The sequence below is a fragment of the Macaca mulatta genome, chromosome 12 (genome assembly GCF_049350105.2).
Source record: "Macaca mulatta isolate MMU2019108-1 chromosome 12, T2T-MMU8v2.0, whole genome shotgun sequence".
Lineage (NCBI taxonomy): Eukaryota > Metazoa > Chordata > Mammalia > Primates > Cercopithecidae > Macaca > Macaca mulatta.
The window spans coordinates 109,163,063-109,235,151 of NC_133417.1; the positions used below are offsets into that span (position 1 = coordinate 109,163,063).

Below are 72,089 nucleotides of genomic sequence, written 5' to 3' on the forward strand. Positions count from 1 at the left end.
CTCAGTTTATATATTTGAAGGAAAAACTCCTTTGTATCCATAATGGTTAGGAACACAGTTCCTCAGTGAGTTAAGTAAAAATGAACATCTTTGGAACTTGAAACTAAAATGAGACAATATAAAACAAATGACTCCATTAACAGGGCTTTTATTACCCAGAACTTTTTATTGTTGAGTCTGAGATCTCTAGAACTTCAGCAATTTTGGTTTTGATTTTTTTTTTTTTTTTTTTTTTTTTTTGAGACTGAATCTTGCTCTGTCACCCAGGCTGGAGTGCAGTGGCACGATCCTGGCCACCGAAACTTCCGCCTCTTGGGTTCAAGCAGTTCTCCTGCCTCAGCCTCCCGAGTAGCTGGGACACAGGTGCCCGTCACCACGCCTGGCTAAGTTTTGTATTTTTAGTAGAGACGGGGTTTCACCATGTTGACCAGGTTGGTCTCCAACTCCTGACCTCAGGTGATCCAGCCGCCTCGGCCTCCCAAAGTTTTGGAATTATGGGCATGAGCCACTGCACCCAGCCTGATTTTCCTTCTTAAGTTTATTTTTTAGATTTACTCCCAAGCCTACTCGATGCTTTTATTCTAAGGCAGTGGGTTCCCAAGCACAAATTTCACAAAAGATTCCACTACCTTTTAGTAATTGCAATGGAAACAGGGGATATCTGGATAGTATTTATTCCTATGGAGAGAAAAATAATAAATATGATTGTTTGGGGCTCTTTCTTTGCTTTGCTCTCCACTACTTTTTAAACTTCCCCTGTTCCTATAGGGCAGTGACTAACAACAAACTGAATAGGCTAAACCTTAGTGGGCAGATCGTGCAAATTAAAGTGGTTGGGTTAGGTCAGGCTACGGCTTCAAAGAGACCCAGCTGTCTCCAGTAAGGATCTATCAATAACTTTTGTTGGCATAGTCATACCTAGTGGTCAGGTAAGGAACTGACCTCTGTGATTCAGGGATCTTGTCTTACCTCATGTTGTAATTTGAGTTCTTATTCTTTTACAATCAGTTGAGTTTATTAGTGACTTTCCATACCTCTTTACCCAGTAAGTAGACCTTAATACAGTATCATTGTGCAAGATGAGATGACATATTGAGTTCTAAAATGCCAAGTTCTTGCTTATAAACGAAGCTTTGTCCTAATAGTTGGTAGAAGAGTCAGTGGTCCAACCATACGTCAGTTCCCCCATATGGCTGACAAATAAATGTGCTAATTATTTTGCTGTCCCAAAAGATGCATCTGATGGCATCTATTGATGGATGGGTAAAGAAAGTGGCCATGACTTCGCCTTAGGTTGATATACACAAGTTGCAGCTTCAGGATGCTGACACAGTGAATTGCTTTGGTTTTCTTGGTCTGGCGGAGAAATTCAGCTTTTTCTTTCTCTTTGAGTAAGTCTTTATCTTGGGAACTTTGGGAGTGGGTGTATTAATTTGTTAGGCTGCCACAACAAAGTATTACAGACTGGGTGGCTTAAACAACAGAAAGTTCTCACAATGCTGGAGCCTAGAAGTTGAAGATCAAGGTGTTGTCAGGTTGGATTTTCTGAGGGTCAGGAGGGAAAGATTTGTTCTAGGCCTCTCTTCTTGGCTGTACATGTTCGTCTTCTCTCTGTGTTCTTCACATAGTCTCTCTGTGTGTGTGTGTGTGTGTGTGTGCGCATACTAATTTTTTCTTATAAGGACACCAGTCATATTGGATTAGATCCCACCCATATGATCACATTTTACCTTCTTTATCTCTTTAAAGGCCTTATCTCCAAATACAGTCACATTCTGAGGTACTGGGACTTGTAATTTCAACATAGGAATTTTGAGGGGGACAGGATTCAGCCCATATCGTGGGTAATCTAATTTGTCCTAGGTTGGTAAAGGGGAGATGCTTAGCTTTAGAGCCAGCCTTCAAACTTAGGAGTTGAAAAAGTCCGTCTTTGGTATACATAGTCTTTCTTTGGTATGCATAGTCTTGTAGGTTTTTTCTGGGTCCTTTCTTCACTGTGTTGTCACTACCTTTTTTTTTTTTTTTTTTTTTTTTAGACAGGCTCTTGCTTTATCACCTAGGCTGGGTGCAGTGGTGCAAGCATGGCTCTCAGGTTCAAGCAATCCTCCCACTTCAGCCTCCCAAGTAGCCGGAACCACAGGAGCACCTCACCATACCCAGCTAATTTTTAGATTTTTGGTAAGGACAGAGTCTCCCTATGTTGCCCAGACTTGTCTCAAACTCCTGGGCTCAAGCAACCCTCCTGCCTCGGCCTCCCAAAGTGCTGGGATTATAGACGTAAGCCACCGTGCCTGGTCATCACCATCTTGTTTGTCATTATCAGACTCTGAGCCTCACTGTTCTATCTCCCTTTATGGTGAATGCTATTCCTCAAGAAAGAATCCGATATCAGTCATTTCTATAGTGCAGCAATTTGAAGTCAGGGAAGTTTACACTCTATGTAAATGCAGTGTAATGAAAGGCTTTGTTTCCACTTAAAGGAAATTCACGTATTAGTGAGTAGATCAATAGTTGAGAAGGCCAGTGAGCTAAAGACCTTTGTCTTGCCTCATCCCTGAAATAACAATAGATAGCCAGGCACTTACTATATTTATCTTTACAAAATTGGTCTATGACTCAGTTGGGCCACTCTCCCCCTCCAAGGAAGCAGGCAGTAAACTCAAGTTCGGGTGACTGAGGAGAGTGTAATCAATGATGATTAACCAAGGTGTGAGCAGGGCTAAAGAAAATCAACAGAAGGTGCAGAAGCATTCCAGGGAAAGCAACAGGAAGCCATTCCCACCTCCAGATCTGAAGTTCGGGGAGAGAATGCTTACCAGAACCCAGGCAGAGCTGCAAGGGTCGCCGTAGCTGTGCGAGAAGGCTCCTGAGACGAGCTGTGGTTTTGCAGGGAGGTCGCCTCGGGAACAAACACTCCAGCCTCACTTTCCTCCTGCCCTCCTGTCTCCAGCCAGAACTCCAGCAGCTGAGAGCAAGCGGAAGCCAGAGGCTGGGGGAGTTGAGGTGCTCTGTAAGCCTCGGCATCCCACAGCACAGAGGAGGGTGAAAGAGGGTCCTTCTCACCCCAAGGTTTTCATTTCTTGTTGAATATGAGGTACCTGAGCATCACACTATACCAGGCCTTTGAACAGTCAAACAACGAGTGCTAATTCCAGACTCCCAGTTTCCCCTCTATTTTGAAAGATGAAATGACTAAGAAAAAGCTTATGTTAGTCACTGGCAGTGACTTAGTCTAAAAGCTTCACTATATATCCTACCTCAGTAAGTTTTTGTACTGTGCCTTCTTTGAGCATTTATTTTATCCTCAGTGTCAACATAAAGAAAGCATCTTCCCATCTGTGCAGACCTCTGCTGTTTTTGTCTGCTCAACATTTCTTTCCTTCTTTTCTGGTAATAGCACCTAGATTTTCCTTTAGGGGCCACTATTCCCGTCTCTTAGTTCATGTGGTTGGCTTAGAGCAGACCTCACTCCTGGGCTCCAGGCATGGGCACATGGGCAGGCCTAGCTGAACAGAGCTCTGCATCTCTTTTGCTACTGGGATTATTTCAAAAACAGGCATGTGAACTGTATCTGTCCAATGCATCACACCTAGGCCTTTAGCCAATGCTATACTGTTTTTTTTTTTTTTGAGACTGAGTCTCACTCTGTCACCCAGACTGGAGTGCAGTGACATAATCTTGGCTCACAGCAACCTGCACCTCCCGGGGTCGAGTGATTCCCCTGCCTCAGCCTCCTGAGTAGCTGGGATTACAGGTACCTGTTACCATGCCTGGCTAATTTTTGCAATTTTAGTAGAGACAGGGTTTTGCCATGTTGGCCAGGCTGTTCTTGAACTCCTGACCTCATTTGATCCGCCCACCTTGGCCTACCAATGTGCTGGGATTACAGGCATGAGCCACTGCGCCCGGCATGCTATACTCTTTATTAGCTGTTGAGCTTGCAAAGCTGGGAGGAGAGAAGCATAGAGATTCTTGGAAGAACCTGCTTCAGAATGAAGTCAACACAAAAAACAGCAAAAAAGAGATATAAGGAAAGAGAGATTTCTGGATCTAGCTGTACCTAAAGATAGATTTTCCTGAGTTTAAGTTTCATGAGTCAATAATTCATTTTCTTAAGTCATTTGGGTTTTGATCACTTACAATGGAAATCTGTAACTAATATATTCTCTGTGATCTTAAAGTCAGTATTGCTTTATGTTGGGTTCTACACATCTTGTTTATCATTATGTAGCCTTGGTTCAGTAGGTGCTTTTGTGTTGCCTGATGAGAATTAGCATTGTTGAAAATACATTCATTAGCAGAAAAATAAAATGCTTTCTAGGCTGTCAACTGGCATCTTTTGGGGGGAATTGAAGCCATCTATCAATTGTAAAGAACATGACTTGTTGGCCAGGTGCAGTGGCTCATGCCTGAAATCCCAGTACTGTGGGAGGCCGAGGTGCGCAAATCGCTTGAGCCCAGGAGTTCAAGACCAGCCTGGACAACATGGCCAAACCCTGTCTCTACCAAAAAAAAAAAAAAAAATTCACCGAGTCTGGTGGTATATGCCTGTAGTCCCAGCTACTTGGGAGACTGAGGTGGGAGGATTGCCTGAGCCCCAGGGGCAGAGGTTGCAGTGAGCCAAGATTGTGCCACTTTACTCCAGCCTGGTCAACAGAGTGAAATCTTGTCTCAAAAAAAAATTAGAAAAAAATCACTCGTTTGATAAAATAATGCAAAATGCAGACACAGGCCATCCCCATCCATAGGAACACACAGCATTAATTTTTTAGTTTTTATATAATAGCAACAAAACTACTAGAGCAATGACAAATATAGCACATTTAGAAGTTCCTATTGTTTCTTATACATCTTTATTTTAAATATATTTCAGGATCTCTTTACCTCAGTCTAGGAAGGATAGGTAGAACAGTTCCAATTACATTTTCTATTTGTTTTGCTGTTATTCTCTTTCAGGTTATCAATATGTTTCTAAGGGTACTTCCAGGACAAATGTTCAAAGCTGGAATAGGTATGTACTCTGGCACATACTGTTCAGGCTTTGTCCATCAGACACTAAACACTTAAAAAAAATAAAATTTAGCCGGGTGCAGAGGCTCATGTCTGTAATCTCAGCACTTTGGGAAGCTGAGGCTGGTGGATCGCTTGAGGTCAGGAGTTCGAGACCAGCCTGGTCAACATGGCGAAACCCTGTCTCTACTAAAAATACAAAAATTAGCCAGGCATGGTGGTACGCACCTGTAATCCCAACTACTTGGGAGGCTGAGGCATGAGAATCACTTGAACCTGGGAGGTGGAAGTTGCAGTGAGCCGATATCATGCCACTGCACTCCAGCCTGGGGGATAGAGCAAGACTGTCTCCAAAAAAAAAAAAAAAAAAGTTATTCAGTCATTTGGAAGGTACCTTCCACCACATGGCTGTGAGGGAGGTAAGACAACATATGGATGTCTGATGTTTATACAGATGGTCCCTGACTCAGGATGGTTTGACTTAGGATTTTTTGACTTTATGATGGTGCAAAACCCATACTCATTTAGTAGAAACTTAACTTCAAATTTTGAATTTTGATCTTTTCTGGAGCCAGCCACATGTGGTACTCTTTTGTGATGCTTTGCAGAGGCTGCAGTTCTCAACTCCCAGTCAGCCACGCTGTCTCAAGGATAAGCAGCCGATTCTTGATGCCTTTCTGAAAAACACTGTGCCTGCTAAACCATCAACAAGTGTCAATGCCCCACTGCCTTCTACAGAGGCTCAGCAGGAGAGAGAGGAATTGATGACCTGTTCCTGTAGCATCCTTACCATCCAGCAATTAACTAGTTCAGTGCCTCAAACCTCCTTCAGGTCCCAGTGTGCTTGCAGCTGTGTATGTTAATGGTGCGTACCCATATACAAACATTCTGTTTTTCACTTTCAGTGCAGTATTCAACAAATTTAATGAGATAGTCAACATTTTATTATAAAACAGGCTTTGTGTTGGACGCCTTTGCTCAACTGTAGGCTTAATATAAGTGTTCTGAGCATGTTTAAGGTAGGCTAGGCTAAGCTACAATGCCTGGTAGGTTAGGTGTATTAAATGTATTTTCAGCTTGGGATATTTTCAACTTACAATGGGTTTATTTGGGTGTAACCGCATTGTAAATCGGGAACGTCTGTAAAGATAATTTATACTATAGATATAGATGCATGTATGTATATGGGGTTGGAGTCCTAACTAGAACTTTAATGGGGACCCTGGCCTGCTTGGAAATGTTTGATGAAGTGATGGGCCAGGCCTCCTGGGAGGGTGCTGCTTGGTCAGGAGATCAGGTGATGTGGTTTAAGACTTCTGATATTTGTTACCAAATGGCTGTTTAGAAGGTTGTATCAATGTTCACTCCTGCTAGCTGTGGACAAAAATGTCCATTACTTATTTCCTTACTAAAACTGAACATTAGATTTTATTTAATATCCTTGGAATATCATTGAATATCTTTTAAATATCATTTAAATGTCTAATTTTTTCCAAAATTGGTAGGAAAAAATGAACCTTGTGGTTTCATGTATCTCATTCATTTTTGCTGACTAGTGAGCTTGAAATTTCTTTGTCTTAATGTATATTTTGGACTTCTGCCTTTCTTCTTTTGTGAATGGCTGACTTAGGCTTTTTATGCGTGTGGGTGAATTGCCTATTTAGACTTTAATTTAAAAAACTTTTTTCATCTTATTAATAATTTGTAAGAATTTTTATGTATTGGTCACATTGGTCTTTGGCCATCATATAAGTTGCAAATATTTTTTCTCCCTTCACCATTTTACTTTTAGTTTTAATTTTTTTGATGCAGGAAAATGTGAGAGTTTTTAGGAAGTAAGTATATCAAGGTTTTTCTTTCAAATTTCCTTTGTTTTTAGGTTTCAAAATACCTTTTGAAATATATAGATGAAGTATTTATCAATATATTTTCTTAAATATGCCTTTTTTGGCACATGATTATGGCTTAAAAAAAAGATGCTATCAATACAGATAAGGAGAATGTCTGAGAAATAGTGAGGAAGGAGTTCATCCTTCCAAGCAACTAGGGAATACTTTCTAATCTAAATTTTCTTCAAATTTATTTATGATTTCAGTTTTTTACATCTTGATTCATGAATTTATTTTGCCGTATCATATGAGGTAGAGATCTAATTCCATTTTTCCCCAAAAGGTTAGCTAATTATTCCTAACACTTTGTTTAATGAGAAATACATATTTTTCCCACAGACTTGAAATTCTATGCATCTGTCATTTTACTGAATACTGAATATTATTAGGATTTGGTTTTGGATTTTGTGTTCAGTTTAATTCTTATGCCTATTCGTAGGCTCAACCACTCATCACTTCTTCTTCTAGCCCATTAATTGTCTTGGTGATTCTCAACTTCATTCTTCCGAAGAATTCCTGGATCATTTTGTCAGACTCCCAAATGTGATAAATACAACTGGAATTTTGGTTGTAAAAATATTATATTTATAAAATAATTTGGAGAGAATTAATATTTTTATAACATTGCGTCTTCTCACTGAGAAGCATTGTATGCCTTTACATTTATTGAAATCTTCTGTTAATGTCCCTCTGAAAGTTTCATAGCTTTCTTCATAAACTGTGCTTGTTTATTGTTATTTTCCCCCTTATAATTTTCTAACCATTCATTTTCCCCCTGACATAAAAAAAGCTGTGGCTTTTCTTATATTTACTTTGTCCTTGGCTGCCTTACTAAACTTTCTTATTAACCCCCTTCCAGTTCATTCTCTTGGATTTTCTTGGTAATCAGTGACATCAGAGCAAACATCTGATAATTGTCTCTTCTCTTTTTAAAAAGGTATAACAATTATTTCTTTTAAATATCTTTCTGGATATTGAAAAACAACAGGGGTAGTGCCTTCCTTCTAACCTCAGGGGATCCCTTCAGTGTTTCATAAGTAAACATGACAATGTCTGGTGATGTGTGGTATGACTTTTCATCAGGCTAGGAAATATCCTTCTAGTTCTGATGTATTCACAGATTTTTCTTCTTAAAAATCATGCAAAGTTACTGAGATATAGACATTTTATTTTTAAGCAATCCTTGCTTGTTGGGAGTAAATCCTATCAGTGAATTATTTCCTTAAGAAACCACTGGACTAGATTTTTTAGTATTTAATTTAGAATGTATCTATATTAATAAGTGAGATTGGTTTGTTAATCTTTTTTGAGGTAAGCTTGTTAGATTTTGTCATTAACATTATATCAACTTCACACAATAACCTGAAGAATTTCTATTTTTACCTCTAGTGCTTCAGACTAGTCTAAATAGCACAGGAATTTTCTACTTTTTGAGTCATTAAATAACTCGCTTGTAGAATAGTCAGGGTTCAGCCCTTTTGTATGAGTTAGTTTCTTAGTTCTATTGCTATTTTCTTCCAAGGTTATGACTCTGTTCAGTTTTTTATTTCTGTATCAGTTTCCTGTGTCCCAAAACATTGGCCATTTCAACCATGTTTTTAAAAGTTACATGGTATTTTGTGTTGTATTTTCTTTAAAATTTAAAAAATCTCATCAGTATCTGTATTATTTCCTTCTCTTTTAATATTGCACATATATATTTTCCTTTTCCTTATGCTAAGAGAGTCTTGTTCAAATTAATATTTTTAAAAGTGAAAACAGGAATTTTGGTTTATTAGTTACATTTTTTCTATTTCCTAACTCAGTATTTTTTCCATTTCTAAATACATATTAATTCTACGTTTCTACTTTTTAAAGGCTTAGTTTTTCTTTTTGTATCTCTTGATTTAAATGATTGGCTCATTAGTGTCATTTCATTCTTGTTAAATAATATAAAGAACCAAAGGTGTATGAATACATTTTTTCCCAATTATAACTTGGACTGGCCACATCTAATTTGTTTTGGTAAATTATATTTCACTATCCTATTTTCTCCAAGTAGTCTGTAATTGCAATTTACTTTTTTTTTTTTTTTTTTTTGAGGTGGAGTGTCACTCTGTTTTCCAGGCTGGAGTGTGGTGGCCCTATCTTGGCTCACTGCAAGCACCACCTCCCAGGTTCAGGTGATTCTCCTGCCTCAGCCTCCTGAGTAGCTTGAATTACAAGCATGCCCCACCAAGCCCGGCTAATTTTTGTATTTTTAGTAGAGACGGGGTTTCACCATATTGGCCAGGCTGGTCTTGAACTCCTGACCTCAAGTGATATGCCCGCCTCGGCCTCCCAAAGTGCTGGGATTACAGGTGTGCACCACCACTCCCAGCCGATTTACTCTTGATCACAGAGTTAGAGAGGGATATTTGAAATTTTCAAGTAGCTATGTTTTAACACTTAAATGTTTCTTACTAACATTTAGGTTTATTGCATAGTGATCAATAAAGATATAAATTTCCTGCTTTTGAATTTATATTGAGGGTTTCTTTGAGTTCTAATACATAATTGCTTTTCATAAATGTTCCATGTATTGGAAAAGTAGGTATATTTTCTAATAAACTAGAATTTTAATATGTATCTAATCAAATTTTTACATTTTTATTCAAATTCTCTGTACATTTTGCTTATGCGAATTATCAGACTTAATGCAATCTCTCATAATGATTGTGTTTCCATCAGTTTTACAAATATTTCTGGTAGTTTTACTTCAGAGATTTCAATGATGTATTATACAAATATAAATGCAGCTAGTAAAGCTTCATTGTGAATTATGCTTTTTATTAATATAAAATCATTTTTTCTTGAATTTTTCCTTGATATTATCTTTTGACCCATTTTTCTTTCTATTTTTAACTATTTATCATATTCATGCACATCTTTTTACATTTTTCCCTTTTTTGTCAATTTAACATTCAAGTGCCTTGCATATTTATCTATGGGGTCTTAATGTTTGAAAGTCAATTTGCATGAGGATTTAAAATATGACAAATATTAATTCTTTGCCTCTTTCCTGTAAGTATTGTCTTGAATGTCTTGATTATAATCATTGTATGTTGTGTACAAAATTCCTTTTGGATCCAGTCTATTAACATTTCTCTGCAAGGTTTCTTTTGTACATAGAACATATTTCTTTATGTTCCTTCATTTATTAATGTGAATTTTTATAATTTAACTTTTTAATTTATATGCAATTAATTTTGATGTAGAGTGTAAGGTATAGATCTAAATACATCTTTTTTCAACTAGCTACCCAAATGCTTTGTCATCATTTATTAAATAACTCTTCTTTTCTAGCTGATGTGAAATGCTATTTTTGATAGATACTGGAATTCACTTGCTCAAATTCCACTCTAATGTCCAAGTGAGCCTTTCTATATTATAGAGGCTGAAAATTTGAAAATGACCTTTCCTGGGGTTCCTTGCAGCTATGTTTCAGATGTAATTTTTTTTCCACCAATAAGATGTGCCAATACCTCACTTGCTTTTGGAACTGCATTAATGGCAGAGAAGTGGTAGACGTCTATTTTGCTAGCACAGATGGTCACAGCAGGACAGTCTTATAGCCAGTTGATTCAAGACATGGCAGCCTCTAACAGTGGTCATGACAGCTTTTATGATTATGACAAAAACCATGTAAGTCTGGGGGCTGGGAGTTATTTCTAGAAGCTCAGCCCAAGAATCTGCTTCTCTAGGCCTTCCAAATGTTTTGTAATATCTGGTAACAAATCCTTTTCTGGTTAAACTGGAGAGAATGGTTTCTGTTATCTGCAACTGAACCCCATCCAGTGCAATGATAGTATCAAACATTAAATTCTTATATACACAAATACCTAGTTCTGGATATATAGTCTATTCTGTTGAATTGTCTGTCTTCATTCCAGCCTAAAATGACTGAATTATTATAACTTTATAATATGGTTTAATGTGTGGCAGATCTAGTAATCGTCTTTACTCTTTTTTCCTAAAAAAATGTTCTCTTTTGATGAACTTTAATTTCACTCTGACAATTCTCACTCGACCTGTGTCCCTTGGAGATTTTGATTCAGTATGCTGTATGAGGAAACTGCTCATCCTCTGGGCTGGAGGTCCAGATTGGGTGTACAGTGTCTTGATAGTAAATCTAGTGTACCTGTTATAAAATAATTCTAGAGATTTAAGGTGGGGGTTTGGATAATAGAGTGTGATGTTAATTTTCATGGCTTTATAACCACATCTATCAAAACTGTTTTTATTTTTTATATCAAATGACTTATTAAAGGGTAAAATAAGAGAGGTCTGGACACTTCAGTGCTTCTCTAATTTGGGAAATGATCAATAACCAACAGACGGGAGGCTGTGTCTAGTAGTTTTTACAGTTGTATTCATTAGGCACAGGAAAATGTAAACTCAGAGAGTCTGAGATAGAACCAAGCCTCCAGGATAAACTTCAGCAAATCTAACACCTTTGTTTCTCTTTTTCTTTCTGGACACTTGTAACAGCACTAATCTAGAAGTGAGTGTATATGAGTTCTGGTCCTGGCTTAGCTAATTTGGGCAAACGATTTAACTTCTTTGAGACTTAGGTTTCCATTCTAACAAGATGCAGGTGATAATATCCATTCTGTGCAAGTCACTGGTTTTTAACATATAATGTGTGTAGGTGTTATGCACACTGTACCATCCCATACAAATGTGAGTTAATATATTTTCTGTCTTTATTATCTCTTTTACCTGCCTTAATCACCAAGCCACTGTGATCTGTCACTCCATCTTCTCCATTAAACTTTTCAACCATTTCTATTTTTTTTGGACAGTTACTTACCTCAGTCATCATTTCTTATAATTCCCTATCAAACCCTGCTAGTGTCTGTGAGATCCTTGCCCCTCTTCTCAAGTGGTTCAATCTTAAGAATGGGGACAATTCTTTTTTTGTGGGGGCGGGGATGGAATCTCTCGCTCTGTTGCTCAGGCTGGTGTGCAGTGATGCAATCTTGGCTCACTGCAACCTCTGCCTCTCAGATTCAAGCGATTCTCCTGCCTCAGCCTCCCGAGTAACTAGGCTTACAGGCACTTGCCACCATACCTGGATAATTTCTGTATTTTCAGTAGAGACAGGGTTTCACCATGTTGTCCAGGCTGATCTCAAACTCCTGACCTCAAGTGATCTTCCTGCCTTGGCCTCCCAAAGTGCTGTAATTACAGGCATGAGCCACCGCGCCCGGCTGGGACAATTCTTGTTATATGTTAATTTCTTAAAGACACCAAAGTCTATTCAAGATATGAACTAGTGGTTAAGAAATAAAGGTGGAAACTGATAAAAAGTATGAGGTTAGTTTCACATATGCACATTCTTATAGCACTTATAATGGCATCTGTTAAACCTTCATCTAACTTTTAAAATAAAATGGCTTGTAAATGCTATGAATTACTAGGCTGTGGGATGCTGTTGGGATCTCCAAGTAGTAATGTAGAAGTCTAGGCACTCAGCACTGTATGGAATCAAAATTCCAGTGGAATGTGGAGAGCAGAAAGATTGGGCAGGGAGAACTTGTGAAAATTTAAACATGATTTTCATGTTCATTTGGAAAAAAACATTAGGTGACAATAGATATTTTTAAAAAACACCACCAACAAGGGCATTGTCTGGCTATAATTTATTGAGTTATTTTATCACTTTCATTCTCTGTGCTTTAGATAGTCCGCTTCCTCATTCATAAGGTAATTTTGTAAAACTTTATGGAAGAGAAAACAATCACACACACACTCACACATAGAGTATATGTTTATTGCTGTTATAATAAATTAATAAAAAACCCAAGAAACCTAAAACCATTCTCTCTAGTTTAACCAGAAAAGGATTTGTTACCAGATATTACAAAATATTTGGCAGGGCTGGAGAAGCAGATTCTTGGTCTTAGCTTTTAGAAATAATTCCCAGCCCCCAGATTTACATGGTTTTTGTCATAATCATAAAAGCTGTCATGACCACTGTTAGAGGCTGCCATGTCTTGAATCAACTGGCTATAAGACTGTCCTGCTGTGACCATCTGTGCTAGCAAAATAGATGTCTACCACTTCTCTGCCATTAATGCAGTTCCAAAAGCAAGTGAGGTATTGGCACATCTGATTGATGGAAACAAAATTACACGTGACTTTTGTTTGCTGAATTGTTACATGGGCATAGGGGAAGGTTTTGAAATGCAGAAAACATAAAGGAAAAATAATCATTAGTTATACTTAGCATATTAATTAGCAAATTAACATTCTGGTGCCTATCCTTTCCCTTTTTCTATGTATTGTTTTTATATATTTTTCTTTATAGATTTTTATATAAAATTTTAAACATTAAACTTATATATATGTTGTACATGTAGCTTGCTTTTTTAATATACTGTACCATGAACGTTTTCTCATGATTTCACAAAATCCTTGGCTTGTACATCTGGTGATTACACTTTTAACAGTGTTGGACTCTGCTGGAGGTGATTTTTTTTCCCTTCTTGATCTGAGAGATGAGCAGTTATTTTTCTTTTTGAAAAGAGAAAGCCAATTTTCAGTTTATACCAGTAGGTGTCATCCATTCACACAAAGCATAACCCAAGAAACCTAATATAATTTGACTTAATCTCTATAATTTCTACCAAATTCTAGCATAGTGTTCCAGCCTATCTAAGCTCCTTGGGTGAAGGCCATTTAGAATTTCAATTGAATTTGAAGAAGAGGTTATTTTTACCATTTAAGGTGCTTGCAAAGAAAGAAAAAAAGAGAGCAGTTTTGAAATGGAATGCATTGCATAGTTTGAAGTTATCATTTTATCTTGTAAAAATACATCAATTACTGGAAAGAGGCTTTTAAAATCTTAAAATATTACTCTGAATAGCCATTCAAAGAAGACCAATGTTACTGTTTTCATGATTTTCTGAAAGAGGGTCACCAGTCTTAATCCTGTGTACAAAAAGTTGGGATGAGTCCAAACATAATAAAATATTTAAAAAATATCAAATGATGATTAAAAAGTCATGAAAATTTAAAATCATAATAACCATATTTTTGGCATTATGTAATAGTTTTTAAGAACTTTCATAAACATTACCTTTCGGTCCTCACAAGGATTCTCTGTGATTACAAATGAGTGAACTTTCGCTCACAGAGGTTAGGCATCTTTCTGAAGACCACACAGTTGGTAAGTGACAGAGTCAGGTCTAAAACAAAGGTATTTGAATTTTATGTGCATATATATATATGTATGTACTGCCAATTAAGCATCATCCTTTAAAGCAGAAGTTAAAAATGAATAGTCCATGGGCCAAAGTGGGTCTTTAGATATGTTTTGTTTGTTTCCCATAATGTTGGCTCACAATGTATTTTAAATTTTTTGAATAAGCTCCAAAATTTAAAAATGGGGATATTTCCCACAAAGACTAGAATTTCATGTGTCTTTGGAAAAAATCAGAAGAGATGGTTACACTGGATTCATATTCCCTAGCGGCGATGGATAGCTGGAGCTGCTTGGTGGCGTCTCCTGTATGCTATCCATTTGGCCCCACTGTCCACTGCTCCTTACTGCCTTACACTTGGTCCATGTCATCCATTTGTTCTATGTACCTGGCCCTGTGTGCGTGTAAGTTTGTGAGTCTTTGGGGTTGCAGTTTTTTGGGGGAATGATTATATACTCATTTCAATTGTGCTATTATGGCTCAAAACACTTTTGAATAGCGTTAAGAGTCACACCAGAAAAGTGGTGTCAATATTTTAGCCTATTTAATTGTTTAGTTAACAAGTGGCATCATCTACTTGAGTACTTGGGAGAAGTACACAGAATGAGCAGAGCAGAGAACTGAAGCTCGAGATCTGGGGAACAGTAACATCAACATGTCAGAGGAGAAAGGAATTAGAGAACTGACAAAGGAGACCAAGAGGAGAGAGGGGTCTGAGAGATGGAAAAAAAGAAAAGGAAAACAATGATTCTGACCTTTTCTGGGGATCATACAGGGGCTTCAATGAGGTGTTGTTTGAAATTAGGCGGATAAGGTTTCCATCAGAGGGTTAGACTTTAAATTTAATACAGAATAAATTAGAGTAGAAGCATGAAGGTTAACCTACGATTAACAGGATAACTCTTAGTTCTGATAACCAACCAGGAATGGGTGGTACCATTTCAAGGTCAAGTATAAGTGTAACATCAAACATGAAGTGTAGCATCAAACAATTCAGACAGGTCAAGGATGGTAAGGATGGAGTGTGTTCATTGGAATTTTGCAGTGGTGAGCTTAGGAAAAACAGCTGCAGAGACAGAAACCAATCTACAGTGGGTTGAGGAAGAACTAGAAAAACAAAGACTAGAGGCCGACTATGGACTTCTCTTTACTAAGAAAGAAGAGAGAGAAGATGGTGGGGTTTGCAGAGTCTGAGGAAGAGAGAGAGAAAGAGAGAGAGAGAGAGTGTGTGTGAATGATTGGAGAGATTCTAGCTGGTTATAAACTGTAAGGAAGGAACTTGACATGGTGTGGCTGTGCCCCACACAAATCTCATCTTGAATTGTAATCTCCATAATCCCATGTGTCATGGGAAGGACCCAGTGGGAGATAATTGAATCATGGGGGGCAGTTTCCCCCATGCTGTTCTCATGACATTGAGTGAATTCTCATGAGATCTAATGGTTTTATAAGCCCACCTCTTGCATCAGCAGACCCTGGATATGAGACATGGAGTCAAAGAAGATCATTTCAGAACTTTAAGGTTTAATGACTGCCTTATTGGATTTCGGACTTGCATGGGGCCTGTATCCCCTTCATTTTGGCCAATTTCTCCCATTTGGAATGGGTGTATTTACCCAACGCCTGTACCCCCTGTATTTGTCTGTTCTCACACTGCTGCTAAAGACATACCTGAGACTGGGTAATTTATAAAGGAAACAGTTTTGATGGACTCACAGTTCCACATGGCTGGGAAGGCCTCACAATCATGGCAGAAGGCAAAGGAGAAGTGAAGGCATGTCTTACCTGGTGGCAGGAGAGCTTGTGCAGGCGAACTCCTATTTGTGAAACCCTCAGATCTCATGAGACTTATTCACTACCATGAGAACAGTATGGGGGAAACCAACTCCACGATTCGGTTATCTCCACTGGCCCTGCCCTTGACACATGGGAATTATTACAATTCAAGATGAGATTTGGGTGGGGACACAGCCAAACCATACCACTCCCATTGTATACAGGAAGTAAGTAACTTGCTTTTGACTTTACAGCTCATAGGTGGAAGGGACTTGCCTTGTTTCAGATGAGACTTTGGACTTGGACTTTGGGTTAATGCCGGAATGAGCTAAGTCTTTGGGGCACTGTTGGGAAGACATAACGATATTTTGAAATGTGAGGACATGAGATTTGGGAAGGGCCAGGGGCGGCTTTGGCTATATGGTTTGGCTGTATCCCCACCCAAATCTCATTTTGAATTGTAATCCCCAGAATCTCTGTGTGTCATGGGAAGGACCTGATGGGAGGTAAGTGAATCATGAGGGCGGTTTCCCCCGTGTTGTTCTTATGATAGTGAGTGAGTTCTCATGAGATCTGATGGTTTTAAAAGCATCTGGCATTTCCCTTGCTGGCACTCATTCTCTCTCCTGCTGCCCTATGAAGAGGTGCCTTCTGCCATGAGGTAAGTTTCCTTAGACCTCCCCAGCCATGCGGAACTGTGAGTCAAGTAAATGTCTTATCTTTGTAAATTACCCAGTCTCAGGTATTTCTTCATAGCAATGTGAGAGCAGACGAATACAGAGCTGTAGAATGGTGATTCAGGAGCCAAAGACAGAACTAAGGGAGCCTGAACTCTGCAGAGGCCGGAAGGAACGGGATCCAGAGAGGTGCCTTACTGATGTTTTGAGGAATGATACTATCATTGGAATGAAGGCCAACATGAATAAGTTGCAGTATATTTGTTAAAAATATCAATCATATCATTTAGCAGTCACATCTCATGCTGATTTTTTTTCACCCCTCATGGAAATATATAATTAGTTTTCTGGGCTTTATGGATTAATTAATAACTTTAAATGGAAAATATTTGGCTGTCAAAATGGAATATACTTTTGTTTTATGATTAGAGATGGGCAAGTGATCAGATGAGAGATGAATCAGGATGATGAATTATATATTTATTCAATTAATTTCAATGTGAAATACAAACACATTTTGATAATTTTCTGCTCTCACATTATGATTCAGAGTGAAAAATTGTCATTGATGAGAATTCCCAAGGTCATATCGTTCCTCCAAAAGTCAAGAATTCTTCAAACACTTGTTCATTCAATAAATAGTTGTGGAGCATTGCAAACAAACTTGCAAAGAAGGCATCTTTAGGCTGAGGCAGGCAGATCACGAGGTCAAAAGATCGAGACTATCCTGGCCCACATGGTGAAACCCCGTCTCTACTAAAAATACAAAAGTTAGCCAGGCATGATGGTGTACGCCTGTAGCCCCAGTTACACAGGAGGCTGAGGCAGGAGAATCGCTTGAACCCGGGGGGCGGAGGTTGCAGTGAGCCGAGACGGTGCCACTGTACTCCAGCCTGATGACAGAGTGAGACTCCGTCTGAAACAAACAAACAAACAAACAAACAAAAACAACAACAACAACAAAACCGAAGGCATCTTCAGTTCTTGTTCTGATGTTTCTCAGTTTAGTAGAAGCTGTCAGAAAGCAAACAGGCCATTACAGTGGTATAATTGTTAACAATTGTTACAGGTAGTTAGACAAGCACGAGCTGGGCGGGAGAGGGCAATTCCCCCACTCATAGGAATGCTGGGTGGTGGTTTGGCAATTATCACATTGCCTCTCTAAAAGTGATAAATTGGCAGCTGGTGCCAGGGAGAGGTCATTTCCTGATGGTCCACACCTGTTGCACTAAAGCGTTACTTGAATGCAGGTACCAGGTAGAAGTAACTTCCTGGGCCTGTGCATTAAGAGACAAAATGGCAGAGTATGTATGACCTTTGTGGAGGCACACCACCAGAAAAGGGAAGAAAGCCTCAGATGAGCAGGCCTACAGTTTCCTAAACACACTGCACGTGCTCACCTCCTAAGCGTAAGGAGGGCACTGCACATGCGCACAGCCCACCCTAAGGGAAGAATCCTGTAAAAGGGGCCAGCCTATAAAGTCCTAAAATCAAGGTTAAACCCCGCACTTGACCTTGGGCCTCTTCCAAGCATACTCTCCTTTTTTCTCTGTTCTAAAGCTTTTTCAAATAAACTTCTATTTCTGCTCTGAAACTTGCCTCGGTCTCTTTTTCCGCCTTATGTTTCTCAGTCGAATTCTTTTTTCTGAAGAGGCAAGAAATGAGGTTCCTTTACGGATTTTCTGCTGGTAACTCAGATACCTTCCACCGGTAACCTAATGATTTCTAGGATGGGGGACACAGAGGAGTGTTGGGAGGATGCAGAAAAGCCACTAAATGGACACTAGTTATGGGGGTGGTTGGGAGTGAATGACATTGGTCAGGGAAGATTTCTTTGATGAATTGATGGGTATGGAAGCAAAGGCCTGAAGGATGGTGGGATATCTGCCAAAGAAGGTAGGCTAGGGTGGTGAGGAGGGGAAGTACAGACGAAATGATGGCTCCTGGCAGTAGAAGGAAGAGTTAGTTTGGGGAATTTAGAGAACTTCACGTCATTCAATGTGACGGAAACATTTGGTACAGAAGGAAGAAAGAATAAATGTGGCAAGAGATGAGGCTGAACTGGAGAAGGAGCTGCCCTTCATAAGGAGTCTTGAAGGGGTGTGGGCCTTATCTAAGAGAGGAAGCCAGTGGAGGATCCTGGGAGGGGTGGGGACACAGATGAATTCTATTTAAATTTTACAAAGATTACTCTGGTTGTAGCATGAAGATGGACTGAAATGGGACAAGAGTGGGAACAGAAATGACAGACTCGAAGTCAGTGACCTTGGCAAGCGAGGAGGAAAAAGTACTTGAGAGACAGTTAAGAAGTAGAGTAATTGGGGTTTATTGGTGAATCAGCAGGAGAAAGGAGAAGGCTGGTTGGTGGTACCACCCAACAGTATAGCAAGGTAGGAGGAGAAGCAATTGTGATTAGGAAGGACCTCTCACTTTTGATGCTTGTCCCTTTCAGAATGGCAAACCAAGCTCAGAAGAAGCACAGACATGTGGGGGGTGCTTTCTAACCCTATTGCTTGGACTCAATCATGCTGGTGTCTGAGCTTCTTTACTCAGACAAATGTTGCTTTCGGTAAGTTTCAAGCAAAGCAAAAGAAAGACATTCAGCTACAGCGGTTCAGAAAAGTAAGCATGCTGCATGATGAACTCTGGTGCCCAGGAGGCAAGAAATAAAAAACACTTTTAATGTAACCAACTTTCCATGCCCCACCCTCACCCCAGGCATCTGCATACACAAATCAAAACCCTCTTAAGTCATGGAATGAAAAAAAATGTAAAAGCAAACAAAAAGTACTTCCTGTGAGGTGAATGGAAATTTTTGCCCAGTTAATTTTCCAGGCACGTGAAAGCAGTTCTGAATATTTAAAACCACAAGTACTTGTATTCTTGACCAAGATTTTTGAGAAGGCGAGGCACGGGAAGGATCATTGAAACAGGACTTTGACATAAAACATCGTTTACATAGAAGCGAGCTCTGCTCCACCATGGGATCAGTTTACCACCCAGTGTCCGACAAACTGAGAAGCGAGAGGGTTGGGAAAAAGCAAACAGATTCATCTCAAACAAAACCGCACATATCCAGTTGAACTAAAGCTGAATTTAACCTAACTTGTGAGACTTTTCTCCCCTTGAGGTAGAAACGTTACACCTCCAATTGACCAGGACATCTTTTTTTTGCATTTAAATTATCTTGGAATTTCCTTTAGGACCTAAGCATCCTTCCACCATGAAAATACGAAAGCAAAAAAAGTAATGCTTCCAGTAATTTCTAGCCAAATAAATGAGGATAAGCGTGTGAGTGTGGTGGGGTAGTTAAGAGTTTGGAATCCAGAGTTTCACCGTCTGGATTTGAACAGGCTCCGTTGCTCATCAGCTCTGTGACCCCGGGCAAATGATTTAATCTTTCTCTCAGTTTCCTCATCTATGAAATGAAAGTAATAGCAGACTCTCCCTCATTGAGTTGTTTGAGAATGGAATCAGACAATGCACGTGGAGCCCGGTGTCTGGCACACACTATGTCCTCACTGCACGTTTATTATTAGGTTCCTGCCTTGTATTTTTCTCTGTGCAACAACCCTGAGCTCTAGAACTTATGACAGCTTTGCTCAAGTGAAGTTAAAGCTCCCCATACTCAGTTCCAGAGCTAGGCCTCAAGTAGGTTGGAAGAAGTCAATTGCTCTCCACTGCCTGCCTGTGTGCTGGAAACGGGCTCCGGTACAGTGCCCGTGGGGCTGGAAGCCTCTCCTCATGATGCTACAGGGAGTTCAGTGAAAAGGGAGGAGATTGGGGTAGCAAGGTCCCAGGGGTCCTGGCCGCCCAGGCTCTACTGCTCAGGCTAGCTCAGTCCCTCAAACAGCTTCCTTCACACCAACTGCTGAGACCCAGGAGCCCTATAGAAGGTAGCTAGGGGAAGCGTCAGCAGCAAGGGGGACCCCTGCAGGGTCAGCCTCCTCCTTACCTTGCAGACTCCTTGGCTGTGGTCTGGCATTCCTAGTGGCTGGCCTAAAGCCCCAAACCTGGAATCTGTTTCACAGCCTGGACCTTTTGGACTCACACCTTGGTTTCCCTGGCCAGCTGATTTGAGCTTCTCATCTAAATGTCATCTCTGCAGGCTAAGGGAAGTCCAGCCTGGATCTAGCATCCTGGAAGCCCATTCAGACCTCTGGATGGAGGGATCAGCAGGCCGTGGTATAGGTGGTTCTACCTGCTTTGGCTAAGGGCCAGACTCTCCAAATCCTAGCACTGACACTTACTATGTGACTTGGGCCAGGTTCTTTTCCTCTCTGCCTCAGTTTTCCTCATCTGTAAAATGGGAGGTTAGTGGTCACCATTGGGATGATTAAGAAGATTAAATAAGTTAATATATGTATAGTCATAATGTAAATATGTATATAAACAGTAACCATTTGCATGCATGTAAAACAATATAAATGTAATATTAGCTGTATTCATATATAAAAAATATGTATATATGAATATTTTATATATAAATATATTATTTTACATTTAATTTTTTACATTTTGCATTAAGATATATTATTTCTTTATAAAACATTTAAGTACGTATACATATCATTATTTATGTAATTATTACTTTTATTGTTGTTATTGTCTACTTTACCTCCTTGCAGGGATAGAGAGACCACAGCAGGCTTTTAAACGTTCTTGGTCTCACTGAGCCCTAGGTGAGGAATCCCTGGTTCCTACAGACTGCTGTAATATGAGGAGCAGGGTTTAAGTTAGTTTAAAACTGACCCCATCACTTGAAACATTGCAATCTACAATGAATGCCACATAAATATCATCTCTCAGATTCCTATGATTCAGATCTTTTCATTTCAATTTCTATAATAATTTTGTTTGTTTCTTGTCCTATTTCAAAGGCTTTCTTATCTCTGGAGCACCTAGCATAAGATAGAAATGTGTCAAAATGTATGTTTTATTCATCATGTGGGTATCCGTGGGTCCTGTTATCCCCAATAACTATTGATTCAGAGAAGTATGGTGATTCTGAAAAATACAGGCATTAATCTCTTTAACCTGTTTTGTAGGAACCAGAATAAGGGTAATGTTTTCCTCTGTCTTCAAAATCACCAATAATCCATGCATTGTTTAACTGTCATAAGCAATAATGCCTTTCACATAGCCATTGGCATCAAAGAAGAGACACCCCCTTGGTTTGATGGTAAGCGTGACACTACATAAACTCCCAGAAAACCCACTTCCTTTCCAGCAAATAGAAAACAACTGAGAGCCTGAATTCACTGTCAGCTTTAACACTGAACACGAGGACTGTTAACTGTTTCTGGCAAACATGAAGTCAGGCCTCTGGTATTTCTTTCTCTTCTGCTTGCACATGAAAGTTTTAACAGGTAAGTGGCCTATTGAACATTTCTTATTAAGTTATAATTCAAGGAAACATTAAGAAAAAGCAAAGGTAAAAAATAATGCACCCAAAAGAAAGTGGTTTTGGTTTTTGAAAGTAGGAATAGTTTCAGAACAGCCCGAGGATATGGCCAAGGGCACCATGTCACTCATGTCACTGTGAATGGCATTGAGTTTGCATTGCTGCCTTTGATACTGTGTCTTGAGATGAAAAAAGTGTTTCATCAGACCATTAAATTTTTAAATCACCTGCTTGGAGTTACCTGTCAGTGGATAAAGTAGCAGAGTGGCTTACTGTTCTTACAGAAAGATGAAAGGCAAAATGACTTGTGTCAACAGAATGAAAATTAAATAGCTCTGGCATTTGGACTGGGAATTCTTTCTGTGCCAGAAGATAAAATGGGAAGGCTTTGAAAAGAAGGATTTTGATTTTAATCTTACCTGGATGATCTGTTATCTGAAACGTCCAGGGTACCATAGAGTTTTTATTGACACTAAGTATCAGAGTTCACCCTAAAAAGCCAAGGAGGAAAGGATAATGTAAAAATACTTCCTAGCCCCTGTAGACCTTAAAAAAAAAAAGATCATTCTGGAGTCCCTGATTCTTTCTCTTGAATGGTATATAGCAGACTCTATATGGACAATTTAAATAATACTACATACAATGTAAGTTAATATATGTGTTTCTGCTGCTTTTTACTGTGTATAATTTGCACTATTTTTATTTTCTCTTTCACACTGAGCCCTCTGCTTGAGGTTGAAAAAAGGAAAGTGAAGTTATATTAAATAACTTAAATAATCAAATAAACTAAAAGTGAAGGCAGAACTTTTAGTAGGTATGATCCTATCTAGGGATAATTTTTTCAGTGGTAAAAAAATAGACTTTACTGTTTTTACAAAAAATTTTAAAAAAATCAAATGTTTCATCTTGTGCTGGCTCAAAGTGAGTTAAGTGCTGTTAAGTAAAGAGGACTGAGGAATGTAGAATGAGCCCAAGGACAGTTTTGGGCTACTTGCTGGTTTATGCCTTTTCTAGAATCTCATGAAGTCCTTTAGCAGCATGAATGACATGAGCAGCTCTGGAATTCGTATTCATTCTTCATTCATCCATTTACTCATGTCGCATGGGGCACTGTGCCAGATGGTGTATGTACAAGGATGAGCAAAACCAGGTCAACCCCTGTTCTTCAGAAGGTAACTGCATGGTAGGGAGAGAGATATTAATCAAATAATCCCATGGATTAATGATAATTACAGGCAAAACTTAATTCTATGAGGGAATGTAACAAGGAGCTTGACTAGATTAGGTGGGTGTGGAGGTGGAGCTGAGGAGCAGGGTTCATTGAAGTGTTTCCTGTGCAAGTGGCACTTGAGTAGAGATTTCAAGGACAAGTAGGAATCAATGAGGAGAACGGTGTGAAGGTAGGGAAGAACATTCCATCCCGTGGAAAGAACAAGTACAAAAGAGCCTGTGGCAGGAGGGAATGAGGTAGGGTTAGGGAACTAGAAGAAGGCAGACAGATGTGCCTGAGCAGAGAGGCTGAACTTGGTCCAAGATGACCAACTGGTCCAAGTTGGTCCAAGATGAGGCTGGAAAGGAAAGCAGAGGCCAGACCATTCAGACCATATGGTCTATATTCAAGATTTTGGATATTCTTCCAGGAACATTTGTACCATTCATGGAAGGGTTTGTTTGTATTGATAAAAATCATTCCACTAGGCCAAACCAATTTGGGCAGTTCTGGTTGTGGTATTATGCTCAGGAGAATTAAAGTAGCATTGGTGTCAGTTCTGTAGAAGGTGACATCCAGCCTTAGGTAGGATTATTTCAAGTTGCCAGATTAAGCTGGTGAATAATTTGTATTCTGGAATAACATTCATAGTATATTCTAAATGAATACAGCCAATGTTCACTCTCATTATAAAGACAACCATGCGACGTGGCATCCTGTTTGACATGTGGCAAAACTGAGGCATGAGTGGCTAAATGGTAACGATAAATCTGCTAACAACGATCCTATTCAAAATATCTCCACAATGCATGTATCCAGAAACTGCCATTTAATAGCTCTAAACAAAAAGAGCCAAACTCAAGTAAACTAAGCACTTGCTTGTCCTCTGTCGTATTTTCAATCCTCTCAATTTACGTAGGCTTTCTCATGCCCTGAAGATGTAGGCTTTCTTACCTTTAGTCAGTGTTTGAAGAATTTCCAACCAGGAAAGGCTAAGTGATTTGTTACATAGTAATTGGTGGCAGAACCAAAATTAGAACTCCACTGTGACTCCAACATCTACATTCTTTGTAAACTGTGTTGAAGTAGTGGAGGCGTAACATAAATCTAAAGGAACGTAAATCTCAATGATTCTGATCACCTTTGTTATTTGGTTGTGAATTACAGAAGGATGGAAATCTTGGTGATTTCCAGTCTTTGATGGATCTCAATGTAGAATTTAACAAAGCCTTTTTTTTTTTAATGAATTTGGAACAATAGGAAGCTTTTAATTGTAAAAATATCTAGGAAAAATGTGAATATCCAACTACATTTTGGAGACCCTCTTTGTAGACTTTATGGGCAACAGGGACCAGGTGAGTGATGGGATGAATTCTGGTTTTAGAAAGACTACTTTAAAAACAGTGTGGATAATACACCAGAGTAGGAAGGGCTGATGGCAGAGGGTGTCTAACAAACGTTCGTGTCTTATGATGTGTTCTGTGAGGAAGCTGGGAAGATAGCCCTCAAGGCCATTTTGAGCCTTCCTTTGTCACTGAGGCATTCCATTAGTGATTCCTAAATTCCACTCGGGAAAAGAGCCCCTCAGTGTCTCCAGCGTCTGAGGGAAGTCTGTGAAGATGGCTGACCTTGGAGCCCCTCTCAGCCTCTCCAGGACTGAGGAAATGTCATCTCCTGGAAGCGCCCCCTTCCAGCGTTCTTGCTAGATTTTTAAAAAATCCCAGTTGTCGATTTTTTCTTTTGATAGATGAATTCAGGCCATTGCCAGTCAGCATAAGCCTCTACCTGTTTTTATTTCTAGGTTTATTTACTACTTATTTTTCTTTGTTGTATCCTGTTTTTCTCTTTTATTTTTGTTGGTGTGATGAAATTTCTTTTGACTCTCCTCTTTGCCTCCGATTAATTTGGAAGGTCGACTACAGTTCTTAATTTACTAAGTAATTATCACGTTCAGAGAATCTTAATTGAATGTCTACTTGTTTATCGTTGTATGAAAATAATGAAAATGCCTTTGTCTGATGTGCCTAGTCCCCATCCCCTGCACTGATATGAGAACTTAAGAATGTTCTTCCTTTCCCACTCTCACACTGCCCCCAGAGTGTACCCTGCTCCATACATGGGTTTTGTGGAAACAGTTTAAACCTATAGAGGCAGATCATTGCTAGGTTTCCTCTTACAGTATTTCTCTTCTGTTTCAAGAATCCTTTCTTAACACTTACATCACATACGTTCAGTGACAACATCATTCTGGACATCTGCTCCTGTCTTGTGATCTGTTCTGATCTAATGATCAGAAGATTTCTCTTATTTTCCTTAAATATCCCCAACTCTCTGAATTCCAGCACAAGTAAGGGTGTCTTCCTTTTACCTTGATGGGTGACTGATATCTTTCCTGGGAATAGGAGTCCTGGGTGGCAGCCTTTCATCTTAGTGGTTGCAGATATTCCTCCACTATCTGCTGGCTTCTAGGGTTGTGGGTGAAGAGTTTCATGGTAGTCTAATTCTCATTCCTTTGTAAGTAATTAAAAAAAAACTCTAGAATTTCATAATCTCAAAAGCTATTTACTTCCATATTGGAATTCAGGAATTCCTCCAGGATATGTGTAACTCTCTCCCTCTGTTTCCCTCTCTGTGTGTTTCTATATATATATATATATATATTTTTTTTTTTTTTTTTTTTTTTTTTTTGAGGTGGAGTCTCACTCTGTCGCCCAGGCTGGAGTGCAGTGGCGCAATCTCGACTCACTGCAGCCTCCACTTCCCGGGTTTACGCCATTCTCCTGCTTCAGCCGCCCAAGTAGCTGGGACTACAGGCGCCCGCCACCACACCCGGCTAATTTTTTTGTATTTTTAGTAGAGACGGGGTTTCAAGGTGTTAGCCAGGATGGTCTCAATCTCCCAACCTCGTGATCCGCTCACCTCCGCCTCCGCCTTCCAAAGTGCTGGGATTACAGGCGTGAACCACTGCGCCCAGCCCTTCTATTGATTTTTTTTTTTAAGACTGGGTGAAGCTTTTCAATTTCTAGACTCGAGCTTTATTCTTCATTTCAGTCATTTTTTCCTAGTATTTGTTTAATCATACCTTATCCTCTTTTTCCCCACTCTTTCTAGAAATGTCTCTTATTCTCATGTAAGATCTTGAGTCCTTTATTTTTTCATCATTTGTGAACAAAATGGCTTTCACAACTTGCTGTTGTTTGCTAACCACAACTCCTTCAGATGAAATGGATATTTCAGTTTTAAGTTACTAGTAGCATATTCCCATTTCTTGGTAGAAACAAAATGTAGGCGTGTAGGGGGGACTGAAATTCTTATTTTTACTCACTGTAAGAGTCATAGCATTATTTGGCTTAAAAAAATTCATCCCAGTATTCACAGTTGTAAACAGCAAAATCTAAAACATATACTGCTTCCCTACTCTAAGAATATTGAGTTTTATATGCAAAATGACTTATTGGGCTTTGCAAAGTTTTAAAAACATATTTTATAATCGTTTGTAGCTTGCAATAACTGAAGAAAAGGTCACAGTTTCTCTGTAAATAGCACCTCAGTACTACTGCTGTTCTAATAAACTAGGTCTGTCAAATGCACTTTTTGGCCATTCAAAGTGAAATAAGAAACTTGGCATTTGAAATCTTCTTATAAAAATTCACAATTATATTTTGGAAAGTGGAACTTAAGTATGTAGGGGATATGGCACACAAATTGAAAGCGTTAGTCAAAAAACAATTTTTTTTTTCACTAGTTTGGCCTGAAAGGTTGACCAAAACAGGTAAAAGTTTGCAAGTTTAGAGAGTCAGAAATTGGGAATATGAACTTCCTTCTGGGTCACATATAACATAATGATGCTTGTATCTACTTTGCTTGAGGAAAAAAAAGAAACAGGTTGTCCCCCAACAGGGTGATAGACTCAGGAGTTTCCATCCAGTTGACCACAAGTACTGTTAGGATCTGTTTATTTGAGCCATGCTGACACAGACACAGCACTTTCAATAAGCAATTAATGATCATTTAAAGGTAACTTTTTTGAATTTGATAAATAGATTTTTTTTACAGCCTGTGTTTGTGTTCTCCTAGGACTTTGCATCGAAGAATCTGTTCATGCAAAAACAACAATAGCAACAACAAACTCTCTACTGCACTCACAGTTAAAGTTCTGTTTACTTTGCACTATCTAGGACTAATGCAAAAATCTCATAGATGTGCCTATTTGCACTTATTTAATTATGATGAAAGTTTCTTCTATATGTGAATCCATTTCTGTACATTTCTACAGGCAGATAAGTGATGGGAAAATCATTAAGAATTTAGACTTCATCAGAGAAGAACCCAGGTACAATGACAGCCCAGCTTAATACATGATGGCTGATGAATGAAAATGTCTAGGGAAATGAGTGTGTTATGTACAATGTAATTTCATATCTAAGTCACTTTAAAATAATTTTTTGATGTATAATAACCCTTTCAATCACAGAACACATATGTGGCACCAATGTGGATACTACTTTAAGTATTAGGGGTGATAATATATCCAATATACCTAGAAGGAAAATAAATACCTAAAATTCATTTTCGTATCCAACTTAATGTTAAAAGCTTCTTTTTGTTTTTTTATTTCTTAGCAAATCTCTTTAGCTCTGATGCTTGAGTTTCAGTACAGTGAGGGGGTTGGACTAGATTATTGGGGAAGAGATTAAGTAAGTGTGTGGACCCTGGTGTCACATTATCTTATTCTTTAGTCTTTGTTTTTGTTGGACTGGGTTAATTCGAAGACCTTGTCTTCGAGCTCTGAATTTCCTTCTTCTAGTGGCTCAATTCTATTGCTGAGACTTTCCAGAGCATTTTGCATTGCTAAAAGTGTGTACAAAGTTTCCTGAAATTGTTATTGATTTTTCTTTAAGCTATCTATTTCCTTGAATATTTCTCCCTTCACTTCTTGTATCATTTTTTTGATTTCCTCGCATTGCGCTTCACATTTCTCTGGTCTCTCCCTGATTAGCTTAATAACTAACCTCTTGAATTCTTTTTCAGGTAAATGAGGAATTTCTTCTTGGTTTGGACACATTGCTGGTGAACTAGTGTGATGTTTTGGGGATGTTGAAGAGCCTTGTTTTGTCATATTAGCAGAGTTGGTTTTCTGGTTCCTTCTCATTTGGGTAGGCTCTGTCAGAGGGAAGGTCTAGGGCTGAAGGCTGTTCAGATTTTTTTGTCCCACGGGGTGTTCCCTTGATGTCGTATTCTCCCCCTTTTCCTATGTATATGGCTTCCAGTGAGCCAAACTGCAGTGATTGTTGTCTCTCTTCTGGATCTAGCTACCCAGTGAGTCTACCCGGCTCCGGGCTGGTACTGGGGGTTGTCTGCACAGATTCCTGTGATGTGAACTGTCTGTGGGTCTCTCAGCCACGGATACCAGTGCCTGTTCTGGTGGAGGTGGCAAAGGGTGCAATGGACTCCATGAGGGCCTTTGACTTTGGTGGTTTAATGCTCTTATTTTTGTGCTGGTTGGCCTTTTGCCAGGAGGTGGCGCTTTCCAGAAAGCATCAGCTGTAATAGTATAGAGAGGGTCTGGTGGTGGGCAGGGCCCTAGAACTCCCAAGATTACATGCCCTTTGTCTTCTGCTAACCAGGGTGGGTAGGGAAGAACCATCAGGTGGGGGCAGGGCTAGGCATGTCTGAGCTCAGACTGTCCTTGAGCAGGTCTTGCTGTGGCTGCTGTGGGGGATGTGGGTGAGATTCCCAGGTCACTGGAGTTGTGTACCTAGGAGGATTATGGCAATCTCTGCTGAGTCATGCAGGTTTTCAGGGAAGTGGGGGAAAACCGGCAGTCACAGGCCTCACCCAGATCCCAGGCAAACTGAAGGACCGGTCTCACTCTAACCATGCCTCCCTCAACAGCTCCGAGTCTGTTTCCAGGCGGAGGGTGAGACTGGCTTGAAAACTTGCCCAAGGCGTTCTGCCTCCCAGCTGTGTAAGAAAAGGACTTGAGTTCTTCCCCTGCATGTGAAATCTGCATGCTGGATTCACGGCCTCCCCCAGTTCAGGCCAGGAGACTTCTTGCCCTGTTCAAATAGTTACGGAGTGCAGCCAGAGAATTCCTTCTCCCTGTGGAGTTTTACTCCTGCTCCTCTGGCCACCCTCCAGATGGATCCCTGTGGTGTCGGGCAGGAATGGGCTGTTTGGGGACCCACTGAGCTCCCAGAGCCTTTCTGCAGCTTCCTCTACCCCTGTATTTTGCTCCATTTGGCTCTCTAACTTGACTCACCTCCAGACAAAGTCGGAAACTTCTCCACAAACAGACCTTCAGCTTCTCCAGTCACAGTGTGTGTTTGGGAGAGGAGGGTCTCCCTTTCCCATGAGTCTTTCTTTTTGACTGGGAAATAAGTATCTCCCAATCTTCAGGAGGTTAATAACTAACATCCTGAATTCTTTTTCAGGTAAATGAGGAATTTCTTCTTGATTTGTATCTATTGCTGGTGAACTAGTGTGATTTTTTTGGGGATGTTGAAGAGCCTTGTGGGATCTCTTGCTCTACTTTTCCTGCTCCTCTTCTTGGCCCATTACAAAGATATTTGCCAAACATGCTTAGCCTTTATATTATTCTGTTAATATTAATTCTTTTATTTAATATGATTGAGCTTCCACTATGTTCAAGGTCCTGGGATTGTTTAGGCAACTGTAATGCAGTCCTTATCTTTGTGGAGCTCATGGTTAAATGAGGAAGACATACAAAAATAGTTATGATCCAAGATGCTATGCACTAAAATATACTGGCCTAAACAAAGTATTATGGGGAGCATAGAAATAAGAGTCTTTGTCTGGTGGTCTTGGAAATATCTCAAGAGAGAAGTTGACATTTAAAATGGTTCTTGAAGAATGAATAATAATTTCTTCTCAGATTAATGGGTAATCAGATATTTTAGTTTATGGTAACAGAAATATTGAAGTGTGAAGCATATTCGAGCAATAAAGAACAGAAGTGTGAAAGAAATGGCCAAAACATTCAATGTGGCTTCAATAGATGGCCTATGAGATTGTGAAAGCATTTTGTGTCAAGCCAGATATATACATTTTAAAATACCTTATAAGCAATAGAACACTAATAGAGACTTTTAAACTGGGGAGTGAAATGCTTTTCTGAAACATAATTTTGGGAGCAGCATGGAGGAAGGATGGGGAGGAGAGAGATCAGTGTTGAGAAGGCCAGTCAAGAGGATGCTTCCACAGATAAAGGGAATACATGAAAAAGGTGCGGATTGGCAATGGGAATGGAGATAAAGAACTGAATTTAAGAGATATTAATGAGCTGGAGTCAACTGGACTTGGTGACCAATTGGATGATGAAAATCAGAGAGAGGAAGAAATGAGGAAGACTCTGAGGTTCCTAAGGTCAGACTAGTGACTCCCTGAAAAGACAGGGTTTGGGTTTGGTGAATGAATACAGTCATGTGCCACTTGACGATGGGAATACATTCTGAGAAATGTGTCCTTAGTGATTTTGTTGTGTGAACATCATCGAGTGTACTGACATGATGATGTCTGCTAGATGGTAGATGATGTCTAGTCTAGACTACTAGATGGTAGATGATGTCTAGTCTAGACTACTAGATGGTAGATGATGTCTAGTCTAGACTACTAGATGGTAGATGATGTCTAGTCTAGACTACTAGATGGTAGATGATGTCTAGTCTAGACTACTAGATGGTAGATGATGTCTAGTCTAGACTACTAGATGGTAGATGATGTCTAGTCTAGACTACTAGATGGTAGATGATGTCTAGTTTAGACTACTAGATGGTAGATGATGTCTAGTCTAGACTACTAGATGGTAGATGATGTCTAGTCTAGACTACTAGATGGTAGATGATGTCTAGTCTAGACTACTAGATGGTAGATGATGTCTAGTCTAGACTACTAGATGGTAGATGATGTCTAGAGACCATTGAGTAGGCATCATCTACCTGCACTACCTAGGCTATGTGGAGTAGCCTATTGCTTCTAGGCTACTAACCTGTACAGCATGTTACTGTACTGAATATTGCAGGTCATGGTAGAACAATGGTAAATATTTGTGTAACTAAACACATAAAAGGGACATTAAAAATTACAGTATATAATCTTATGGGACCGCCACATATACAGTCCATCATTGACTGACACGTCATTTATGCAGTGCATGACTGTACTGAGCTCAGTTTGGAAAGGTTACACTTGATGTGTTAGGGTATATCCAGATAGTGATGTTGAAAGGAATTTGGAAACAAGGAACTAGAAGTTTGGGCTGGAGAGAAAATGTGGCTCCTGGGGGTAGACATAAGAGCTGGAACGATAGGTGCAAATGAGTTCAGGCAGTGAACACCCTGTCCATGTGCCCAAGGAGTTTTGCACAGTAGCTGAGCAATGGGAAGCAATGTAGGTATTCAGAGGTGTGGAGAAAATCTTCTCTCCCTCCCACTCTGTGGAAGAGAGTTGGGTTCATTTAATCTCATGATTTCCCTAGTACAATAGTTTCAAATCAAAGGCAAAGAAGTAACTAACAAAACAACTTGTTTGCAAATTAATTACTTTGTGAATATTGCTATGAAGTTTTATAATACCCCTGGGATTTTTTCATTTTTCATGAAGAAATCAGTTTTAACTAGGAGAAAATCAATCTTTCATTTTTCTTATTATATACACTTAGAGAACCAAAAGGGTGTTTTGTACCCCCTGTGGAGTTCCTTGGAGAGTAAAACAATGCACATATTGTGTGTGTATACATGAGTACTGTTTTGGCTTTTTCTCCTCACTTTTCTACTTCCCATTTTTTTTTCCTCCAAATGTTAGGCATTTAGATTAGATCGGGTTTATCTTGTCTATCCTCTCTCTCTTCTTTGCCTCAGTCGCTTCTTTAGATTATGGGTGCCTTTGAATAGCAATGTAAGTTTAGAAATGATGCATATATAAAAATCTACTAACCAGGATTCTAAAAGTTTTAGCTAGTAGACTTGTAAGACATGACATTGCTTTTATGAAAGGTGAGAAAAGTAGTAGGAAGCACTTTTAAAAAAAATGCCAGAATTTCTTAGTAAAAGATCAAAAATAACTCAAACCTAATATAAACATTTCAATTTTTAGACTTTTGCCTCTTGTGTCACATTCATGTGCTGTGCTAAGCTAATACTTATCATTGTTTCATTACAGAAAGTATGTTTAATAAGCACTATCAATGATTACAAACTCAGGGGATCTTATCTTTCCATCACTCTGAGACCTTTGTGGAGGTTTGTGGTTAGAAGTCTAAGTTAAAGAAAATAAAATTACACTTCTGACATCTTGCACGCTCTGCACTGAGTGGATTCTTTAAACGTTTCCTCCAGAGGATTTTCAACCAGGAACAATACAACTGCTTGCAAAGAGTCCCAGCAGGATGGGTCTGGGCAAGAGCGTCTTATCCTGGAGAAATGAAGTAGTTCAGATATTAAAAGCATCAACTGGCAAATGAACTCATCTGCACTATAGTGCAGTTCTCAGGTGAATGACCTTTTCTTCAGAAATTTTCTTAATCGTCCCCCAAAAGAAGATGAAAATGTTCTTGTGCTTTATAAAGAGGGAAAAAATTTGAAAACCTAAAGAGATCACTTAATATAAAGATTTTTATTTTACTCTTGAAAACATTAGTCTATTGATATCAACAGTAATATTATAAAATTATTATTATTATTATATTTTCAGATGGAGTCTTGCTCTGTTGCCAGGCTGGAGTGCAGTGGTGTGATCTCGGCTCACTGCAACCTCCAACTCCCTGGTTCAAGCGATTCTCCTGCCTCAGCCTCCTGAGTAGCGCATGCCACCATGCCCAGCTAATTTTTTGTGTTTTTAGTAGAGGTGGGGTTTCACTGTGTTAGCTAGGATGGTCTCGATCTTTTGACCTCGTGATCCTCCCACCTCGGCCTCCCACAGTACTGGGATTACAGGCATGAGTCACCGCACCCAGCCTATAAAAATTATTGTTAGCAGCAGTTAACAGACTTGAGCCTCGATTGGGAAGAATATGCCCTGTTAGACACAGTACTCTATGTGATGAAGAAAATATAGTACCTGTTCTCTAGACTGATTATAATCTAGGGTTTCCAATAAAAAGTAAACAGATATGGTAGTAAAACAGACCCTCATGTTTAATATTCAGATTTTAAGACTCATCGCCAGGATCCAAGACCACACATTTCTTTTTGTGTTTTTGGTAACATATTAAGTGCTAAAAGATATAGGATGATGTTTATATCACAGATCACTAACATGCTGTGTTTATAAAACACCTTGGTATATTAGAACAACCATTGGTCCAGGGGTTCTTGTCCTGGCCATATATTGGGCAAATGTAATGGCTGCACTTTGGGACATCCAAGTTAGCAACCAGGTTTGTTTCTCACTTGGATGGAACAAAGTTGTCCTGCCCTCCATAGACATATAAGAGCCAAGATAATCATCAGTTATCTAAATAAGTATTTATGAGCCCAGTGGATATTTGTAGGTAAAGAAAGTTTTTCTTTAAAGCTCAGACAGATAATTTCCATTATAACATGACATCTCAGTTTGGGTAGTGTCTTGTATGCATGATTGTGTATCTTCATGTACTTGTTTCCAGAAGAAAAGCAACATGGCATATCGTAGCTAACTCTGGAATCATGTCCCAGCTATGAGCTATGTAATCCTGGGCAAGATATTCACCTTTTCTGGCTCTAGTTTAATTTGATAAATGCAAATGGAAAATGCAAAATGAAAGGTTTAACTTGTCATTTCTAGAAACCCTTTTGGCTCTTATATTATAAATCTTATGCTTCATCTCCTCAGATTTAAAATGTCACCGTCTACATATTCATTTGTTCACCCATCCAACCACGCTTTCATCCATCCAATAAATAACTGATTGCAGCTTACAACATACCAGGTATTATTGTAGATACTTGGGATGGATTTGTGAATAAGACCAACAAGGTCCCTGATTTTAAAGCTTACATTGGAGTGTAGTAGCCAGACAATGAAGAAGAAAACAATCAGATAAACCAGATAATTTCAGACAGTGATAAATGCTTTATCTCAGCTAACATACTAGACAATGACCAGGATATATTCTTTAGATTGGGTGGCCAGTGGTCACTGAAGAAGTGTCATTACTCTTGAACGATGACAAAGAAGCAGCCATGTAAAAATCAAAGAGAATGCTCTAGGTGGAGAAAAGACAAATTAAAAGCCCTGGGAACCAGCTTTGTGTGTTTGAGGAACAGAAAGAAGGGCAGTGTGACTGTGGTGTAGTGTGTGACTGGTATAAAATGGGGAGAGGTAGGACAGGTCATGTAAGTCATGGGAAACCAGGGTAAGGAGTTAGATTTTACTGTAAGTGAAATGAGAAGCCCCTGGAGATTTTATAAGCAGAACAATGACTCTATTGGATTATGTATGTAAGAAGGTCATTCTGGTTTCTCTGTGGAGAATGGATTGTAAATGGGCAAGAGTAAAAGCAGAAGCTTTTGTAGTTAGGAAGTTCTTGTAGTCCCAGGGAGAGGTGACAATGGTTTGGACCAGTTGAAGCTGAGATGGAGGAGAAGTGGATGGATTCTGTTGGACATAAAACAGAGGTGCAGGAAATTAGGTGTTCTTCCTGCACACAGATTTTAGCAATGGTCCTGTAACTCAGTTGTTAGTGACCACTGTCTAGCTTCCTGTGGTTGCCTGCTTTTATTATACTTCTGTTGTTGCTGGTGACACTTTGACTGTGGATTGAGCCAAAAATCTTTCACGCACCCAGGAAGCTGTGTGACCTCGGGCAAATAATTTAATCTGTCTGGGCCTTTGGTTGTCTGTATGTACACAAAAGAGGTCACCAGGTCTGACTGTGTATGATGCTGAGAAGAGGTTGAATCATGTTACAGGAAACAAAAAGTGTAAAGCTGAGGGTGTTTATAGGATGCCTGAAACATGAACAGTGTTGATGAAATTTATTGACAATGGAAATGGTATGTTAGGAAGTAGGAGGAGCATATCAAAGACACTGTGAGAGAGGATATTTTGGAGAAGATTTTATATTAAAGGTGGTATGAGAAGAAAAGAAAACATGAAAAAAAGGAAGAAAGAACAAGAAGAGAGAGATTGGTAAGGGAAACACTCACAATTTTTAACTACTGGCATGGCAACAGAATTGACCAAATAGATTTGACACCGCACCAATCATAACAGACACTATCTATGAAATTGGTGCTATCATACTAGCATTCCAGATTGAGTATTAGACTTGGAGATAAGAACATCCAAGAAGGATGGAGAAAAGATCCTAGCTGTTTTTGCAGTTATAAGAATCTGACGTATTCAGATCTTCCTTAAATTGTGTATCCATTAAATGCTTTAGTCATGGTTATGAGGGGCAGTCTCCTTTAATACTATTTTCAAATGTTACCAAAGGCTAAGAAGAATTTGTAATTTGTCCTTTGAGCATTGTTTTAGTCCATTTTCTGTTGCCATCACTGAATACTGGAGACTGGGTAATTTATAAAGAAAATAAATGTATTTCTTACAGTTCTGGAGGCTGGGGCCTAAGTCTAGGGGTCTAGGGGCCTAGGTCTAGGCTGAGGCCTAGGGGTGAAATTTGGTGAGGGCCTTCTCTTGCTGGTGGGGACACTCATCAGAGGCCCAAGGCATTACAGAAGATTACATGATGAGGAGGTTCTTGAGAGACATCCAATCTGGCTGTTTATAACATACTGACTCTCATGATAATTAACCCACTCCTGTGATAACCTATTAATCTGTTAACCCATTAAGCCATGAATTGGATTAAGCTCTTCATGAGGGTTCTGCCAATCATTTCTTAAAGGCCCCATCTCCCAATTCTATTACACTGGAGATTAATTTTCAATATGAGTGTCAGTCTGAGGGGGATAAACGTTCAAGTTATAGCAAGCATATCTGTTCTATATCTGCCAAAATAGTTACGAAGTAATTAATTAAATCCTATAGTTAAAAACATTCAAACTGCAGACTTAGAGCTGCCAAGTGGTTTTCCAGATGGAAAGTTTAAACACTGGATATGTGGAAACTGAAGTCAGCCTTCTGATAACTACATTTCATAATAAATAGGTGATCCAGGTAGTTTTTAAATTAAAAATAATAAAATGAATAATTAAGAGTGTTCAGGCTAGGCACAGTGGCTCACGCCTGTAATCCCAGCACTTTGGGAGGCCAAAGTGGGTGGATCATGAGGTCAAGAGATTGAGACCATCCTGGCCAACATGGTGAAATCCCGTCTCTACTAAAAATACAAAAATTAGCTCGGCATGGTGGCACGTGCCTGTAGTCGCAGCTACCTGGGAAGCTGAGGCAGGAGAATTGCTTGAACCTAGGAGGCAGAGGTTGTAGTGAGCTGAGATTGCACCACTGCACTGTAGCCTGCTGGTGACAGAACAAGACTGTCTCAAAACAAAACAAAACAAAACAAAACAAAAAAGCAGAGTGTCCAATAGAAAGATACTTTGAAATCTTCAGCTGATGTCAGTGGCAAACACTCTCAACATGCCATTCAAGAAAAATTGAGGCACAGCATTCCTAGTCCTACCTAAACACTTTTGTGGGCAAGAAAGATAGTCTTCTTTATTTTAATTTATTCTGACTTTCTGGAATAGCCCATTATGATATTGAGACTGAAAGTGGTTAACAGGAACATTGTTTTCCCTGTGGAGGACTCACCCAACAGCAAAGAATTAGCTCTCTCAGTTGTTTGTGGTCTTATCTGGTTGTATTCTGATCCTGAATCCAGAGAAAGCAAGTGTTAGAAAGAACATTACGATGTTTTTGTTTCACTTCCTTATTTCACGGAGGAGGAGGCTGAATTCCACAGAGGCACCCTAGCCACAGAGCCTTACTAGTGCCAGAATTTGCCTCTGGTTTCCTTGGGAGCCACTGCAATGCACTTCCACCACACTGCACTGCCAACCATTCATGTCCTCTTGTGTTTGCCACAGTGTGGGCACAATGGGGGAAAAATCTGCTGACAAAATCATCTTCAGAAGTAGAAGACAATGCATCTATGTCTGGTATACATAGTGACCACAGACACTTTGGCTCCAAGATCTTTGTGGTTTACTTACTGCCATTCTAAAGACTCTGGGAAATTTTTTTGTGAACATGTCTAAAGGAACTGAGAACCAGTCCACTGATTTTATCTTCTGCAGCAGACGGTAGAGACATACACATCAAAGCAACAGTGGGGCAACATATTTCATATTTTACTGTCAGGCAAATAAGGCCCCAAGCAAAATACCCTACGTTTTTATCTAATGTAGACTGCACCTGTTCTCATGCCAACAGTTTTTTTCTTTGCCTGTTGTTTACATTGTTCCCTCCAGTTTTTAAAACGAAGCAAGTATTATTTTCCTTCTGTATGCTTTTAAAAATACTTGTTATTATAAAACAAAACATCCATATAGAAAAGTGAAAAAAAATGTAAAATTTAATGAATAGTGCTAAAGCATACTACCTCACCCTCATAATCACCACATGTCAAGAAATACAAGATTGTCAGCACCCCTGTTTCCTTCTGATTCCAACTCTTTCTCCCTCTTTAGATAAAACCTTTAGGCTGAATTTTGTGATACTAATTCAGATTATATTAACTATTTCTATTTTTTAGTAATTATGGAAGAAACCACAACATGTATACTTCACTTAGAAAAGTTTCAAATTACATATACCTTCACTATCTTTCTAGACAATGTGCTCTATATTGACAGATGGATCTTTTAGCACATTGGAGGTATATGTTATAATTCCTCCATATCAGGGCTCTTATTGTTGATGCTGAAACAGTCTAATAGTTGCTCCTTGGAAGGTAATCAGTCTCTTTTCTCTGGCTGCTTTTAGGATTTTCACTAAGATACATGTAGGTGTGCATACTTTTAAAAAATATGCTTGTGAATTGTTGGGATTCTTGAATCTGTGGAGTGTGATTGGGTTCTAACTAATTTTTCCAACCTATCTGCTGGCTCACCAATTTTCTCTTTAACTCTGTCTGATATATATTAAACCTCTCTATTGAGTTTTAAATCTCAGTTAGTGCATTTTTTTTTGGCCGATTCTTGCAGGTTCGTTTTCAAATTAGTTGACTTAAATTTTCCTATGTACTACAGATATTATTACAAGTTTTTCTTCTATTTGCTTAAGCATAATAAGCTCAATTACTTTATCTTGGGGACCTGATAATTCAAATATATAAATCGTGAGTTTGTTTTTGTAGTTTGTTGTTTCTGTTGTTACCTTGTTTTCTTGTATGTCTCATTATTTTTATGATGCATTTGCCATTGAATGTGAATATTATTTGTAGGAAATTTTTTGAGGCCTAGGATGTCAACCTTTTCTTCTTGTAATAGTTTGCATTTTTAGTTTCAAAAGCTGAAGGGTAATAATAATGCAAATCTCCTTAAAGAAAATTCAAAGATTGAGATTTTCTAGACCACTGAAATCCAGAAGATTTTTCTAGACCATCTAATCTGAGTGAGGTCTGGTTTATTTCTGGTTTACCTGTGCTCCAAGCATGTAACTCTTTGGGATTCCAATTTACTGGGGAGAGAGTTTTCTGCTAGATCTTTCACTCTGCAGATTCTGGGAGCTAAGACATAAAAACAAAAGTTTGAATTTGAAAGAACAGCAATGCTTTCAGAGTAAAAGCAGCTTCCAAGCTTTGCTTGTCTCTCGGGGTTCTGGTTCTCTCTTCAAATTTAGCCAGGTAATTTCTCCTCCTTTGTGTCACTCTTTAATGCTTTTAATAATATTTTTGGACATTTGTTCAACATTTTTGGCTGTTTTGGTGTGAGAATTAGTTTGAATAATAGGGACTACTATAACTGAAGACTAGAACACTTGTGTTTATTTTCACAATCAAATCACCCAAATTGAAGATATATAGGGGAAATATAAATTGAAGCCTAGGGATATTAAGAAAATAAGTAATTGTGAATCTTAAATAAAATTAAGACAACTAGTGTACATAGAGGTGTGACAAATAGCCCCTCCTGCATAATGCTAATCCTGTTACAAATTTCAGAAAGCAAAATAGCAATACATATTATTTTAACTTTTAAACATTTTGACCAAATGTCATAATATTTACATAAAAGCAAAATGCTGAAAATAATCCCAATATCCAACATTAGTATTTTAGTTTAACAAATTATGATAGATTAACATTTGGGCCAATAATATAGTCCTCAAAAAGGATAATTATGGTGACTATGTAAAAAATGAAATGCTTATGACATAAAATAACAATAGCAGAACACAAAATAACATGTTTGCTATAAATAATAAGTATGTTTCTGAAAGATAAGGAGCAAAAATATACAAAGAGTATTTCTATTTCACTGTAGAACTAGGTAATTTTTCTCCTTAAATTTTTTTTGCACTTCTATAGTTTTCTCAAAAACAAAGACCAAGATTTCAAAACTTATGAAAAAACCAGCATGCTAATCATTTTCCTAAACAATTTCAGCATGAAAAATTGTCATATTAAAAAGGAAAATAAAACAAAAAGAAAGGGAAGGCAATGAGCAGTTTGAATTTATAGTCTAATAACTCAGAATCTGCAACCACCAGGCCAAGGCGATTTCAGTTTTTTCGTTCTGTGATTCCTGTGTAGCTTGCAAAAACAACCTTGGCTTCCGATAAGCATAAATTTATTTCAGAAAATGAAAAAGTGGGACTGGGCATGGTAGTTCACGTCTGTAATCCCAGCACTTTTAAGAGGCTGAGACAGGAGGATTGCTTGAGGCCAGGAGTTCAAGACCAGCCTGGGCAACATAGTGAGACCTATCTCTACAAAATTTCTTTTTCAAAAATAGCCAGATATGGTGGCGTGTGCCTGTATTCCCGGCTTCTTGGAAGGCTGAGGCAGGAGGGTCCCTTGAGCCTAGGAAGTGGAGGCTACAATGAGCTAGGATCATGCCACTGTGCTGTAGCCTGGGAAACAGAGTAAAACCTTTTCTCTGAAAAGAAAAGAAAGGAAAAGAAAAAAGAAAAGAGGGTGAAAAAATAAACAAAAATCTGGGACTTTATATTTATTATCAGGTCTTGATTCGGTTCTCAGTGGATGAGGTTTGGAGAAAATACATTTCTATCATTTGAAAATGATTAGTGTGTTCTTTTACTCTCCAGCAGGAGGAATAATGTATGTGTGTATAGATGTATGTATATGTACACAATTGTTTGTATACAAATACACACATAGTCTGTATATATTGTAGTATACATATACCTATAATACATATATTTTAATACATAATATATAATATACATACATATAACATATATTATATATACAATTATTCATTTTTAAACTACTTTGTACTTTTACAAAGTGAGCAATTTCTATTTTTCCTTGTATCTGCTTTACTGATGTACATCAGAGATTATTTACTCATCAAAAGTGCACATGGTTCTTGTCAGAGTAATTTGATCAACAGCTAGACAATTCCTTCTCCCCAAGACATACCTACTAATAAATGAAGTTTTTCCTAAACTTCAACTTTTCCCATATCTCTCTGTTTGGCTAAGTGCTACCAATTCTGTAATTCTAATTTTAAAACTCACTTCCTCAAGGTGGCATTTTCTGATTCTATAATCCAAATTATAACCCACCTGACCCTACCACCTTTATTTAAATAGTACTCCATTCCTATCACAAATTATGGTGCATTACTACATATTTATTCCTTTACCATCTGCCTCCAATATGAAAGCTACTGAAGGACAGAGACCATACCTGTTTGATTCATTCATACTATGTAAATATATTATTTAATATTTAGTATATTCTATATTCACATATGACAAGTGAGTTTCTGGTTAGGATTCTTTTTTTCTCTAGGACAGTTTTATCTTATGTTCTTTCTTGAGGGGTGGAGGGAGAATGTGAAGCTGTTTCATTTTGGTGCAACAGAGATGACTTTATGCATAAAATAAATTACTTTTATGTTAAAATATAATTATTAGGGCAACATATTTATAAAATGTCACTTTTGCTTTTTTTTCTTTCTTTTTATGCAGGAGAAATCAATGGTTCTGCCAATTATGAGATGTTTATATTTCACAACGGAGGTGTACAAATTTTATGCAAATATCCTGACATTGTCCAGCAATTTAAAATGCAGTTGCTGAAAGGGGGGCAAATACTCTGCGATCTCACTAAGACAAAAGGAAGTGGAAACACAGTGTCCATTAAGAGTCTGAAATTCTGCCATTCTCAGTTATCCAACAACAGTGTCTCTTTTTTTCTATATAACTTGGACCGTTCTCATGCCAACTACTACTTCTGCAACCTATCAATTTTTGATCCTCCTCCTTTTAAAGTAACTCTTACAGGAGGATATTTGCATATTTATGGTAAGACATTGCTTTCATCTTCCAAACTTAAGAGTACATATATGTTTTGACAACTTTTCTCACTAATGAAAACACTTAGACAAAGAAATATCTTTTGTGTTGAAGTTCACTTAGATGCAGTTGATGGCAATCATTTATAATGAAGACATACGGGTGATGATTTACTATTAATCATAATTAGTATTATTCAGCAATATGCAATGTAATCCCATAGACTGCTAAGTCAGAAATAGATCATATTGCCTTTTAAACACATATGCTATTAAAAATCGGGAAAAATATTAAGACAAATACTTAAACTCATGGCTTAATAATGGGTATTATCTCTATTCACCTAAGATTTAAGGTTTGGTTTTGTACTGTGTTTGTGGAATGAAGTGTGATGATTGAAAATCATAGTTTTATAACATTACTTTTACTACTACCTCTTTTATAAAAATATAGGCAGAAAAGCCCTTTCTATTAACCACATTTGTAAATACATTATATGCATAATCTTTTAAGTTTTAGTTCCTGGATCCTTGCCATAATACTGAGATGATGTTAGTCTAATAACTTGCCCACTTACTGGATTTCACGACTATGGTAAAGAAAAAGCTTCATTTGATTAAATAGCTCTTTTAAATTTGGTAAGAGAACTCTTGGTTCAGCACTGAAAGAAGAGATTTGATTCTCAGAATTTTTCATTAACATACCTTTTTTTCCAATCCAGAATCACAACTTTGTTGCCAACTGAAGTTCTGGTTACCCATAGGATGTGCAACCTTTGTTGTTGTCTGCATTTTTGGATGCATACTTATTTGTTGGCTTACAAAAAAGGTAAGCAATTTCTATCTTTCCTTGTATCTGCTTTACTGATGTACATCAGTGATTATTTCCTCATCAAAAGTATGCATGGCTCTTGTCAGAGTAGTTTGACCAACAGGGAGACAATTCCTTCCCCCCAAGACATACCTACTAATTAAACTAATCACTTGGAACAGAAGTTATTTATTTGTTTTATAGCCCACACATTCCAAAGAAGACTTGACTTGATGGCTTACAGAGACTTATGTTATTATTCTTATTGTTCAAACTAGATGAGGAAATTGAGGCCAAGAGAAGACTAAAGGTCAGGAGGAAGGTTAAAACATAAAAATAGATGCCTCTGATTTTTAAAAAATTATTATGCGTGGGCTGCAAATTTGACTCTAAGGTTCCTGAGAGGCAGGGCAGAGATGAAACAATTAGTTATAAGTTTTGCTTCGCTGGTAAGTTAAAAACAGTCAGCAAGAAATCCTTCTAAGGTGTCAATTGTAGCTGAGAAGGAAACTGACAACTTCTTTACATGGCAAGTTATTAGACTCCTTGCTTTTAAAGAAAACCACTGAGGAGCTATTTAGAAAGATAAACAACAATGACTACAACAAAAATCTCCCTGTGCTGGGGGATATTCTTTCTGATCTCTCACATTACAGGTTCTCAATCAAAGAACTGACACCACTCTGCATATTACACGAGTATGCCAGTACTCAAGTATATCCACGGTGTGGTCATTGGCCAGTGTATATCTGTGGGAGACATAAAGAAGGAAGAGAATGAGATGGGGCCCATGATCTAAGTCTATTGGGAAAGAAACAATAATGGCAAAAATGAGGAAGAAAGTTCAGTAGAAAGCTCTTTTTACGTAAAGCCCGTTTCATATTGTTTTCCTACTTAGCCTAAAGCCAGGAACCTAAGTCACATTACCATGTTTTTGTCACATACCACTTCAACGAAGAATAGAAAACAGTCAAAAAACAAAGAGATGGAGAAGAAAAGATGACAAAGCATGTTTCTGGCTTTTTCTTTCAGAAGTATTCATCCACCGTGCACGACCCTAACGGTGAATACATGTTCATGAGAGCAGTGAACACAGCCAAAAAATCTAGACTCACAGGTACGACTCCATTTGGGGGTTTGGGTAGGGAAGAGCTTTCTTCACAGTAAGCCTGCAATGTTATTTTTTTTTTTTTAAGAAAGGAAAACATCTCCAAGGCCTAATTCTAGTATTTTCTGTGAAAATCTGGATTTTTCACTTTAACTAGATTTATATTTTCTGCAGTATATTGAAAACAAACAAGCAATAGGTTTGTAAGTCACTACTGAAACTAAACACACAAACAGTTCATAAGCCACCATTGTATCAAGGCAATCTTCCAACTGATGTTTCAAAAGTTGGGATGGTTCTAAGTGTTTTTTGTTGAAGGTTTTATTCAGTCATTCGATGAGAGTTTATTGATCATCAGTGAAGTGTGAGTTACTGAGTGAGGCACTCTGGGGAATTTGGACAGACGTATGCTAATTTTGGACTGAGATTAGGAAAAGAGATCTGCGCTGGTGCTGCTAGAGGGAAGAAGGAGAAATTGCTGAAGATATTTGGTTATTTTGATGTCAAGAGTGTGCAAGTTTACAGAACTTGAATGGCTTTAGAAGTCTCAGTAACGTGGGAATTTGATCTTTTGTGTTAAGAGTCAGAAAACGGAAAGTTGCCAAGTTTGAGGAGCACCCAGAAAGTTTGAAGCTTCCATTGTGGAAAATTCATGTCTTATACCCTTGAGGTTGGAATGATGTGCGATGTGTAATGAGACAGAAGACACTGCATTTTTCCACCCCTCAGTGGCTACAGACTGTCTAAAGGGGACACACATAGCTTGCATTGTCATGGAATTATAGCATGGTTTGGGAGCTAAAAAGGCTCCTTGAGTTCACATTCATTTTTTAGATGACAGAAATTGTTGCCCAAAGTGTTCAGTGATTCTTTTGGTTCCCTAGATAGTTAATACCATAGCTTTGACACTTGCAAAGAGCTTGTATTTCATTACTTTGCTGTTGAAAAAATATGATCTCTTGATCTCTTTGCTTAATGTGTTCTGTCTGTGTGGATCCCCACAAGCAGAACCTGAATAAGGACTTGGGTGCAAGTAGTTTATTTGGGAGGTGATCCCAGGAAGAAGGGGTGAGGGGACAGGGAGAGTGAGACAGCTAACAAAGAGAAGCAAATGAAGGGCATGTTATTATCAAGGTCTCAACTCCAGGCCACAGAGGCCTGACTTCACTGGATCTCTGAGAAGTGTACAGATGCTGCCCAGAACTATTCTCCTGAAGGATGGCAACCACTGGCTCCATCCTCACTGATTTGGGGTTGCCTGCGGGGGGCATTAGCTTTCCCGCATCCCTGAGCTGTGCCTCTATTTGGGATGAGCCTACTTGGGATGAGTCTTCAGCAAAAGTCCGGGGCAGAAAAGCAGTGAAATGCAGTGGGGCTGTTGTTCTAGAACAGTTAGCCCTTGCAGAGCTTTCTGCCCCAGCAGCAGCTGAAATCAGAGGTGGACAGTTTCAAAGTGATGAGTTCAGATAATGTCTGTTATAGGAGTCAGGAGTTAAACTTCTTTGGAAATGGGGAACTGGTGCTGGGTCTTGGAGCATAAAGACAAGGTTGCATGGTGTGTGTGTGTGTGTGTGTGTGTGTGTATGAAAGGCAATGGAAAGGGGGAAAGCTTCTTGTAGGGAACTCACACATGGAGAGCATTTAGAGAATTTATGCTAAATTTTTGTTACAGATGTGACCGTATAATCTGGAACTCTGGCATCCAGGCATGAACAACGTTGGCCAGTTTTCCACAACTTGAAGTGCAAGATTCTCTTATTTCCTGGACCACAGAGAGTCTGACTTGATTTAACTACATACATCTTCTGCTGGTGTTTTGTTCAATCTGGACGAGTGACTGTATCAGTCAATGGGGATTTTAACAGACTGCCTTGGTACTGCCGAGTCCTCTCAAAACAAACACCCTCTTGAAACCAGCTTTAGAGAAAGCCCAGCTCCTGTGTGCTCAACAAATAGACCTCACTGGGAGTGGAATCCCTGTCTCCACATCTGCTCCTAGCAGTGCACCAGCCAGTAAAACAAATACATTTACAAAAATATGTTTTAAAGATGCCAGGGGTACTGAATCTGCAAAGCAAACGAGCAGCCAAGGACCAGCATCTGTCCGCATTTCACTATCATACTACCTCTTCTTTCTGTAGGGATGAGAATTCCTCTTTTAATCACACAGTCAAGGGAGATGCTACAAAGCTGGAGCTATTTTATTTCTGAGATGTTGATGTGAACTGTACATTAGTACATACGCAGTACTCTCCTTCAATTGCTGAACCCCAGTTGACCATTTTACCAAGACTTTAGATGCTTTCTTGTGCCCTCAGTTTTCTTTTTAAAAATACTTCTACATGACTGCTTGACAGCCCAACAGCCGCTCTCAATAGAGAGCTATGTCTTACATTCTTTCCTGTGCTGCTCAATAGTTTTATATATCTGTGCATACATATATACACACATATGTATATAAAATTCATAATGAATATATTTGCCTGTCTTCTCCCTACAAGAATATTTTTGCTCCAGAAAGACATATTCTTTTCTCAAATTCAGTTAAAATGGTTTACTTTTTCATGTAAGTGGTGGGAAACATTGCCCAGAATTGAAAACAAATTTATTTTATTATCCTATTTTCTACCATTATCTATGTTTTCATGGTGCTATTAATTATAAGTTTAGCTCTTTTTGTAGATCGTATTAAAATTGCAAACAAAATCATCTTTAATGGGCAAGCATTCTCCTGGGGTAGAGCAGAATATTCATTTAGCCTGAAAGCTGCAGTTACTGTAGGTTGCTGTCAGACTATACCCATGGTGCCTCTGGGCTTGACAGGTCAAAATGGTCCCCATCAGCCTGGAGCAGCCCTCCTGATCTGGGTGGGATTCCAGGGTTGAGAGACTCCCCTGAGCCAGGGGCCACTAGGTATTCTTGCTCTCAGAGGCTGAAGTCACCCTGGGAATCACAGTGGGTCTACCTGCATTCATAATTCCAGGATCTGTGAAGAGCACATATGTTTCAGGGCACAATTCCCTCTCCTAAAACCACACAGCCTGGAAATTGGCCCTGGCCCTTCAAGATAGCCTTCTTTAGAAGGTGATTTGGCTAGAAAGATTCTTAAATACATGGAATGTGATTATTCTTAGCTGGAATATTTTCTCTACTTCCTGTCTGCATGCCCAAGGCTTCTGAAGCAGCCAATGTGTACGCAACAACATTTGTAACTTTAGGTAAATTGGGATTATGTTGTAGTTTAACATTTTGTAACTGTGTGCTTATAGTTTACAAGTGAGACCTAATGTGTCATTATGCATACTTATATTATCTTAAGCATGTGTAATGCTGGATGTGTACAGTACAGTACTGAACTTGTAATTTGAATCTAGTATGGTGTTCTGTTTTCAGCTGACTTGGACAACCTGCTGGCTTTGCACAGGTGTTCCCTGAGTTGTTTGCAGGTTTCTGTGTGTGGGCTGAGGTATGGGGAGGAGAGCCTTCACGGTAGCCAACCTGGCCTGGTTGTCCAAGCTATGCCTTGACACATCCTCATCCCCAGCATGAGACGTTTCAAGATGAATTATTAAAGGACAAAATTTCTGTGAAATCAAATCCGGTTTTAAGAGGAGTCACTTATCAAAGAGATTTTAGCAGTAGTAAGTAGGGAAAGAATAAACATTTGATATTCAGCAACTGGAAATACCTCACTGTGTTTTCTTGGGGGGAGTAGGGAATTGATTACCTTAGCTAGCATGTACAAAGTTGATATTGTACTTGAAGATAGTTATATTGCTTGGAACAGTTGCTTTCTTCATTTTCTTTTTTTTTTTTTAATTTTGAAATAGCCACAAACCTATAAAACAGTTGGAAGCACAGCAAAAGGACTATTCTTTTCCTGAGTAAGTTTCTGATCGAATGTCCTGTCACTTCTGAATGGTGTTTTTTACAAACAAGAACACTGTCCTTCCTAACTATAATATAGCCTTCAGAAAATTAACATTGATACATTGCTACCATCCAATCCTCAGAGCGCCTTCAACATTAGCCCTGTGCATTTAGTTGATATGTCTCTGTAATGTCCAGTCTGGACAGTTTCTCAGTTTAGACTTCATGGCCTTGACACTTTTGAAGATTAGAAGCAGTTGTTTTGTAGAACATCCCTTGTTTGGGTCAGTCTGATGTTTCTTCATGATTAAAATCAGGTTCTTCATCTTTGGCAGAAATAACACAGAAGTGACATTGCACTGGCTTGTTGGCCTCCTATCAGGCAGCCCACAGTTCTGATTTGTTACATTACTGATAATGTTCACTGTAATCACTTGACTAAGGTGGTGTGTGTCAACCTTCTCCACTGCAAAGTAACTCTTGTCCCCTTTATATTTTAATAAATATTTTATGGGAAAGTATTTTGAAACTTTGTAAATCTTCTGTTCCTTCTGAAAATTTTAATTTATTTATTCATTTATATCGGTATGGCATCATGGCATCCTGCTTTATTCAATAGATAAAAATTTGTTACTGTCATTATTCTGTTTTCATACTGAAATTGCCCCATCCTTGGCCAGCAGGAGTTCATTTCAACTGGGTCTTGTGTTGTTGCACCGTGTCCCCAATGTTCTTTCAGCACTCTTTTGCTTTCTGGCAGAACGAGCTAGTCCAGCCTCAGCTTGAGCTTTCACTGTCCCAGTGCTGGAATCAGCTGCTTCTCCAAGACCCCCAGTTTCTTTGAGAGATGGTTTTAGAAGCCAAGACCTAGGCATTAGTCCTGCCCATTGCTATTGGAATCTCACTGCTCCTAGGTCCCATGGGTGGACAGAACTGGGGATAGACATCTATCCAGATAGATAGATAAATATATGTAAAATATAAATGCAGATGTAAATGTGTGCATATATGTGTATGTGTGAATACAAATATGTATTTATATATGATATGTATAAGTAGATGTAAATGTGTGTTTATATGTATCCACATACACATTAGTCTGCCTATATATTTGTGTATCCTACCAAGAAATCCATGAGTTCACACCCAAGCCATTAATTCCGATGCAATACTACATGGTGATTCATTCCAGACTTATCCGTTTCTTTTATTTATCCTTCTTCTGACAGTGAGAAAGCTCACTCTTAGATCCTTACTACATTCATTATTTAATCAATCCCCTAGTATGAAATTCACCTCCCATCTTCTTCCTCACTCCTTCCCCACATGGTTCTCTCCTCTCTCTGCCTCTGCTCTGACTTCTCATTCCAGGCTCCCCTTTCCTGTTACCCACTTTGCCCAGGTGGCACTGTATCTCCTCTTGCTGGGCTCTCCCACGCCATGGATTCCCTTTTCACCCTGTTTGGGCTCCAACACTCCAGGCTGGGTCATTCCTTCTTGAGGATGCTCTCCATACCTTGCCTGGGCCTGCTCAGGGTCACAGTGGATCTTTGGGCTAGAGTGGATGATCCTATGGCTTATGCTTTGTACTGCATCCCACAGTGTGCTGTGGTGGTGAGTTCCATTGTCTACTGTGATCACTGGCTAGATGCACGTTAATGGTAGATGTTCCTTCCCTGTCTCATTTTCCTGTGTCCCTACTGGCGTTTTCTTCGCCTACTATGTAAACTTTTCACCCTGGAATTCTTGTCTCAGTACTTGTTTCTAGAAGAGCTCAAACTAAGACACCTCCCTTGCCCCTCCAAGCCTTGGGGAAATAAAGGGTTTTCCACAGTTCCCTGGTGCTTCATCCTTCCTTGTTTATCCCTTAACTCCTTCCACACTTTTGAAACAATCCCTTCATTAGCCCTCTTCACTTAATTTTTTTAATTACTAAGTATTTCTGTGGAGAATTTGACTGAATTGCACCACAATATGGCCGGCTCCTTCTGCTCCATCCCCATTCTACATCAGGACCCTGGGACCTATAGTCTTCCCATGGTCTCACCTCCTTCTGTAGGAGTCTCCGCTTCTGACAACTAATGTTCTCTGCCTTGTTGCGTCTTTTTCTTTGTGAAGTCCACATTCGTCACAAAAGGGGACCATGTTTTCTTTTCTTTCTCATTTCCAACTCACTCCATTGTTTTCCTTTTTGCTTGGGGGATACGATTTCTCTTGGCGCCACAGAAGACAGGCTGTACTCAGCCTAGTTGCTAATCAACCTTTGTTTGACGAAAATAAGTAACTGAGGAATCTGGAATTTTCTATGAGGATGAATGTATTAGTGTCAACATTTAATCCCTTCCTCCAGGGTCTGTGTTCTCAGTAAAATGAGGAAGATGGTGAATTCTCCAAGTCTTTCCCACAAAAAGGCAAGATATACTTTGGTGTTTTTCACTTTATGCCATGTTTTATTTCCCTCTCTACCTTGCTGATTAGTGCTTAGGAATTCAATGTATGAATCTTAACTCTTTACTGCCTTGCCATATTTCTAAGGCAGTGAGACAGGCTATCATCAAATCTGTCAATAACTCTAATACCAATCCTCTCACTTTTTTAATCTTTCCAAATCTACCCATTCTTGTGTCTCATTTCAGGAACATGCCCTAATCATGACTAAAAGATCCCTTAGGCTCCTTCATGGTGCTTGCTATACATTTTTTCATTTTCAAGAAGCTAGAAGTTGTGGTCAGGCAGGTTCACTGGGAACCTAGTCTCTGGGGGTGCAGTTGACCAAAGCCTTCAACTAAACCATGGATGTCTGCCATTGACCTCTTTTCTCCTTAAGAAAGAGTCTCCATTGAGACAGATTAACAAGTAAGTTCTAGCTTCATATGGGAGAAGTTTTAATCTTCAGTGTTCATAAATACTATAATAGCATATAAGTACAGTATTTTTTTGACAAAAATATTGAATTCTAAAATGTGATTTCTCCTTAATATGGTCTCTTTCTGTTTTGTCTTTATGGTTTTATGGTGATAATCCAAAACAATTATTGCTGACGCTTAATGAATGTGACATTCTTTTCCGTCATTTTTCCAATTATTTGGAGTCATGATGAAAATGTCCTCTTGAGGCTGAATTCCAAAATGGCATATAAATTAGCACGAAATCCCTAGTATAAAATCCAGGTACCTCTGAGTTTACTTGGAGTTCCATTCAAAGAAATGATGGTCCATCAGAAACACATTGTAACTGAGAAGCCTATCTTTTCCTAGTCTTTTGAGCACATGCCAGAATGGGTATGAGTTTCATTTTAAAAGCACAGAAAAACAAACTTTTTTTCTTTCTTTCATTTTTTAAAATAGAGAAGGATCTTGCTCTGTTGCACAGGATGGAGTGCAGTGGCGTGATCATAGCTCACTTGCAGTCTTGAACGCCTGAGCTCAAGTGATCCTCCCACCTCAGCCTCCAGAGTAGCTAGGACCACAGACACATGCCACCATACTTGGCTAATTTTTGAAATCTTTTTGTAGAGATGGAGTCTCGCTATGTTGCACAGGCTGGTCTTGAACTCCTGGCCTCAAGCAATCCTCCCATCTCAGCCTCCCAGAGTGCTGAGATTATAGGCATAAGTCACTATGCCCAGCTGCAAAATTTCATTAAATAAAATCCTTTCTTCTCATTATCAATACCTCTACAGACCTGGAGGTAGCCCTTGAAACAACATCTCCTTGTTTGACTTCTCCTAAAGCCTTTATCTTATCAGTCTGAACATCTCTTTTATCTCTTCTCCACATTTTCCTAATTGAAGCAGCTAATAAAATAGTATGCTCTCTCCCTTCCTCATTTACATCATCCCTGTATTGTTTATCTAGGGTTGTTATAACAAATTACCAAAAGTCAGTGGCTTAAAACAGTACAAATTTATTTTCTTACAGTTCTGAAGGCCAGAAGTGTAAAATTAGTTCCACTGGGCTGAAGTCAGAGTGTTGGCAGGGCCAGTCCTTCTGGAGGCTCCAGGGAAGAATCCATTTTCTCGTCTTTTCCACACTGGCGTGACTGCCAACATTCCTTGGTTTTGGCCACATTGCTCTGATCCCTGCTGCCATAGTGATTGCTTTCTCCTCTTCTGTAGTTGAATCTCCCTCTGCTACCCTCTTCTAAGCACATTTGTGATTACATTTATCAACTAATACAAGATAATTCCATTTCAAGATCCTCAACTAATCATATCTGCAAAGTCCCTTTGGCCATATATGTTTGTTTGTAGGACCTGCATATATTTTGGGGGGCCTTATTCAGCCTACCACTGTCTCCTAACTGCAAGGCATCCTCTAAATGTCTTCTTGCCACTTTCCTCACATGTTCATGGTTCCAATGTGCACAATCATTTTATCAGACCATCCTGGGAAGTATTACACTTCTCACCCTGAATTTGATTTCTAGCAAATAACATTATCTACTACCTTACACCTTGAGTTTCATGAGAAAGTCACCTTGAAACGGAGGCTTTGGGTGGGGTGGGGATGGAGAAACCCCTATGTACCCTTCCTTCCACTCCCAACCTGGGCTTCTATATTTAGGACTCCCCACCTTCTTCTCTAAGCCTCTTGTTCTGAAACTCCATACCCCTTCTTGAGAAAGTTCCCATTTCTAGATATTTTTAGGTTCTTTATTTGTCTAGTGGGCCATGTGCTAAGTCTGAGTCTGACAGTCATGAGGAGAGCTTTAGACTCCAGCCCACTGGGCAGCTGAAGCTCATTACTCTTAGTAATGTAGGTGCTGGGGTAGAGGAAAACAGGGAGTGTGGACATTAGTCCTGGGGATAATAGTGAACTCAATTACTTCAATTCCAGTTTCCTTTTCATTACCTTCACCAAAAAGAGCTGCAGCCCCATTGGTTTCTTGGCTAGTGAGTCAATCAAAGTAAGCACTCTGGCCTTGAAGAACAAACTATACTTGAGCATCAGTACAGTCTAAACCCATGTTGAGAAAAGACTGAATTGCCTCACTGAGCCAGGAGCCTGCCCTGCCCTTGGTGTCATTGTGTCCCCATCGCTGTGAAATAAAGTTGTGTGTGTGTGTGTGTGTGTGTGTGTGTGTGTGTTTTGCTTTATCTGGCAAGCTTTTCAAAATCCTAAAATAAGTTGGCATTAACATTTAATGCTTTTTCACTTTATTTATATGGGAAGTGGGCTAGCCTAAATTAAATTATTTTGAGTCAGAGTTTCCCCTCTAATGGAAATCAGGGTGGCTATCTTCTAATTTCCTCCATCCCATGGTATATGTTAAATGCTATGGTGTCTGAATTTATTTCCTAGCAACAGTCAACAAAAATGGCTATTTCTGGGAAGTACTCCTCTTTTCACATAAAGAAACCCAAGTGAATGAACATGAGAAATATGGGGACCATTGCCTGCCTTCCAGTCGAAGCTTGGGTCCACCTAACAGTTCCCAAACAGGGTTTTGAGAGTTAATCCTATTAGTATGTGAGGATCAAAGGAGTAATTTAAAATAATCAAAATACCTTCCCACTCTTCTCCAACTCCACTCTATTACTCTAAAGAAACAATTATGTGGAATCCTGGATTTCAAGCAAAACGTTACAGAAATTCAACTGTCCAGATTTTCAACTGTCTGGAATAATCAGTATGTGAATAAGCCAAGGTTTGAGACCTTAAATCTCATCACAAGGAAAAGTATTTATAAAGCTCAGCAGAACAGAGGCTCCTCAACCACAGACTCTCCAAGGATCCCCAGTCCAACATCATAGATAGTTTCTAGAAGGGCAATGATTTACCTGTGGGTACACTCCTAGTCAGTGTCAGAAGCAGAACAGAAACTCTTGCTTATCTCTTTCTCCACATGCTTTATTCTACCCAATCTGACTTCACGTGCTTTTTGTTCACTCCCTAAATATTCACTGTCCTCTCTTATCTCCCATTTTTCTCTACCCACTGTGGGAGGCTGTGAAGAGGATAAAGGGGGAAGCAGGGGAAAGATTCTGGGTGGTCAGCAAGTGGATGAGAGCCAATGGTGGGAGAATCTTCTCCCTCTTCTCCAAGACTTGCTTCACCTCCAGGCTTGTCTGATCTCCAAGACCAATGTTCTCCCAACTCCCCACTCCATTCCTGACACAAGAGACACTTCTGTAATGCCCTTCATGCTCCAAGTTCTTGTCATACATGAGAAGCTCTGGTCAACAACTGTTGCTTCAATAAAAGCATTCATGGGAATGAGGACTAGATCCCTGAGTTCTGGGACCCAGATCCTATCCTTTCATACCTGCTAAATCCTTTTAGTTTATTTGCAGCTCTACTACTCACTCTTTTGCCTAAGACCTGAGAGTTGTGCAATTATCATCATCAGTCAAGAAAGAATGTGCCAGCACTAACCTTCACCTAGGGTTTCTTCTGATAAGCATTCTGAGTAAGAGAAGTGTTTTTTGTCAGTCAACAAAGCTTCAGAGCCCTACTTCAGTCTTATCAGACTGTATATTTTACTCGGACACTTCAACTCCAGCAGGTAAAATCTGCTTACCTAACCATCAATTGTAGTATGGCCCATCTTGAGCTCTGAGCCTGCCCATGGTTAGTATCAGCTCCTCGTCCAGGTGAAAATATGTAACAGGTTTTCTCATGGCATAATTACTTCTGCTTTACTATTTCTTGATGGCTGTTGCTTCATGTCTGATTGCTTATAGTTCACCTGTTGATGAAATATTCTGGGTCAGTCTGAGTAACTGAAAAATATAGGGGAACAAGAAAGTTAGGGACCAGTCAATGCACAGTTCAGGGCAGACCAGGCTTGAGGCAATAAATATAGAAAATACAAATGGACAACATGAGTCTAGGACAATCAAGAGTTTAGGTGGTCAACTGCCAATAAATACTCAGAGAGCAAGGAAAGGTATATGTCATTGAGTCTAGTCTAACCTCCTAGTCAATGTCTGAATTGTCTCTGTAGAAATCCTGGAAAAGGGTCCTTCAGCTTTTGCTTGAGTGCAGTGAGTGTCAGAGAGCTCACTCTCCTGTGGTGACTCATTCTGCTTTAGAACAACTCCAAATATTGGAAAACTCTTCATTATGTTGAGCTGAAGCCCGTTTCCTTGTGATACTGCTCTTTGGTTCTAATTCTCATTGTAAAGAAACACAAAATAAACTTTCCTCCATATGATAAACTTTTCTCCCATACTCTTACCTAGCATTTTCTTATATATTCAAGGGAAAAAATAAGTCTATTGTATGCAAGGCACTCTACTAGATGCCATGGGGAATAAAAGCATCAGTATAGTTTAAACCCATGTTAAGAAAAGACCCAGTTGCCACGTTAGCCAGAAGCCTTCCTTGCCCTTGGTGTCAGTGGGTCCCCATCACTGTGAAATAAAGTTTTTTTTTTTTTTGCTTTGTCTGGCAAAATCAGTGCAAATCCTGATTAATGCCTTCAAGGAACTATAATTTTGTAGAGATAAAAGACAATATTGAACAGAGTAAGAACCTAGGCCAAGTGAAAATTGTTATATGGTATTGACAGACTGGGAGATACAAGAGAGGTAGAAATCTTTAATTAATAAGCTATATGTGAATTGAACCTTAAAGGATGAATAAGACTTTGATAGATGGAAATAGGGTAGTACCAGGATGTACACATGTAAGACAGGATAATTGGCTGGGCACAGTGGCTCACGCCTGTAATCCTAGCACTGTGAGAGGCTAAGGAGGGTGGATCACTTGAGGTCAGGAGTTTGAGAATAGCCTGGTCAACATGGTGAAACCCCGTCTCTACTAAAAATACAAAAATTAGTCTGGCATGGCGGCAGATGCCTGTAATCCCAGCTACTCTGGAGGCTGAGGCAGGAGAATTGCTTGAACCCAGCAGGTGGGGGTTACATTGAGCTGAGACTGACCACTGCACTCCACTTTGGGAGGCCGAGGTGGGTGAATCACGAGGTCAAGAGATCGAGACCATCCTGGCCAACGTGGTGAAACTCCATCTCTACTAAAAATACAAAAAATCAGCTGGGTGTGGTGGCAAGTACCTGTCATCCCAGCTACATGGGAGGCTGAGGCAGGAGAATCGCTTGAACCCTGGAGGCAGAGGTTACAGTGAGCCAAGATCATGCCATTGCACTCCAGCCTGGGCAAAAAGAGTGAAACTCTGTCTCAAAAATAATAATAATAATAATCTCATTTTCCTCATATTTTATGAGTAGGGAACTCTATTCAAGGAAGGTTCCCACCCTTTGACCCATTATTACTTACTCTTCTTTAACCAAATGGCAGGCGACAGCCATTGGGCCGTTTCTAGAGCAAAACAATACATGAAGGTTGAGACCCTTGATTGGAAAGCTTTAATACCTTGGGCCAAGGGAGCTCTTCAACTCTGTCAGAACAGTTAACAGGAGCAAGTATATATACTCTTAGAGTTTGTGAGGCAGGGGTCTTTGCATATTTACAGCTTTGGTGGGGGATCTTAGCAAATTCGGGGAGCTTCACCTGACCTTTAATTTCTCAGATGCAACTTGGCATATTTCATGTAAGACTGAAGTAAGAATTACATCATTTTAGGAACAAGTAGGTGAATCAGTATTTGTTGCTTTCACCATGTTTCTTAGGCAGGCCTTCCAGCTGAAGATCAGAACTTTAAATAACAAAGAGAGCTGTTTTAGGTAAAATAATGCCGCCCTACAGAGGTCCACATTCTAATTCTGGAACCTGTGAGTATGTTACCTTACATAGCAAAAGGACTTTGCAGATGTGATTAAGTTAAGGATCTTGAAGTTAACCTGGATTATCTGAGTGTGCCCAGTGTAATCACAAGGCTCCTTACAAGGAAAAGAGGGAGGCAGGAGAGTCACGAAGGAGATGTCACGATGAAAGTAGGGGTTGGAGGGATGTGATTGTTGGAAGGGGGCTATGAGGCAAGGAATGCAGACAATGTCAGAAAAAGCAAGGAAATGGATTGACCCCCGGAGCCTCGAGAAGAAATGCAGCTCTGCTGACACCTTAATTTTAGCCCAACGAGGCCTATTGCTGACTTCTGCCTTCTAGAACTAGAAGTTAATAAATCTGTGTTGTTTTTAGTCAAATTTATGGTAATTTGTTACAGCAGCAACAGGAAATTAGTACAGTAACGACGGTCCCATGATAGTTAATATGGAGTGTCAACTTGATTGGATTGAAGGTTGCAAAGTATTGTTTCTGGGTGTGTCTGTGAGGGTGATGCCAAAGGAGATGAACATTTGAGTTGCTGAACTGGGAGATGCAGACCCACCCTCAATCTGGGAACCATAGCTGCCAGCACTACTAGGATAAAAGCAGGCAGAGGAACGTGGGAGGACTAGACTGGCTCAGTCTCTGGCCTCCATTTTTCTCCCGTGCTGAATGCTTCCTGTCCTCTAATATTGGACTCCAAGTTCTTCAGCTTTTTGACTTTTGGGCCTGTACCAGTGGTTTGCCAGGAACTCTTGGACCTTTGGCCACAGGCTGAAGGCTGCACTGTCCGCTTCCCTACTTTCAATGTTTTGGGACTTGGACTGACTTCATTGCTCCTCAGCTTGCAGACAGCCTATTGTGGGACTTCACCTTGTGATAGTCTGAGTCAATACTCCTTTATAAACCCCCCTTTCTATATATATATCTATCCTATTAATCCTGTCCCTCTAGAGAACCTTGAATAATCCAGCTCTCTAGTGCCAGAAAACATTACTCTGTGAGAGTCTAGCTTCAAAACTTTAGTGCTAAGTCTGAGGAGGCAATGCCAGATCACTTGCCCTCAATTCTTACCAAATAGAATAATAACTTCATAAGCAGTGACTATGACATTAGGTTTCAGGGACCCAAGCTAAATTTTGACCATCAAAGGCTGATGCATTGTATTAATAAACAAATGAAAAGGATGGCCAGGTGCGGTGGCTCATGCCTATAATCCCAGCACTTTGGGAGGCTGAGGTGGGCAGATCACCTGAGGTCAGGAGTCTGAGACCAGCCTGGCCAATATGGTGAAACGTCATCACTACTAAAAACACAAAAAATTAGCTGGGCGTGGTGGTGCACGCTTGTAGTCTAGGCTACACAGGAGGCTGAAGCAGGAGAATAGTTTGAACTCAGGAGGCAGAGGTTACAGTGATTCGAGATTGTGCCACTGCACTCCAGCCTGGGTGACAGAATGAGACTCCATCTCATAAATAAATAAATACATAAATAAAATAAATAAATGAAAAGGAATGGAAGCAAATAGCAGCTTCCAGTTTTGATACATGAAGAGGTTGGGCAATTCCTTTTGTAGAAAATAAGCAAAGGTAGACACAAACTTGAGAAGAATCTGCATCTGATAATAACTGTGAGCTGGTGGTTTCCTTGTCTGGGGCACTCCCCAGTCCCCCATCCTTCCCAGCATAGGCTGTGGAAAACTGCAAATGTTTGGAAATTAAACAATTTGTTTATAAATAACTCATGGGTCAAAGAAGAAATTACAGGGAAATTATAAACTATTTTGAACTAAGTGAAAATGAAGATACAATATATCAAAATCTGTGGCATACATACAATGTGGTGCATAATGGGAATTTTATAGTTCTAAATTCTTCAGTTAGAAAAGAATAAAAGTCTAAAAATCAATTATAAGCTTCCACCTTAAGAAGCTAGAAAGAGGAACAAATTAAATCCAAAGTACTCCAAAAAGGAAATAAAAATAAAATGAATGAAGCAGAAAAGAGTCAAAAATAGAAAGAAAATCAAAAGCTATTTCTTTATGTACATTTGTCAAGAAAAAGGCAAGAAGACAAAAAAAAAAGGCAAAAAAAACTTAACCAAAATAGGGAATGAAAAGAGAGACATTACATAGATCCTTCAGACACCCAAAAATAAATAAATAAATAAATAAATAAATAAATAAATAAATAAATAAAATAGAGTAAAATAAAATAAAATAAAAATAAAATAAGGGTATTGTATTATTCAGGGTTCTTAGAGGGACAGAATGAATAGGACAGAAATAGATATATAAAGGGGTGTTTATTAAGTAGCATTAACTCACAAGGTCACAAGGTCCCACAATGGGCCATCTGCAAGCTGAGCAGCAAGGAAGCTAGTCTGAGTCTCAAAGTTGGAGTCTGAGGTTCAAGTGCAGGATGCATTCAGCACAGGAGAAAGATGTAGGCTGGGAGGCTAAGCCAGTCTAGCCTTTTCAGGTTTTTCTGCCTGTTTTATATTCTAGCTTCACTGACAGCTGATTAAATAGTGCCCACCCAGATTAAGGGTGCCTCTGCTTTCCCAGCCCACTGACTCAAATGTTAATTTCCTTTGGCAACACCCTCACAGACACACCCAAGATCAATACTTTGCATCCTTCAATCCAATCAAGTTGACACTTGGTATTAACCATCACAGATATATTAGGAAAAACATTATGGCAATAAATTTGGTAACACAGATGAAATAGATAAATCCCTTGAAAGACACAAATTACTAAAAGTGACTCAAGAAGACCTAAATATCCTCATATTTAAAGCATTGAATTTGTAATTAAAAACTTTTCAGAATGAAAACTCTGTACCCAGAGGTGTCTTGACTGGTGCAATCTACCATTTAAGGAGTATGCAACATCAATCCCACACAAACTGTTTCAGAAAATTAGAGGAGGTTAGAACACTTCTCATTTTGTGAGGACAGAGACATGACAAGAAAAAACTTTAGACCAATATCTCTCTTGAACATAGTGGCAAAAATTCTTAACAAAACCTAGCAAATTAATCCAGCAATACACAAAAAGAAGAATGAATTCTGACCAAGTTGATTTTGTCTCAGGAATGCAAAGTTGGTTTAACATCCAAAAATCAATTAACATGCTTCACCATATTAATAAAATAAAGGCAAAAACTATGTGATCATCATATATACAGAAAAAGTGTTTGACAAACTCTCAGCAAACTAGAAATAGAAAGGTACTTCCTCAATTGGATAAGAGCCATTCAAGAAGATCCTACAGATAGCATCTTACTTTCTACCATAGGAAGAAGGTAGGGATGTCTGCTATCACCACTTTTTTCAACATTGTCCTGAAAATCCTCATTAGTACAAAATCACAAGAAAAAAAAGTAAAATACATGCAGATTAGAAATGAAGAAAAAAAATCTGTTTTTATATCAAGATTACATTATTGTGTATGTAGGAATTTGTAAGGAATCTATAAAAAGCTTTAAGAACTAGTAGTTTAGCAAGGTCACAGAATAGAATGTTAATATACAAATGTCAATACCATGTTTATATACCACCACAAAGCAAACAATTTGGAAATAAAATAAAAAGCAATTCAATTTAAAGTGAAATGAAATTAATGAAATATATTATAAACATAGAATAAAATTAGCAAAAGATGTGAAAGACCTGTGTGCTGAAAACTAAAAATACATTGAAAACTACAAAAAGAGAAATTAGAGAAAACTTGAATAAATTGAGAGATATAAGTCATGTTAATTAATTGGAAGATGCCAATCAAGTCAATAAAATGCCAATCAAAATCCTAGCAGGATTTTTAGTATAAATTCACAAGATGCTTCTAAAATTTATATGAAAATGCAAAGGAAATAGAATAAATGAATCTAAAAAAACAAAAAGGAAAGTTGGTAGATTTATACTATCTGATTTAAGACTTCCTAGAAAGCTACAATAATTCAAGAAAGTGTGACATTGGCATAAGGATAGACATAGAGATTGACATATCACACATATACAGTCAATTGATTTTTAAGATAGGGACCAGCAAAATTCACCAGGGGGCTGAGAGGCAGAGTTTAATTTCTTCTGGGAATTGCACAATGTGAGGGAGTTTATACGCAAATAGCTCTGTAAAAATTGGACATCTGTTGGGAAAAATTAAACTTTACCCCTTACCTCATGCCATACTCAAAAATTAACTCAAGGCCAGGTGTGGTGGCTCACCCTTGTAATCCCAGCACTTTGGGACGCCAAGGTGGGCGGATCACCTGAGGTCAGGAGTTCAACACCATCCTGGTCAAAGTGGTGAAACCCCATCACTACTAAAAATACAAAAGTTAGCTGGGCATGGTGGTACATGCCTATAATCCCAGTTACTTGGGAGGCTGAGGCAGGAGAATTGCTTGAACCCAAGCGGAGGAGGTTGCAGTGAGCCGGTATCATGCCACTACACTCCATCCTGGATGACAGAGTCTCCAAAATAGTCATAATAATAATAATAATTTTAAAAATAATAAAATAATAATAACTCAAAATGGATCATAAACTTAAATAAAATAATCAAAACTATAAATCTCCTAGAAGGAAGCACAAGACAAAATTTTATGACTTAAATAAAAATTTCTTAGGAAGGAAACCAAAATATAAATTATGGAAAAAATTATAACTTAGATTTTATAAATTGTACTTTTTCTTTTCAAAACATACTATTAAAAAAATAAAAAGACAAGTCATAGACTAGTAGAAAATATTGTTAATACCTATATCTTACAAGGGACATGTATCCAGAAGGTATAACTCAATAATTAGAAGAAAAACATCCCAATTAAAATGGGCACAAGATCTGAAGATGCCAACTGGTATGTATACAATTCACAAAAGATATATATATGTACAGCCAACAAACATGAAAAAGATGTTTCCTTCCCTCTGACTACCCTTCTTCTCATAGTACCACTGATTCACTGCCATGGTCCTTCGCTACATTAGTGTGGGTCTAGAGTAAGTATTGTGTTTAGGAAGCAGTTTTGCCTGAGATGATCTCTTTAAGGGCTGGGATTTGTTTGATTTCTAAATTTTACGGGTGTAGTGTTAAAATCCAAGGCAGCAGTGTTTGAAGGAATTTAGACTCCACCAGCTATCTAAGCCTGAGCCCTTTAGCTGAGTCTAAGTGGAATAATAACTTGGGGAGAAAGAATTAAGGACATTAAGGCTTTTGCACATGAGATTATTTGAACGTTAACTTGCAAGATAATTTAATCTTTGGATCTCCATTTCTTCTGGGAATTTCACAGTGTGAGGGAGTTTATATGAAAATTTTGGGAATCTTTATGTTGTTAGAAATTTATTAGTGAAATATATTAGTATTGCCATTTAATCATCTTGCATAACCTCTGGTGAGTTATATTGGGCAGCAGAGTTGGGCATAATTTGGGATGGGAAATAGAAGAGGGAGAAAATTGTCAGCCTTGGATACAGTGCAGATGTGGAGTTAATCTAATTAATGTACTGTCTGGGAGCAATTTTATGTTTCCCATCAGTAGTCACAGGAGGACACCAAATAAGCAGTAGGTGATATTGAAGAAGCAGCCCATGAAGGTGAGAATAGGACTGTTTTGATGAATAGCTGGTCTCCTCCCTTCCAGAGAAGGGTCACAGTCTTGGTTGATACACTTCAAGGTTAATTCCAAAGGATAAGAGGAAAAACAGAGGAAATGATTGGGGAACATCCCACTCCCAATCAATCTGTGTGTGTGTGTGTGTGTGTGTGTTTTTTAACAGGAGGGTCCTTAGCTAACACCCTTGTCTTTTGCCCATTTTCTTTCTTATTCCACCCACTCTGACCAGTAGGAGACACCCATCGGTCCATGTTTATCTGTTTGATGGAGCTGGTCTATTACAAAATTCGAAGTATTGGGATGTAAATCTCCATTATTTTCTCTATCAATGTGAGGCTGAGATCCTGGATAGTGTTTGAGTTTTCAGATCCAAGTTTTTCCCTTCATTGGGCTTTCCTAAGATCTCACTAGAATATGAATGGGAGGTAGTATAGTAGAGAGTATCAGTATACCCTTTTTATCGCACAAATTAGCTACCATATTAGTCCATTTTCATGCTGCTGATAAAGACATACTTGAGAGTGGGCAATTTAGAAAAGAAAGAGGTTTAATTGGACTTACAGTTCCTCATGGCTGGGGCAGCCTCACAATCATGGTGGAAGGCAAGGAGGAGCAAGTCACATCTTATGTGGATGGCAACAGGCAAAGACAGCTTGTGTAGGAAAACTTCGCCTTATAAAGCCATCCGATCTGGTGAGACTTATTCACTATCATAAGAACAGCAAGGGAAAGGCCTACCCCAGTGATTCAATTATCTCCCACCAGGTCCCTCCCATAACACTTGGGAATTATGGGAGTACAATTCAAAATGAGATTTGTGTGGGGACATAGAGTCACACATCAGCCACATACTCCATCTTAGCCTTTATAGTATTATGTCTAAAATTTTTATCTCCATTTATATGTTTCCCATTGACAGTCTATTTCTCAACTGGTTTTTAGCTCATGTAGGGAGTAGGAGAGTTATTTTTTGGATTCTTTCAAACCAAAGGAATGAGTGCAAAATCACAAAAATAGGGAGTAGGGTTTGTTAGAGACCAGGGACTTGAATGCATGACAGTAGTGGGCCATGAGCCAGGACATAACAGTTTGCAGCCAGACAATAGTCACGGCTTTAGATTTAATTTTTTTTTAATCAAATGGAGGGAGCACTGGAGGCATTTCAACAGGGCAGGAACATTTCCAGACATGAGTTTTCCAAAGAATAATCTGACAGCAAGATGTAAATTGACTAAGGACAGGTGAAAGGAGATGGTCAATAGAAGAGAAGACAACTGAGGAAATAAAGGCAAGAAAGGATGATAATATTGTAGAGGTGTAACCAATAGAAGTTGGCAGATGATTCTCTGTTGAGGATGAAGGAAGTAGAGTTGTCAAAATAATGAAGTCACTCAGCCTTGGCAGTTTAAACGAGGATAAGAAAACTTTTTCTGTAAAGGGCAGATATATGTATTTTAGGTTTTGTGAGCCATGCAATCTCTATGGCAATTATTCAATGCTACCATTGTAGCTTGGAAGCACCAGTAGACAATACAGAAACAAATGACAAGGCTACGTGTCAATAAAACTTTATTTACTAGAACATCTAGCCTATAGGCTGTGATTTGCTGACCCCTGGTTTAGAGGGTTATGGTACAGGGTTTATGGTTATTAAATTATTGCCTGTGAGTTCTAAATTCACCCTCTTGTCCCTGCCCTGGGATGCTGTGGCTGAGATTCTGCAGACCATGTTTCCGTTTTGCCAGCTGCTTCATGTGAGGTCTGGAGCAGGGAGAATGGGCATAGTTCCTCTGGTTTTGCTTGCTGTTCTTGTTAGAATCACCACAACAATAGTTTTTGCACTAGGCCACCACAATGCATTCTGATTTCCAGTTGGTTCTCACATTCCTGAAATGCAGCTGTGATCCAGATGCCTCAGAAACACCAGCTGGTTGGTACTCTCTCCTCAGAGGTTTGTGTCTTGGCATCACAAGGCTCCACATCTGAGCTTCTGAGGCAGCAGCACCAACTGGGCAGTGCCCTCTCCCCAGATCCAAGCTTCTAGGTACTGATAACCCTGACCTCTACCCTCTGCACTACTAACCCTAAGAGTGGTAGCTGCTTTCTGCAGTCACTGTTTACCTCACTGTTCCCTTTGTTTTGCCCTTTCAATCCTCTAATGCCTGTTTAACTTATTCCCCATATTAAATTCTTCCTATTGAAATAAGTGGTGTGGTTTTCATTCTCTTGACTGGACCATGATCAATATAGAACTATATTCTGTATAAAATAGGGCTCTACTTATGGATATAGATAGAAAGTACAAGAAGTGTAGTCTTGAAGTCTTGATATGTTGTGTCTATTTTTAGACAGGTTTGAGATCCTGACGAATCGACCACTTACAGATTTCTTCCTGACCGTTGGATATTGAATGTCAGGGATACGTTATTCACATGGCAGTGTTGTTTGCATGAGTAGAAAACAGTAACTAGGTAAGTATAGCTAGAGTGGAGAAGACAGAAATGGGAATCATCTTCATTTCTGAGAGATAATGAAGAAGAGACAATGAAAGTGACTTAAAAAATGATTGTCTTAAAGGCAGAAGAAAGCCTGCAGAATACAAGAAGCAAAGAGTGAGTTTTAAGGAGAAGATGGTCAAGATAAGCAAATCCTATATGCTTCAAGGCAGATTATTGGTGACTTACCAGAGGATAGTATCAATAGAAGAGCAAAGTTAGAACCGGAGGAGTTAGTTGGTAGGAGAAGAGGAACAAGTAGGACTTTTTTTTTTTTTTTGAAGTAAAGACATTTGATGGTAAAAAGAAGGTAAATGACTATGTAGAGATTTATGAATCAAAATAAATCATATTAAAAAAATTTCACTGCACTTGAGGAAATTTCTAGGTAGAGAAGAAGCTATCAGTGGAAAGGAATAATGCAGTATGCATAGGATAAAGGATCGTGTGAATGGAGAAATGTGGGTGAGGATGAATGGGATGCAAAATGCAACTGATAGAAAGGAAGGGTACCTCTTTCTCTGAGCTCCAGATAAATTTAGATGTGGGGAGCAGAAAAGCTAGACTTGTTTTGCAAACTGAAACTCTCCTCATTCTCTGTCCCTGTGTTAAACAACAATAGGACCAGATAGAGTTTCCGATTCCTCTGCTAAACAATGCTGTGCCCAAACAACACTAGTAGCTGCTTTTTCAGGAAATGCATGCTCACGGTTGATGAGACTGTGGACCACCCTGCCCAGATCCCTCTTCAGGGAAAGACTTCTGCCCTTCTGCTCGGAATGCTACCAGGAGAAAGCCTTTATCCGTCATTCCGCTCAGGGGTTGCTTAGTTGCAGAAAGCTGCTTTGCTCTAGGTATTTTCATTCAGGCTCAGCCTATGTCCTATAGCATGGCCCAATGTGGGGCATTTCTGATGGGTCATTTTAAATCCAGAGCTCCCTGGGTTGGGGGTGGGCATTGATTAAGACTGCATCATAGTTTGACTTCTCCCTCTGGCTATTGTGGAGCAAGGCTGCGTTGTGGAGGCTGCATCACAGCTTGGATTCTCCCTCTGGGCAATGCAGCTTCCTCCCCGTCTGTTCCACAGGTGCGATCTCAAAGGCGCTTCCTAATAACCATCCTGAATACTAAGCTGCCCCAAGCAGGCTTCATGGAGAACCCAACCTATAATTCCAGCTCAGCGGCTTACTTCTGACAGCTTGCCCAGAAAGACCAGCATGAATGCTCCTGCCTTCCTGTGTCCACTGTGTCAATTTATTTTGTCATACACTCTCCCCAATCCCAACTAGCTTTCTGCCTTGTGATACCTACTTTAAAGTCACCCAGCCCAGACCATAGAACTCTGGAAATAACCTACCTCAATTGTTTATTTTGAGACTGTTCTCCCTTACTTCAACAAGTTTAATACACTTAGCTTTTCTTGAGTAACAGGTTTTTCTGGTGGTCTCCTAGAGAATTGATAGTGGAACATTTTCATCAGATGTCATTGTTCTTTCTAAGTTTCAGACAGTCTGGTAGCTTCAGAGAAAGAGGAAAAGTCTGGAAAATATATATTGTTTGCCAATGTAATAAGAAAATTAACCCTAAAAATTACATTTTCTGTCTTGACTTGGGATTTCACAAGGAGGGGTGATCTCCTTGGGATGGAGAGCAGGCAGGAGTTCTAAACATTTGGGCTTGGTTGGCCGATATAGAACAATTTGTCTTCTGTCTTCACTTTGCACTTTGTAACTAGTGTTCTCTCCAGTCCTTACTCTCATGAGGCAGCTTGGGCTCTGGTGAAAGTAGAGTCCCTGATTTCTGCTTTAATTCAGGTGTCATTTGTTTCCTTGGTGCCAAGGCCCTTTGTGATTCTGAGCACTCTCATCTCTCCTTTTCTCCCCTCTCTGAGGCTTCTCGTCCCACTTCCATGATCCTCTGGTACCTATAGGGTCAGCAATGGAGGCTTGTAGCCACAGAAAGCTATTTATTTATTTATTTATTTGAGGCAGAGTCTCGCTCTGTTGCCACACTGGAGTGCAGTGGCGCAATCTTGGCTCACTGCAACCTCTGCCTCATGGGTTCAAGCGATTCTCCTGCCTCAGCCTCCTGAGTAACTGGGACTACAGGTGCACGCCATCATGCCCAGCTAATTTTTTGTATTTTTAGTAGAGACAGCGTTTCACCATGTTGGCCAGATTGTTCTCAATCTCTTGACCTACAGAAAGCTTTTATCTCTTCCTTGTGTGAAACATATTGATAGGAGCTTGGGAACACATAGACCAATACAATAATTTTCCTTCCAAATAATCCTAGAGATACCACAGTGAGATGAACTTTGATGTGCTCAAATACATCATGACTTCAAGAAGAAATGTAATCCATTCTCCTGCTTTCTACTTCATTCTTAGAGATGGGTGTTTCCTGTAGATTTTTAATAGTTCTCACTAGAATATATCTCTTATTTGTTGAAATTTAAACCCATTTCTTTTTGCTGTTAATGAAAATAATTCATGCAACTATTACTGAAGCCCTACTAGGACAGATTCACCAACCCTGGCATGATGTCATGTTTCATCCTGGAAGGTGGTTAGCAAACCTTTTCTCCATCTTCTCTTATGTAGACCAAATGGACCCGATTTATTTCCTTTATGTGATTACCAAAATACAGTTTTAATTTCTCTCTTTTCAATGCACTGTTGGTAAAGGAAGAGGTGGGGTATTAAGTCAAGCTCAACCCACAAAAGATCCTTAACTCAGACTACCAGCCTGACTTTTTAAGCTTTTGAATATAGGCTTACTTGAAGTCACTTGGGTTTTCCCCTTTTTCAATTATCTTCATCATCAAGAGCATACACTGGTGCCTCGAGGCACTAAATATTACCATTTCAAGCACCCTACTCAACTCAAGCTCTCCTTGCTGTGCCCTTAAAAAGTGCTTTGAATAATGACTTCTTTTCCTCTGGGTAGATACCCAGTAGTGGGATTGCTAGATCAAATGGTAGTTCTATTTTTAGTTCTTTAAGGAATCTCCACACTGTTTTCCATAGCAGCTGTGCTAGTGCATTCCCATCAGCAGTGTAGAAGTGTTCCCCGATCACTGCATCCACACCAACATCTACTGTTTTTTGATTCTTTGATTATGGCTATTCTTGCAGAAGTAAGGTGGTATCGCATTGTGGTTGATTTGCATTTCCCTGATCATTAGTGATGTTGAGCATTTTTTCATATGTTTGTTGGCCATTTGTGTATCTTCTTTTGAGAACTGTGGGAGCTAAGCTGTGAGGATGCAAAGGCATAAGAATGATACAATAGACTTTGGGGACATGGGGGAAAAGTGGGAGGTGGGCGAGAGATAAAAAACAACAAATATGGTGCAGTGTATACTTCTCGGGTGACGGGTGCACCAGGGTCTCACAAATCTCCACTAAAGAACTTACTTATGTAACCAAATACCACCTGTACCCCAATAACTTATGGAAAAATAAAATTAAAAAAAGAAAGAAAAAAAGTGATTTGAGGCACAGCTGGCTATAGGGGCCATTTAGAAACCATTTTTACTTAGAGGCGTAGTGAAGGCAGTGCACAGTCTGAGAAGAGATAAAAAGACTGAGTTCGGATGCTATAATCTAGAAACTCTGCCACCCCCACAAAGAACAAAACAGAAGCTCTTGCTAAGCACTTTTTTTCCATAGTATAACTTGTTCTTGTAAAGAAGTGGCATTTAGTGTTTCGGTGGATCAGATTAGCATATACACCTTTTAAAAACATCTTTAAAAAAAGACAAACCTGAATTTTAAAGTGACACCTTCTTTAGAAAAAAAGGTTAGGACACGTTTTTAAATTACATGCTTGCAAGAAAGTCTACAATGTGGTTATACAATTTTCACTAAAAATTTGCCTAAAATTAGTACAATTTCTATTCTCATAATTATGAGCTTTTCGGCTTTTGCACTTCGCATCTCTTCATTTTCCCACAGTTATTACTAGGTGTGAGCTTTCCAGTTTCTATATATCACCCCCTTCAAATCCCGCAACCTCTCTGTATTTGGGGAGGGAGAGTGAGGCGTGCACTGTAAGTGATCCAGGACTGAAGCCGGGGGGTGTTGCAGGTCAGGTCACTACATCTCATCCCACTTATGACCAACCCCATTCGTCTGAACCCTTGCACATACTTTTTCTTACTTCTAAAAGCATGCCACTTTTTGTCTGTGTATGTATCTTCACACTCAGTCATTTCACTGCCAGTCAAATATAACTGAGGTCTCCGTTTCCTCTGCAGAAGAGAAGGATTTCTTCATTCACCCATCCGTGGGCTCATTGCTGAGGCCTCCGTAACAAAAGAAAGATTAGCAAGAAAAAAGAGTGCAGATTTATTTATTATAAATTTTACACGACATGAGAGTCTCCAGAAATGAAGACCTGAAGAAAGGAAGAAAGTTGTGCATTTTTATGCTTAGGTTTGATGAACAGTGGACAGTCGTTGGGGAAGTGTGATTGGCCTGACCTAGTGGTAATAAACTGGGGAACTTAGCAAGGACTGTTTGTTCAGATTCTTCTCTGCGTCCTGTGTCTTCAGAGATATGGATGTTTTTTTCCTCTGCAGGTGTAGGAAGGTACCTGTTGAATGAGGATCTTATGACCTACTTCAAGGGGAGAAAAGTGGGAGAAATTCAGAGAGTGGCCTTTCCACTTCTGCTGTTTTCTCAAATGCCAAAGTGCCAAATTTTGGATAGTGTGGCCTGAACTCCATCACTTCATTAAAAATTAGCTGCTGAAGTCTCTTCTATCTCTGAAGATTTACCATTCTATCATTTAAAAATCTTTAGCTCAATCCTTGGGATTTAGATTTCAGCATTTCCTTAAAATCTTTACTGGGTGATAACTTTGAGGGTTATACGAGTGTGTGGTTTTAGTTCACTGACAAAGCCATGCTCTTCAGCTCTTTATTCTGCCCAGGTGGGTGTGAGGACAAATCCTCCGTTTACGAAAGTACCATAGATTATGTTTGCAAGATGAATTTGTATCTTTAAAAAAAAATTGGGCATGATGTTTTACTTCTGAGAGCCCCGCAGTTAACCATTTCACAACTTCCTTCTCTGATTTCTGGGAAACTCCTAAATTTTTCAAAAGTCACTGTGGAAATCACCCATATCACAAGATATTTTCTATGTTTATCTTCTACCCTTTGACAACTTGCTTAGGAGGAAATAGTCTGCTTAGATTTTAGTTCCTGTTTTTTTTTTTCCATTTTTTTGTATTTTTATATTGTGACTTTCATGGTTTTTTTTCCTTTGAAAGTTAGATGCGGTAAAGGGTATTGCCCCTATGAGAATGGATAGGAAAGAACGACTTTATAAATGTAAACAAGCGTTTTTATTTGTGGCAGTGCTACACGGGGAACATGTTGAATTAGTAGCCTCCCAATTCTTAGGTTTCTAGAACAAAAATATATGTAACATAAGCTTCTCTTATGTTATTTCAAAGGAAAAAAGTTAAAAAAAAAAGTCATAGATGGCAGTCAAAAATGCTTCCTGGGCTTAAGTGACAATTTCAAAATCAGAAACGTTTGGATGAAATTTCTCACACAACATGGCAGAGAGTGGCTGGGTGCAGTGGCTCAAGCCTGTAATCCCAAGCACTTTGGGAGGCGGAGGCGGGTGGATCACCTGAAGTCAGGAGTTTCAGGCTAGCCTGGCCAATATGGTGAAACCCCATCTCCACTAAAAATGCAAAAAAGTAGCCAGGCATAGTGGCTTGTGCCTGTAATCCCAGCTACTTAGCAGGCTGGGACGAGAGAATAGCTTGAACCCGGGAGGCAGAGGCTACAGTGAGCCAAGATCGCGCCACTGCACTCCAGCCTGGTGACAGAGCGAGACCTCGTCTCAAAAAAAAAAAAAAAAAAAAGAAAAAAAAAAAAAAGAGAGAGAGAGAGAGGGAGAGAAAACCCGGATGCAACCTAGTCTTCTTTTTGAGTAAATACAATATACTTAGTCCAAGAGACAAACAACATGCATTTCAATCTCAAAGTCTGTTAGGGCCAAGACGCATCAAGGTTTGGAACAGGGAAGGAGATGAGAGTTTCCGAGCTGTGTAACTGCCAGGGGTGGTGTTTATACATTTGAAGAGTAAGTAGGACTGCCCCAGGATGGGTGATCCATGGGTTACACCTAAGGCAAGAGTAAGTCAGCAATGCCTAGACAGATGCAGAAATCAAATGGGATCTGAAAAAAATGCCTATTCCCCCAAAAGTGAACAACCAGGGACAGTAAATGTAGATAAAGAAGTTGCTTCTGAGAGCTCTAGAGTCTAGAGGAATAGGTAACCAAAAATGAGTTAAAGTTGATGGAAATGTAAATATAGCAAATTGTGTGACAGTGTGTTCATATGGAGACCCAGATTAAATCTGAGGACAAGGAAGTTGCTCAACCTTCTGTGCTCCTGACTTTGGACCTTCAAGTTTCTCTCTCCAACTTCTGACATGACGATGCTTATTTAGCACCTACTCTATGCCTGGCATGGAGAATACACATTAGACTCAAGATGGGCTTGCCTCTCCTGTGCATTCGCAGCTATGGACCCATCATGCTTCTTGTCTTTTTTGTCTCCCTACAGCTTCTTCTTATTTGACCACTCTCTTTTTTCTTTTTTATTGGCTTCTTTTTCCCATATCTTTTCATTCTAAATTTTCTTTCTTGATATTTAATGTATTCCCAAAGATTAATCTATTATTCCCAAAGGGGATGACCATATCTCTAGGTACTTGAATACTTCTCAGAATTTCCTTTCGTCACTTCACACATTATATATAAATTGTTTAGTATGTGGGGTATAAAGATGAGTATGATACACATTTATCCATTCATTTATTCATTTATCCAGTGACTGTGTATTGAGTGCTTAATAAGTGCCACATATTATTGGAGAAACTGGTGAAACAGAGATCATGAAGATGAGTTTCTTTTCCCCATGGACTCACAGTCTAGGGGAGGAGTAAGACACATAAACATATAAAGGTCGCAGAGGCTTAAGTGAAGAACTGTGAAAAGCCAGAAAATGTATAAGATTGTATGATAAACACTTAGCAGCCTAACATCACTCCTGTCTTCATCTTATTTTCCCATAATTTGCCAACTTGAATATATTTAACTTTGCTAAATAGTGCATATCTCTGTATGTGACATTATCTGCTTATTTTTTGTCATGGTATGTGTTATGAATAAATACAATAAATAGAAATCTATATTTAAGGAAGATGATTTTGAGATGGGCATTGAAGGATGAGTAGAAGTTCAAGTAGTAAGAAGAGAAATAAAGGCAAAATACACAGTATATGCAAAGGCTTACGAGATTAAAGAATTTGAGGTGTTCCAATAATGGTGGGTAGTTTTTTGTGGAGGCCATAGGGTACTTGGAAAAGAATGGCAAGAAAGTTTTTCTGGAAGAAAAAGAACTTCTGATCATACTAAGGAGATTGGACCCTATCCTGTAGTTAATGAACAAACATTGTAGTCAATGAAGTAGAGGAATGACATTTGGCTCTTTGACGGCAGAGTGAAAATGATAGATTGAAGTGGAGGAGGCCAAAAATTAGGCAACAACAGGAATGAGGGCCTGGACTAAGATAATAGTGGCAGTGGTACAAATGAAGTGATCAATTTGAACAATATCAAAGAGACAGAGTGACAAGACTTGAAGAATCTTTGGGTACAGGCAATAGGGGAGAGAGGAGAGGCAGGCTTTCATCTGGATAGTGAATGACAACCTCATTCCCACAGACTTTGGTTGCATGGGCCTTGGATGTAACTTAGAATCTGGGGTGGGGGGTGGTAAAAAGACACCAGTGAGTGAGAAGTGAGTTAGCCACAGTTAACCTTCTCTTACGGTTTGCAGTTTGCCATAGACTTCCATTCCTTTATTTGATA

The 72,089-nt window shown here is 39.1% G+C and overlaps 1 protein-coding gene across 2 annotated transcripts; it reads left to right on the forward strand.

Annotated features, from left to right (window-relative positions):
* The first annotated feature begins 21,830 nt into the window (after positions 1 to 21,830).
* ICOS (inducible T cell costimulator) lies at positions 21,831 to 47,894 on the forward strand. 2 transcript variants are annotated; one of them, XM_077956441.1, is made up of 6 exons: positions 21,831 to 21,947; positions 32,373 to 32,702; positions 41,259 to 41,594; positions 42,307 to 42,413; positions 43,428 to 43,512; positions 45,176 to 47,894. In XM_077956441.1, the coding sequence occupies exons 3-6, from the start codon at positions 41,288 to 41,290 to the stop codon at positions 45,187 to 45,189; spliced, it is 513 nt and encodes a 170-aa protein (XP_077812567.1). In that variant the 5' UTR covers positions 21,831 to 21,947; positions 32,373 to 32,702; positions 41,259 to 41,287; the 3' UTR covers positions 45,190 to 47,894.
* Positions 47,895 to 72,089: the final 24,195 nt, after the last annotated feature.

Excerpts from the sequence above, each read along its gene's own strand:
- ICOS (XM_077956441.1), top strand. The coding sequence starts at position 41,288 with ATGTTTATATTTCACAACGGAGGTGTACAAATTTTATGCAAATATCCT. Across the intron at positions 41,595-42,306 it reads AGGATATTTGCATATTTATG|AATCACAACTTTGTTGCCAA; the intron begins GTAAGACATTGC and ends TTTCCAATCCAG. Across the intron at positions 42,414-43,427 it reads TTTGTTGGCTTACAAAAAAG|AAGTATTCATCCACCGTGCA; the intron begins GTAAGCAATTTC and ends TTTTTCTTTCAG.